At 38.0% G+C, this 72,089-nt stretch overlaps 1 non-coding gene and 1 pseudogene across 1 annotated transcript; both read right to left on the bottom strand.

The window, feature by feature from the left end:
- Positions 1-18,252: 18,252 nt before the first annotated feature.
- Positions 18,253-42,263, bottom strand: LOC122482989 (annotated as a pseudogene).
- A 21,733-nt stretch (positions 42,264-63,996) lies between these two features.
- LOC122484529 lies at positions 63,997-64,103 on the bottom strand. Its single transcript, XR_006297600.1, has one exon. It is a non-coding gene; the product is annotated as a U6 spliceosomal RNA (small nuclear RNA).
- Positions 64,104-72,089: the final 7,986 nt, after the last annotated feature.

A 72,089-nucleotide genomic window follows, 5' to 3' on the forward strand; every position in this document is an offset into this window, starting at 1 on the left:
CTTCTTTTACTTAAAAGTGTACATTTAAGTTTACTCCATGTCTTGTCATGGTTTGGTAGCTCATTTCTTTTTAGCTCTAAATAAAATTCTCTTGTCTGGATGTACCACAGTTTATCCATTCACCTACTGAAGGACATCTGTTTTTTTTTTCCAGTTTTTGGCAATTATGAATAAAGCTACTACAAACATCTCTGTGCAGGTTTTTATGTGGACATAGGTTTTCAGATCATTTGGGGAAATACCAATGAGTGTAATTGCTGGATATTTTAAGAAGATGTTTAATTTTCTAAGACAGTATGGAACTCTATCCCAAAGTGCTGTGCCGTTTTGCATTCTGACTAGCAATGAATCAGAGTTCCTGTTGCTTCACACTCTGCCCAGCATTTGGTGTGGTTAATGTTTTGGACTTTGGCCTTTCTAATAGTGTGTTATGATACCTAATTCTTGTTACAATTTTCAATTTCCTAATAACATAGGAGGATGAGCATCTCTTCATATGCTTATTTGCCATCTCTATTTTTAATGAAGCAAATGTTTAAGTCTTTTGCTCATTTTTAAATTATTGTTGAATTTTAAGAATTATTTGTATATTTTAGAAAATAGTCGTATCATTTATGTCTTTTGCAAATCTTTTCTGCCACTCTGTGGCTTGTCATCTTATATTTTGATGATTACATTTTATCCTTCACCTCCCTTTAGAGTTTTAAAAGTTTTACTATATATATCATAGATATGGATCATAGATATCTATATGATATATATATATACATACATATATATATATATGTATATCCCGTTAGTGAATTAAAAGATTTTAGTATGCATATTTAACAAACTTTAAAATCAATCTGTATCTTTTGCTCCTCTTATGCAAAGAAATACTTGGCTAGGGAGGTGTTAAGATGGCAGAGAAGTAGGGGGACTCTGGGCTTTCCTCAACCCTCAAACACAGCTGTATTGAGGTCAGATCACTTGGAACACCCAGGAAATCAATTGCGGAGTGGCAGAGGGATCTCCAGAATTGGAAGGAAACAACTTGGCAGGTGCAGGGTGGGTCGAAGTGAATTGGGGGAGAGAAAAACAGTGGTGCTGTGGAGGGGAAGGAACCCTTTCTGTGGAGAGACAAAAGGGAGAGAAAGGGAGAGAAAGAGAGAGGAGTTGAGTGATATCAAGTTTGCACAAGAGGAAAACCTCTCTGGACCATAGACTGGGGAGTGAGAAGTAGTGAGTGTCCCAGTTATTCTTTTCAAATCATGTCTGGAGCTCAAAGTCTGAGGTTTTGGAAGCCTGTGACTTTCTTGGAGTGGAACTGTGGCTTGCACTCCTCGGAAGGAGGGAGCTGGCCCTGGAATGAAAATTGTGGTGTAGAGATAATCCGAGGTGCACTGGGAGAGAACATTTCCCTTCTTGCAGTACTTTTGGAAGAGGGTTTCTTATCTCCCCAAGGACAGAAGCCTCTTCAGGTGCCAGCCAAAGACCTTTCATCAGCTGGGTGGAGAGGCTGTACTCCAGAACAGGGGTGGGGGGCAGTTCCACACGGTTCCAGGTCCTTTAAAACTTCTAATTTTGAATCCCAGTTATGCACCAAAGGAAAAAAATGTAGGAGAGTTGTGGAGCAAGGCTAGCTGACTGCCCTTGTTCTTCCATGAGGGCTGCCTGAACAGTGGGGCAGGGGTGAGATCCCCAGTCAGGGGATGAGAGATTGGGGTGGTGCCATTCCCCCCCCCCCCAAACACCAACAGGGTGTAGCTTCAGAAAGCAACACAGCAGCCCCCAGGAAAGACAGGACCCACTTACACCAAACCCCATCCCATGCCTGGCAACTGCTTATTTACTGGGGCAAGAGTGACTCTGAGTCACTGAGGAAATGCAGTAGGCCTTTCCTCCAGAAGACCAGCAGAGCCAGCCCCCCACCATGCACCAAGTGCAATGAAACCAAGTGCTTCAAAACAACACCAGTTTTTCCTTTTTTTCTTTCTTCTTCTTTCCTTTGGAATCAGGCTCATAGTTTCTTATTTGATTTTTAATTTCCTTTTCTCTTTCACTGGATCAGGCTTTTTAATTCTTTTTTCTTTTCTTCCTTTTTTTCTTTTTTTTTCCTTTCTTTTTCTTTTGAGTCAGCCTTATAGTTTTTTGATTCTTTGTTTTTTTTTGGTCCCCTTTTCTTTTTGGGGGGTATCAGGCTCTTTTCCTCCCCCTTTTCAGGCTTACTTCAACAAAACAAATCAAAGTACACCTAGTTAAAGGTCCAAACACCCCGCCACTGCAAGCAAGGAGGAGCTCTGCAGAGGACTGACCAGTGGCAAAGAGCAGCCAAAATGCAACAGCAGAGGGCACACAGCATACAGCAGAGACACTTCCTGAAGTGCCATGCCCTGGACAGTGTATGACCCCTTTTTAAGATAGCCGTACTCTTAGGTGTAGGAAACATAATAAACTTTTAAAACACACAAAAGACAGAGACTTAGCCAAAATAGCGAGATGGAGAAGTTCTCCCCAAAAGAAAGGTCAAGAAGGAATCACAGGCTACAACTTTTTCAAAACAGATATGAGGAATATCTGAATAAGAATTCAGAAATACAGTCATAAGACTACTAGCTGGGCTTGAAAAAAAAGCATAGAAGACACCAGGAAAAACCCTTTCTTCAGAGATCAAAGACCTAAGAACTAGTCAGGATGAAATGAAAAATGCTATAACTGAGATGCAAAACAAATTGGATACAGTGACAGGATCAAAGAAGCAGAGGAGATAATAGGTGAAATAGAAGATAAAATTATGAACATTATTAGGTCATGGGGGGAGACTTAGAGAACTAAATGATTCCATGAAATGAAACAATACCCATATCCCAGGAATCCCAGGAGAAGAAAAGCAGGGAAAAAGGGCAGAAGGTTTATTTGAACAAATTATAGCTGAGAAATTCCTTAATCTGGGAAAAGAAACAGGCATTTAAGACAAAGCACAGAGAACTCCCCTCCAGATCAATAAAAACAGGTCAACACCATGACATATCTTAGTGAAACTTGTGAAATACAAAGACAAAGAGAATTTTGAAAGCAGGTAGGCACAAAATGTCCTTAACCTACAAGGGTAGATACATAAGGTTAGTAGCGGACTGGTCCATGGAGACTTGGCAGGCCAGAAGGGAATGGCAGGAAAAATTCAATGTGCTGAATGGGAAAAACATGCAGCCAAGAATTCTTTATTCAGCAAGGCTGTCATTCAGAAGGACAAAGAATAAAGGAGAGATAAAGAATTTCCGAAACAAAAAGTAAAGGAGTTCATGACCACTAAACCAGTCCTGCAAGAAATTTTAAGGGGGACTCTCTGAGTGAAGAAAAAAAAAAGACCAAAGCAACAAAGACTAGAAAGAACCAGAGAACATCACCAGAAACACTACACCTACAGTGAACACAATGGCACTAAATTCATATCTTTCAATAATCACTCTGAATGTAAATGGACTCAATGTTCCAATCAAAAGATATAGGGTATGAGAATGGATTAAAAGAAAACCCCACAAAACCCCAAATCCATTTATATGCTGCCTACAAAGGACTCATTTTAGACCTAAAGACACCTGCAGATTGAAAGTGAGGGAATGGAGAATTATTTATCATGCTAATGGACCTCAAAAGAAAGCCAGAATAGCCACACTTACATCAGACAAACCATGTTTTAAAACAAAGATGGTAGCAAGAGATGAAGAAGGGCATTATATCATAATTAAGGGGTCCATCCATCAAGAAAATCTGCCAATTGATGCCCCCACTTAGAACACCGAAATGAGTAAATCAATTAAAAACAATCATAAAGAAATTTATTGATACTAATACCATAATAGTTTAAGACTTTAATAACTCGCTTAAAGCAACAGACAGATTGTCTAAGCAGAAAATCGACAAGGAAACAATGGCTTTTAATGACATAATGGACCAGAGGGACTTAACAGATATATTCACAACATTTTATCCTAAAGCAGAATACATATTTTTCTCAAGTGCACATGGAACATTCTCCAGAATAGATCACATAGTGGGTCACAAATCAGCCCTCAACACACAAAAAGATGGACATCATACCATGCATATTTTCAGATCACAATGCTATGAAACTTGAAATCAACCACAAGAAAAAATTTGGAAAGCCGTCAGATACATGGAGGTTAAAGAAATCCTACTAAAGAATGAATGAGTTAATCAGGAAATTAAGGACGAAATTTAAAAAACACGTGGAAGCAAATGAAAATGAAAACTTGACAGTCCAAACCCTTTGAGATGCAGCAAAGGCGGTCCCCTAAGAGGCAAGTATATTGCAATTCATGCCTATCTCAAGAAGCAAGAAAGGTCGGGGAGGGAGCCAAATTGTAAGAGACTCTTAAAAACTGAGAATAAACTGAGGGTTGATGGGGCATGGGAGGGAGAGGAGGGTGGGTGATGGGCATTGAGGAGGGCACTTGTTGGGATGAGCACTGGGTGTTGTATGGAAACCAATTTGACAATAAATTTCATATTTAAAAAAAAAGCAAGAAAGGTCCCACGTACACAAACTGGCCTTACACCTAAAGGAACTAGAAAAGGAGCAGCTTTAGCAAATAAAGCCTAAAGCCAGGAAAAAGGTATATAATAAAGATAAGAGCAAATAAATGATAAACAAACAAACCCAGTACAACAGATAAATGGAACTAAATGCTGGAGTTTTGAAAGAATAAACAAAATTGATAACCCCCTAGCCAGACTTACCAAAAAGAAGAGGACCCAAATAGATAAAATCACAAATCAAAGAGGAGAGATCACCACCAACACCACAGAAATACAAATAATTTTAAGAGAATTCTATGAAAAATCTGGAAGAAATGGACAATTTCTTAAAAACTCATAAACTACCAAAACTGAAACAGGAATAAAAAATATGAATAGGCCCATAACCAGTAAAAAAATTAAATCAGTTATCAAAAATCTCCCCCCAAAAAAAGAGGCCTGCGGCAGATGGCCTCCCAGGGGAATTCTACCAGCCATTTAAATAAGAGTTAATACCTATTCTTCTGAAACTGTTACAAAAAAATAGAAATGGAAGGAAAGCTACCAAACTCATTCTATGAATACAGCATTATCTTGATTCCAGAACCAGATAGAGACCTCACTAAAAAGGAGAATTACAGGTCAATATTCCTGATGAACCATTCTCAACCACTCTTAGTAATTAAAATAATTATTCCCATGATTAAGTGGGATTTATTCCTGGGCTGCAGAGCTGGTTCGATAGTCACAATTCAGTCAACCACATTAATAAAAGAAAGGCTAAGAACCATATGGTTCTCTCAAGATGCAGAAAAAGCATTTAACAAAATATAGCATTTTTCTTGATAAAAACCCTCAAGAAAGTAGGGACAGATGGAACATACCTCAACATAATAAAACCCATATACAAAAGATTCACAGCTATTATCATCCTCAATGGGAAAAAAAAGAGAGCTTTCTCCCTAAGGTCAGGAACATGACAGGTATGTCCACTCTCACCACTGTTGTTCAATAGCTGCAAGTTCTAGCCTCAGCAATCAGACAACAAAAATAAGTAAAAGGCATCCACATTGTCAAGGAAGGAATCAAACTTTCACTGTCACAGATGACATGATACTCTACACAGAAAATCCAAAAGACCCTACCAAGAAACTGCTAGAACTGATACACGAATCCATCAAAGTCGCAGAATATAAAATCAATGAACAGAAATTGGTTGCATTCCTATACACCAATCATGAAGCGGCATAAAGAGAACACAAGGAACTGATACCATTTACAATTGCACCAAAAAAACCCTCTAAGATACCTAGGAATAAACCTAACCAAAGAGGTAAAAGGTCTATATACTGAAAACTACAGAACACTTATAAAAGAAATTAAAGAAGACACAAAGAAATGGAAAAACATTCCATGCTCATAGGTTGGAAGAACAAATATTGTTTAAATGTTGATGCTACCCAAAGTGATCTACACATTCAATCAAATCCCTATCAAAATGACTCTAGCGTTTTTCACAGAACCAGATCAAACAATCCTAAAATTTGTATGGAACCAGAAACGACCCCCAATAGGGACCACAATTCTGGACGTCAAGCTGTATTATAAAGCTGTAATCATCAAGACAGTATAATACTGGCACAAAAACAGATACATAGATCAATGGAATGGAATGGAGAACCCAGAAATAGACCCATAAATATATAGCCAACTAATCTTCAACAACATAGGGAAGAGTATCCAAAGGAAAAAAGTCTCTTCAGCAAATGGTGTTGGGAAAACTGGATAGTGACATGCAAAAGAATGAACCTGGACCATTTTCTTACACCGTACAAAAAAAAAAAAAAAGTTCAAAATGGATGAAAGACACAAATGCGAGACAGGAAACCATCAAAATCCTAGAGGAGAAAACAGGCAACAACCTCTTTGACCTCAGCTGCAGCAACTTCTTTCTAGACATGTCTGTGGAGGCAAGGGAAATAAAAGCAAAAATGAACTACTGGGACATCAAGATAAAAATCTGTACAGTGAAGGAAACAATCAACAAAACTTAAAGGCAAGAAGATATTTGCCTTTAAAGGGAGAAGACATTTGCAAATGACATTTGGTTAGTATCCAAAATCTATAATGAACGTATCAAACTCAACACCCAAAAAACAAATAATCCAGTGAAGAAATGGGCAAAAGACATGAATAGACACTTGTTCACAGAAGACATCCAGATGGCCAACCGACAAATGAAAAAGTGCTCAACATTGCTCTTCACCAGGGAAGTACAAATCAAAACCACAATGAGATACCACCTCACACCAGAATGAGAATGGCTAAAGTTAACAACTCAGGTAACAACAGATGTTGGCGAGGATGTGGAGAAAGAGGATCTCTTTTGCACTGCTGGTGGGAATGCAAACTGGTGCAGCCACTCTGGAAAACAGTATGAAGGTTCCTCAAAAAATTAAAAATACAACTATCCTATAACCCAGCAATTGCACTACTAGGTATTTATCCAAGGGAAATAGGTATGCTGTTTAGAAGGGGCACATGCACCCCAATGTTTATAGCAACACTATCAACAACAGCTAAAATATGGAAAGTCCCCAATGTTCATGAACTGATGAATGGATAAAGGTGATATGGTGTGTATATACAATGCAATATTACTTGGTAATCAAAAAGCATGAAATCTTGCCATTTGCAAAAATGTGACTGGAACTAGAGTGTATTATGCTAAGCACAATAAGTCAGAGAAAGACAGCTATCACATGATTTCACTCATACATAGAATTTAAGAAACACAACAGATGAACATAGGGTAGGGGAAGGAAAAATACGCTAAAAACAGAGTGGGAGGCAAACATCAGAGACTCTTAAATACAGAGAACAAACTGGGGGTTGCTGGAGGGGAAGTGGGTGGGGTGGATTGGGCTAAATGGATGATGGGCATTAAGGAGGGCACTTGTTGGGATGAGCACTGGGTTTTATATGGAAGTGATGAATCACTGGATTCTACTTCTGAAACCAACAGTACACTGTATGTTAACTTGAATTTAAATAAATAAATCTAAAACAAAAAATTCTGAGCTATAAGAAAGCATTATACACGAACTTAATTGCAGGATTTTAATGTATCGGTGGTATATACCTAATGATGTATTTTAAATAAATAGTATGTTAGAGTCAATAAGATATTTAGCTCCCATTGTCTCCTTCTATATTACATTATTTAATCTAGTATTTATTTCAATTTTTTAAGTTCCTCAAATTATTCAGTATTATTTTAACTGAACAAATATTTTTTATATGCTTGCCAAGTGTCAGGCATTGTTCATATGTTTGAAAAGAAACAACCCAATTTGTCTGTGCCTTACTATCATCAGTTTCCAGGTATATATCTCATAAGGCTGCTATTAGGATTAAATTAATGCATGACAATATTTAAAACAGTGCCTTGCACTTAACGTTCAGATTCATAGGAAGTTGCAAAGATTGTACAGAGAGATCCTCTCTGCCTTTCATCCAGTTTTCCCCAATGGCTATGATTTACATGGCATATGATCAAAACCAACAATCTGTCGCTGGTACAATGCATGCACGTAGTTCTCAGTAATTTTACCCCACATGTAAATTTGTGTTACTACCTCTATGACCAAGATATAGAACTATTCCCTCACCACAAAGATCTACCCTTTTGTAGTCACACTCTCCTTCTCCCGTATGATTCCTAACTTCTGGTAATCACAAATCTATTCTGTCTCTATAATTGTGCCATTTCAAGGATGTTATATAAATGGAATTATACATGGTGTTTTGAGATTGGCTTTTTCACTTAGCATATAGCATAGAGATCCATCCACGCTGTTTCACCTACCAATAGTTTGCTCTTTTGTGTTGCCAATAGCATTCTATTGTATGGATGTACCACAGTTCGCATGACCATTCACCTATTGAGGAATATTTGTTTCCAAGTTTGGGGTATGGCAAATAATGCTGATATCAACAATTGTGAACAGGTTTTTAGGTCAACATAAACCTTCCTTTCTCTGGGATAAATGTCCAGGAGGGAAATTCCTGGGATGCATGTTAAGTGCATGCTTAATTTTCTATTTTAACCTGAACTTTTTTTTAATGTTTTATTATTTATTTTTGAGACAGACACAGAGCATGAGCAGAGAAGGGGCAGAGAGAGAGGGAAACACAGAATCCAAAGCAGACTCCAGGCTCTGAGCTGTTAGCACAGAGCCTGACGCAGGGCTTGAACTCACGAACTGTGAGATCATGACCTGAGCCTAAGTCGGACGCTTAACCAACTGAGCCACCCAGGCCCCCTAACCTGAACTTTTAACTAGGAATTTTACTCTTTTATATCTAATATGATTGCTAATGTAAACAGACTTATTTCTATCTTATTTTGTAAACCCAATTTCCAAGTCTTGCTTGGTTTCTTTATTGGTTTTCTTGGTTTCTTTATTATTGTTTCCTTTAAAACATTTATGTATTTCCTTTGTTAGATTTTTTCCTCTTCTGGCTTAAAATTAGATATTTCTTTATGAGCTGTTCTTAATTAAAAAAAACGATAGGCTTAAATTTATACTTTAAAAGATGCATCTAGATAGCGCATAAAATTTTCCTATTGCTATATTGTTATCACTCAAACCAGTATTAGTTTGCTGGAACTTCCATAACAAAACGCTACCTACTGAGCAGGGTAAGCAACAGAAATTTATTTTCTCACAGTTCTGGTGGCTCTAAGTCCAAGCTCTTCTGAGGCCCCTATCCTTGGCTTGCAGATTGTCACCTTCTTGCTGTGTCCTCACATGGTCTTTCTTCTGTGCATGTGCCTCCCTGGTGTCTCTTCCTTTTCCTATGAGGAGAGCAGAGCTACTGGATTAGGGTCCTACCCAAAGTGCCTCACTGTAACTTAATAACCTCTTTAAAGACATTATTTCCAAATACGGTTATATTCTGAAGTCCTGGGGCTTGGGACTTCAACATGAATTCATGAATTCAACATGAATTGGTGGGGGGACATAATTCAGTATACATTTAATATCATCTGGAATCTCAATGTTATTTTTAGGTTCACATCCTGGCTCTACCACCTACTAGCTCTGTGACAAATGGCAAGTTATTCAACTTTTCTGTGCCTCAGGATTATCGGTTTATAGGTACGTAGCTGACAGGATTGTTAGGAAGATTAAATGAATACTTACACGGTATTTAGAACAGTGTTTTGTAGTTAGTTTAAGCTCAGCAATTATTGTCCACTACTGTCATTACCACCTGTACTAATATTTATGCTTAAGTTTTACATATAATAGTTCTCAATTATAGCAATATTGTTTTGTAACTGGCTTCTCTAACCGATATTACTTCCAAAAATCTACTCCTATCTACTAAATTGATTTCTCTTCTTGTAAATTTTTTAGTGCTTTCGGAAAGGGCCAACACAACACTGAATAGGTTTTTGCTTTGCATCCACAAATAGTTAAGTCTATCTGGTATAGGATGAGAAGATGAAAAATATTTGTCTTGTATCTTTGAAGATGATGTTCTATTTTCTTCTTGCATCGAATGTGACTGATGAGATATCAGATATCAATGTTAATATCCTTCTGGAGCTTTTTTAAATTTTCTCTTCATCCTTGGTTTTATGAAATTTATGCAAATCTTTTATCTTATATTTTCTTGGTAGTTTTAATGGCTCATGACCCTTTACATCTGAGAACTAATATCTACTAACTTTCCTTTCACAATTTTGATCTCATTTTCCTTGTATTCTATATTCTGGAGGAATTACTGAGTTAATATTTCACCTTACCAGTGTATGGTTTTCATCTAGATTTTCATTGTGTCCCTCAAGTTTTTTTTATTTCATCTATCTTATGTTTAGTTTAGCAAACATCTAGCTAACTTTAAGCATGGCTGCAACATCTTCTCAGGTCACTCCAGAAATGAATTATACTGTTTGCTGAATGTGCAAATCTCTTCTCTGTGTTGTGTTTGATGTCTTTTCTTTCAAGTATTCACCTTTTTCAAATGATTGGTAATTTTGGTTACGTATTCATCTTTGAATGTGAGATCTACTAGTAGCTTCCCTGTATAGACATACCTTATTCTGTTTCACTTAATCGTGCTTTGCAGATACTGAATTTTTGTTTTGTTTTACAACAACATTGAAAGTTTGTAGCAACCCTGCATTGAATGATCTATTGATGCCATTTTTTTCAACAGCATTTGCTCACATTGTGTCAGTCACATTTTGCTAATTCTTGCACTATTTCAAACTTACATTTGTTATGGTGATCTATGAGCAATGATTATGATACATTGAAAAATTACCAATAGATTATTTTTTAAATGTTTATTTTTGAGACAGAGAGAGCAGACCAGGGGCAGAGAGAGAGGGGGACAGAGGATCTGAAGCAGGCTCAGTACTGACAGCAGAGAGCCTGATATGGGGCTTAAACTCATGAACTGTGAGATCATGACCTGAGTCAAAGTTGGGTGCTTAACCGACTGAGCCACCCAGGTGCCCCAGCAATAAATTATTTTTAAGCTAAGGTTTAGACATTATTTTTTAGATATAATGCTATTGCACACTTAAGAGACTACAATCTTCTCAGGGTTCTCTCCCGAGCCAAGTATATGAAACTTTTGTGGCAATCCAGTCCTGAATTCATTTTGGACTGTAGTTTTCTAGTTTAATCTCCTCTCTTTTGATTTCAGTCTTTGGATTTTCTCACACTCTGTTGAAGGAAATTCTTCTTGTCTTCTGGCATGGTAAGGAAGTTTTATAAATCTCCTTCCAGACATTTCTGTGGACTTATTTTAGAGGGAAGGCTACAGCATGTGCCAAGTCCACCATTTTGAGTAAGTTCGACAGTTTTTCTTATTGTCAGCTTCCTACTTTCTGTTAGTATCTTGTTATCTCTTTATATTGTGAGTTGTTTATCTTTTATCACTAGATCCTGTTTGTATAATATCTGATAAAAGTCTCTCCTAGACTGGGTTGAGAATCTTGGACAGGTTCTTAACTTTCTACTCCTCTCTAGGCAGAATTTAGTGATCAGTAAGATGGGATATTAAGAGTACAAACTTCTTAGGGTTTCTGATAGTTCCTTTAATCTGTTTCTTTCACTGAGGAGAAATATGAAATAAAATCATTCAGTCTCCATACAAACTCTGTGTGTCCACTTTATCTTAAGAAGATTCATAGCACAAGATAGAAATACTATTATTTCAACTGTTTTCCATCAGGGTATCCAGAAAATTCTCTTTGGTATCAATCATAGATCCTCGGCCTGTTTAATTCTGTTAATTTCCTAGAGTTTGTAATGACCTGAACAACTCCATCTGCAGTCTTTTATTATTACTCTCCAGAGGCAAGTTGATCTTACAGGAACACACTATCCAGGACTCTTTCGATTGTAGTTTCCAACTCATGCTAGTAGTTTCCATGACAGCTAAAGGAAAAAGAAAAAGGGAACTTAATGAGTCATCTAGGGGTTCAAATAAGGTAAGCAAGTTCTCTAAGCCTTTAGGCTCTCCTGTCCTCTCTTTCCTTAAATCCATTCTCAGACTGATTCATTTCACACTGTAGTCCCAAGAAGCTTAAGCCACACATGGGCTTCAGTGTTCAACTTTCACAATGAGAGGGACCCACATCCTTCCAGAATTTATGTGTCACAGAAAAAAACACAAAGAAGAACTCTGATGGACTCAATTGGGACCAATCACGTATGCGGTGGTAGAGTGCTTTGATGGATGAGTAGGATCCAAAAAGAGGGAGAACCACATGTTTGAGAGTTCCACTGGTATGATATAAAGTGGAGTAAATGCAGTTCTCTAGGAAAACAGGGGCTCTGTTACTAGAAGGAGGAGTGTTGGTCAGGAGAGAAACAACAGATGTGCAGTACAAGAGGCAATACAGATGAAGGCAGCTAAGAGAGGGAGTCCTATTTCCTGCCTTTAATTCTTTGTTCAGGGAAGCTTTATCTGAAACTTTGTTCTATTCCTCACATGCGTCATAAGAGTTATTCGTTCATTCACGCATTCATTCATTCAGTCCCAAACATGTATTGCATGCCCTCGGTTGAAAACTTGGAAATAACTAGGAATCCAAACATGGTCTCTGAGCTCCAAAGGTCAGGCATTGTTTATAAATGATAAAGGTATATTCCCTGCCCTCATGAAATATATAATTTAGTTTCAGTGTTATCTATGTTATCAGACACATACAGAATTATTTCTAATATATAACATCACAGCCATATGAAAATAGTGCTATGAGTGCACAGGAAAGGAGTGGTTGAGTATGCCTATATAGATCTGGGGCTTGAAGTTTGATGGTTCTCTTTAATTAGAGAATGCTATGAAGGAATTTTCAGCTTGGACGATGGGTTTAAGGCAGGAACATATATTTAATATGATCCTTACCTAGTTCTGCAAGTGGGAATCCCATTTAAGAGATACTTTTAGGGGCGCCTGGGTGGCGCAGTCGGTTGAGCGTCCGACTTCAGCCAGGTCACGATCTCGCGGTCCGGGAGTTCGAGCCCCACGTCAGGCTCTGGGCTGATGGCTCAGAGCCTGGAACCTGTTTCTGATTTTGTGTCTCCCTCTCTCTCTGCCCCTCCCCCGTTCATGCTCTGTCTCTCTCTGTCCCAAAAATAAATAAACGTTGAAAAAATTTAAAAAAAAAAGAGATACTTTTAGAGGCTAATTTAATGTGAGATATAGAAGTTTAGGCTATGCTGGCAGATCCTTGGTTTCATTTCTTAGTTATTTCCATACAAGTTTACCTCTTTAGTTGGATTACATATACTTTCTGGCAGAGACCAAATCTTATTCTTCCTTATTTTTCTAAGTGTGCCAAACCCTTTCCAGGAGACACTTGGAGCATTATCATTGTTCATGTTCCAAAAGAGCAAATCTTTCCTGGCAAACACAAAGGTACAACTGTTAACATATGTTCATATTTTTCTTTCTCTTTTAAAGCTTCAGTCACCAATAGGTAGTCATGAAAAATACAACCTTTGTCCCTAAATTTGAAATTTCTGACTCACAACCTGACAGTATTTCATAATACACATCTCATGGGCTTTTGCAGACTTGATGGACCTTGGAGTCTTTCTGGAATATCTAGATATATCCTCCTGAAAGAGAACATATCTTTATAACATGCCATTCTATAAATAGCTGTATAATTGTTAGCTATTAGCTAATAAGTGACTATTAGTCACTGTGGCATCCAGCTTCCTCCCTGACAAATGTAAAAGGAGTCTTTATTTTATTCAACACACACAGATTGAACCAATATAGTCTGGGTGTTTTCTAGATGCTGTGGACAAAACATCTAGTGAGCAACACAAGGCCTTTATAGTCAGGGAGCTTAGAATCTAGCATTGAGTAGAACAGGTAAAAATCACATATAAACCTAACTTAATAAGATCATCTTAGATAGTGATAGTCACATAAAAAGGGAACATGATAATATAACTGATAGATGGAGGGACCTACATCTAGTTTGTGTGGTCAGGAAAAATTATCTCTTAGGAGACACTTGCCCTGCGGCTGGATTTAGAATCCATTGAAAGATTTTATCTAAGGAAGTGAAATAACACAATTTACAGTTTCAAAAAATCAATCTGACTGCTGTGTAGAGAATGCCTTGAAGAAGTTTCAAGATTATAAAGAGAAAGACCAGCTGTTGCCTAACTCCAGGAGAGAGGTGGCCTGAGCCAGGATGATAGCAATGAAAGTACAGAAGAGATAGATTATCTACATTTAACAAAATATGACAGGATTTTGAGGTGAGAGAAATGGATGAATAAAGAATAGCTTCTATTATATGAGTCTTGCTACCATTTTGTGAATTGGAGAAGACTCGGACAAATGTGTTTTGGGATATAAATCAATAATTCTACTTTGATCATGGTGAGTTTGAGATGCCTCCTAGATGATAGAGTTAAGTAGGCAATTGGTTATGCAATTCCTAAACTCAATCAAGAGATCAGAGTTGGAGATGAATATTTAGAAGTCATTGAAATTTTAGGCAGTATGTTAACCAGAGAGTGGATATTACCCAGAATGAAAGTGTAGATAGGGCAAAGCAGTGAAGGGGATGGAACTCCAGGGTATTCCAAATTTAGAGGCCAAGTAGTAGAGGTGGAATGGGCAAACGAGAGGGGGAAAAAGTCTCTAGGCAGGCAGGCAGAAAACACAGAAAATCATGTTACACAAAGGAAAGCGAGGGTCTGAATAAAGAAGGTGTATTCAACTTGAATGCTACCAAGAGGTTGAATGGTATGAACACAGACAAGTGGCCATTATATTTGACAACACAGAGGTGACCTTAAGAGGAGCAGTGTAGAACATAAGCCAACATGGAATGTGTTGTAACAGAGTATGAGTCATGAGGACAGTGAATAAACAATCACATTTTGAAGCAGGCTTTGTTCAAAGAGGAGAGATGTGTGATGGTAACTGAAGAGAAATGTAATTTCAGGGATGGATATACACATACAAATACATATATATATTTATACATATAGATTTTAAAATTTTTGTTCTTTTTTTTTTTAAAGATGCAAAGTATTATTAGAACATGGTCTTCTTTCCTAAGGAAAAAAAGGAATACATTAAAGACTGTAACAGTTATCAATTTTTCTCTCATGTCCAAACATTCCCTTCAATATACTCTCTGCAATAATGGACAGAATTCTCTCAACCATGCCTCCTGTACAATGAGCACATTGTTTAGCTTTCTCAAGAGAGGGCACTGGAAAGACATTAGAGGAGGAAGGTGCTATCCTGCTATTTCCAGTGGCTACGCAGTGGGTTGATGTTTTGGGTGTGGGACTATCTGGTGGAGCTCTTCCCCAGGCTTGCTCCCAGAACCTATCCATCATTTTATTGCCTTGCAGACTTGTTCTGAACTAGTGATAATCTACCCTGGCCTTTCCTACACAGAAAATGATGCCACAAAGCTTCCTCTCTACAAAGACCTCCTCCTTGTCTGGGCACCAATTACTTCTGCAGGTCTCCTGCACAGTTTGCCTGTGTTCCAGATCCCCACCTGCTCTGCATGCCCATGCCTCTGCTTGCCACTCACCTGCACCCTGCCCACCATCACCTGTACCCAGAAAACACACAGAAGGTGTTTTCTGCTTGCCTAGCAACAGCCCATGAACTGTGGTCTGGGAAAACCAACAATCTCTGTTACTTTCACCAACAAGGTCTGACCCTAAGCCATGGGAGGATCCCTTCCAAGTTGCTCTTTCCTTGGATTCCCTCCCTCTACCCTAAGAGTACCATATGATTTCCTTATATATTACAGTCACTCCTTTACCAGAGCTTAATAATTCTCTAGATGGGACTTCCTCAGTTTAGTTCACTGTATCGTTTCTACCTTCTAATTGGATCCAAACTTACACAACAACGAGAGAGTCTAACTACAGGAATTCAGCACTAAGTGGTACTTAGAAAATCCCAGTTTTTGAAACATTTTCCTTGGAAAGGTCCCCATATATGTAATTAAAAAACGCTTACCTCCTCAGTTTCTTCTCAGTATATTCTTTAACACCCTTGCCCCTTGATAATGGTTTCCCTTGGAAATATTCACCTCTTTGTTTCTTTCAGGAGTAGTTTTCCATGTGTAACAATTCATTCTATCTAAAAGGCTGGGTGCCAGTCATTTTTACCTTTTCATCCCGTTGGAAGACCAACTTGCATTTCTGGGTACATACTCGGCAATCATCTCAGACAGGAAATGACCACATCTAATGTCAAGGAGGCATAGCAACAGTTACTTCTATGTTTATGATGATTCAGTTTTTGGAAGAACCAAAAGTGCAAACTTCTGAGAGCTGTTCTGAATGTATTGTCCTATCTGAGCTTACATTTTTCTTAGGATTTATATGTTACAAACATATTTCTCTTTCTTTTCGTAAAAAAAAAAAATCTCTAGGTCTCGTTCTAATTTTTAGTCTCTGTTCTAAAATTATAGTCCTCTGTGTGTTCTCTTTAAAAATCTGCCCTTTGACATGACCTCCAATACCTCTTATCCATTCTCACTTCACTTGAAGAGTGATTGTGGAAAATCACTTTATTAATAGAAAACAACACATGCTGTTCCAGGTTTCCATGGTTTCACAACTCTTGTTCATTCTGACCTTAGCAACTGGAACAGTCTATGGTGATGCCCGAGTTAAGGTAACCAGTCCTTCCCTCCCTTACACTCTCTTTTCTTGCTCTATTTCTCCTTCTTTCTATTTTTCCATACCTCTACTGCCTTCCAATTGTAATCAGAATAAAATTCAAACTCCTTGCCAAAGGCTACAGAGGCCATACATGATCGGGCTCCTGCTTTCCTCTGTAACTTCTCCTTCCATATTTCCTGCATTGCCAATACTCCAGGCATAATGATCCCTGTTCCTTAAATAAACCCAGCTCCATTATGTCTCATGGGTTTTGCAATTGTCATTTTTTCTGTCCCTACTTTCTCTCATGGATGCCTCATTTCCAGCATTTTGATCTTACTTGAAGTGCTTTCCCCTGAGAGGTCTTCTCTACTTGTCACCTCCATCACCATCATGCCATCATTGTGCATTACATAACATTATATACTTTGTTTATACTACTTGAGCAGATCGTAATTATTTTATATCTACATTATTCTTTCTTATAACATAAATTCTTTCATGGCAGAGAATTCATTTGCCTTTGTGACCACTTTATGACTACAGACTAGAATAGTTCCTGGCGCATGATGGATAAAATTTTTGACCATCTGAATGTGGACTGGGCACTGAACTGTGAACCCTTGTTCCTGGGCAAATAAGTAAAAATTTATTATCCTTTACCCAGAGGAAACTGGATAAATAGATTTATGATGTTTCTACTGTAATTGTTCTTTCCTAGAAGCAGCAAGAGTAGGTCAGAGGCCCAGAAGTATGTGGGCATGGTTTGGAGTGAAAAATTAAGGAAGAATATGCTGCCAGGTTGTTTTTATGATAATGATATTTCCCTTTCCAACTGAAATTCTATCATTATTTTTTTAAATGATTTTAAATTTTTAAATGATTTAAATGATTAAGTTTTGGGAAGGTCTGTTAAAATCCAAGCGAGAGATTAAAATGTTAAACCTCCATGTGTAGGTTACAGAAACCCATGTTTTGATTATTGGTTTTCAAACAGTTTTAAGTAGTGGAGCCTTTTCAAATCAAAACCTTCACAGAAGTCCAGCACACATATAGGTCAATATGGCTGATATGCTGGCTGAAATGGCGTAGCAGAACTTGTATCCTGCCCACCAGGCACCTAAGTCCTGTTCCTCCAAGCAGTACCTGAGGGACCACCTATAGCACCCAGATTTGTACAGAGCAAGGTTTGAAAATCACAAATCTTGGACCAACTCCTTTATTTGGGAAATAGGCCCAGAGAGCTGAAGTTATCCAAAGTTGTAAAATTACTGTTGACAAAAGGACTGCAGCTCAGCTTCTTGAATGCTAGGGCACTGTGCTTTCACCCGCTATTCTATATTCCTGGAGGATAAATTCTATCAAAGCAGGTTAGCTCCTAGCAGTGGGAGTTCTTAAAAGGAGAGACAAGTCAAAGGATTTTAGTATCCAGGGGACCTCACTTGGAATTCTGCTCTTCTAGGACTGAGGACATGGTGAATTACCTCACAAGACTCCTCTTGCCACTTGGCAATCATCTTGAGTTGGTCTTTCATGGTAGAAAGAAGAAAATGGGACTTTCTCCAAATATTTTATGACTTTATTGCAGCACTGAATGTCCATGAATCAGAAATTTTAACCATTTCTCCACATTCTTGCCATTAGAAGTATTGACTTCCCATTTGTGAAGAGTGGCAGGACTCTTATCAAGAAGTGTAGGTCCCTTTCATGAGCATTAATTTTTTTTTTTCCTCTTAAGTAGAAGCCCAATTAGAAAGAACTGATTTGGTTGAGTTGGTGGTTTATGGATTGGCCATAGTGTAGATTATTTCATGCTGATTGGGAGTGCAGAGCCAAATACAGCATCTGACAGGACAGTGAACACTTCATAAATGTTTTTAATTAAGTAAATAAATTTCAGAGATGTTAGCTAGCAAATACAGCTTAACAATATATTAATTTGATTTCTGACTACAGATTGAGGCGGGTGGACACTATTTTGCTATATGCAATTGTTATAGCAGGCATCAATGATGCCCACATAGAGATCTTGAAAAATGTCCTTAATGGCAAGATACTGGATGTAACCATGAAAATCACTAAATCTTTCCACATCGGTGTGCATCTCCCTGATGTTTTCTACCTTGATGATAACCATAGTGTCTGGGCTTCTCAGAAGATGATGCTGAACAGCTTTGTGGACATTGAGGGCCCTTCAGATAAAAACATCAGTGGGGAAGGGTCTGAAATGCTGGCCCAGAGAAATAACAATGACAGTGTGTTTATCTCCTCCAGTTCTGTCAATGACTCTGGCAATGTACTCAATTTCTTTCAGTGAATAGGTCAATGATCCAATCAAGGGATAACCATGTTTTTGCCACTGAATGTTGATATTCTCATCCAAGTCCACAGCAAGTTAGTGTTGAAATTTTCCAGCCTCAGGTAGATCCATTGACTTCAGTGCTGATGACAGGTAATCCCCAAAATGAAAGAAGTGTAAAATTATAAAGATCATAAAGACAGAAGAAAAGGTTTGGTGTTTATCATAAGTTAATCATGACTGATTTATTACTGGTTCGACTGAAAGAATAGCTTTGAAGACTGAATCAAAAGTGCTACGCAGATAAGAAATTATACATGCTCCCTTGTAGAACCATGCAAAAGCAAATTGGGGATGGAAAGCATTCAAGTAACTTCACTGGAGTGTGATGTAGTTAATTTTTTAGGTATTATTTTTGTACATTTTGTGAGCTGTAGATTAAGCTTATTTGAGGATAGAGAACGTACTAACTGAAGTATACATTTCAAAAACCAAATAAACCTAATACTGTTTCCTTAAGACTGGAATTATAGGGGCCCTGGGTGGCGCAGTCGGTTAAGCGTCTGACTTCAGCCAGGTCACGATCTCTCGGTCCGTGGGTTCGAGCCCCGCGTCAGGCTCTGGGCTGATGGCTCAGAGCCTGGAGCCTGTTTCCGATTCTGTGTCTCCCTCTCTCTCTGCCCCTCCCCCGTTCATGCTCTGTCTCTCTCTGTCCCAAAAATAAATAAACGTTGAAAAAAAAATTAAAAAAAAAAAGACTGGAATTATATTCTCTCCTTCTGCATTTCCTTTACCTATTCTTAGAATGGGATTGAGCATGTCATCTATAATAATGGTTTTACTATCCATTTGTGAAGGGCTTCATAGTTTACAAAGCATTTATTTGGATTTATACATTCATTCACCTCAAAGCGTGCTCCTCCTTTCCACACACATGTCCCCCTTATCCATTAAGAATACATTCCAAGACCCACAGTGGGTGCCTGAAACTGCAGATAGCACTGAACCGTATTTATACTAGGTTTTTTCCTATACATACATTCCTATGGCAAAGTTCAATTTATACATTAGGCACAGTAAGAGATGAACATAAAAAGGAGAATAATTATAATATACTGGAATAAAGTTAGATACATGTGATCTCTCTCTCAAAAGTTCCTGTTGTACTGCACTCATCCTTTTTCTTTTCTTGTGATGATTTGAGATGATAAAACGCCTACATGATGAGATGAAATGAGGCGAATGATGTAAGTGCTGTGACATGGCCTTTGGCTACTACTGACCTTCTGACGCTATGTCAGGAGGATTATCTTCTGCTTCCAGACCACAGGTGATTGTGAGTAACTCCAACTGTGGAAAGTGAAACCATAGATAACAGGGGGTGAGGGGGGAACTACTGTGTCTACACACACACACCCACACACCCACACCCACACAATTTAACTGCCATGTTATAGAAAACCAAGAGATGAAATGATCTGCTCAAGATTATACAGCTAGTGACAGAATCTGCACTTGAGTTTGAACTTCCTCCCAATTCTTGTGAAAACAGTCTACCCAATCTTAGAACCTATGAAAATGTAATATGAACAGAATAAAATTATGTCCTTCAATTTTTCATCCCATAAATTAGACCTTTATCAGACTATCGGGGCCAGCTGCTTTGTAGTTAGAACTTCTAAGGAAAATATATATAAGAGGATTATTAATGCTTTGTAACAAGTGCCACCTTTGAAGTAAAGGGCTACATTTAAAGTTTTAACCCAGGGGGTTTGAAAATGAAGACACTGGAGCATTAGTTGAATGAAAATGGCAGGATCATTGTCTTCATTCTGCTGCTAATTTACTTCAATATCCTTGCCCAAAGCATGCTGTAAGATTTAACTTTTAACAAAATGTGTAACACACATTTTGCTACAATTTAAAAGATTAGACAAAGAGGGAGGTAACTCAGTAATTCAGTACTTTCTATAACCTAAGAGATCCACTGGTACTGAATGTGATGCTAGAGATTACCACCAGACCCTTAATTGTTTAAAGATTACCACCAAACTGAGGTGTGGAGGAGTTCAGAGGTCACAATTTAAAACTCATCCCTTCTGGTGGGAATTCTACATACTGCTCGGAGCCAAGGCCCTACTGATTTTATAGTGGCAGCATAAGCTTACCTTCTAAGTTTGAGATCACAAGAGTGGCATCATTCCAGAAAGGCCATAATGGAGCCACATAACGTGCACTGTCCCCAGTGATGATAGCCACGACCCAGGACACAATGGGCAAACAGTAACAGTTTTATAGGTAAGAATGCTAAGATCTACTAGTGAGTTCTGAATTACTTTTTGTGCATCCTTGGTTTAGTAAATAGAGAACGGGACTAAGATTTTAGCCACTGGATTCTAGCCCCAACCTGGATGTTAGATAACTGCATTGAAGTTTTCTAGGCACTTTCTATGTGTCTGTGTGCCTTGCAGTGTGTTAAAAATTTTATAACTATTATCTCATTTAGTATTTATAACTACCAGGTAGTATCATGTGGAGTTGATCGATGAGGAAAATGACGCACTGACAATAAGTAACATGCCAAAGGTCATGGCTCCTAAGAGGCAGAGTTTATATATGATAATACTTAAAAGCATGTGTTTTTTTTTTGTGCCTAATTCTAACTGATGCCAAGTCATCACCTTGCTCCTGGCATCTCTCTTTTCATGTAATGATACAGTGATGATAGCTTATACCAAAGAGAACTTCACTATGTAACAAACACTTCTAAATGCATTGTATATAATACTTCATTTTACCAGGTGGGTACTATTTTCATCTGCATTTTACAGATGAAGAAACTGAGGGGGACACTAGTTATGTAAATTGCACCAGATTATCCAGGTAGGACATGGAGAAGTCAAATTTTGCTTCCAGGGCAACAGGATCTAAAATCCACACTCTTAAGCATCATCCCAACTGTAGAAAATGGGCAATATCTTATGGTATTTTCAGCTCTGTTAACAATTTTCTGAGCATGCTGGATACAAACTGAGGCATGTATTCTACAGGGATAGGAATGTAATAAACCTTTTCTATACTTGTTCCCTTCCAGTCAGATAAACATATTGTTTTAAAGGAAAGGGAAGGATGTCTGGAAAAGTTTGAGTATGTTGTGATTAAGAAATATGAAGAAGAAGCCTTTCTTATTGCTACCTTGAAATAAAAGTAATTTCTTTAAGAGATATAAATAGTAGCTTAGACTGTGGCATACTGCTGATACTGTTTTTGAAATATTCCATCCACTGGCAGATTGTGGAATCTCCCATTAGATATATAAAATTTCCTCTTAGGCATTCTTTCATTTTGATTGGAGCCAAACTACAAGAGACAGGATTCCACGTGTCTTTCCAGACATGTCCACCCGGGATTGTGGATGCCATTCCAAACTCACATTTCTTTTTCATTCGAACTGTTTTTTCTGCCAAAGAATCAGCAAGATAGGATCTTTGAAATATCACCTTACTCATCACCATTTATTAAGAATCTATTATGTTTTCTAAGTATCCTCTTAATAGGTCATGAGGGAGGTGAAAAAGCCTATTGAAACATCATCCTTTAAATGTAATAGTTTTTTTAGTATAATTTTTTTCTGATATGAATTTTCTAAGTGATGCCCATTAACGTTCATTATAGACAACATGTTTTCTCCCCTTCCCTGCCTCTCCAAGAAAAAGAACACTCTGGGTAAAATTTAAGCATTTATTTGCCTTTCTATGAAAGTTACCAATTCTTGCTTAGTAATAAAAACTCAATTATTTTATCATTCTATCCCTCTTTACCCCCAAGTTTGCTCCATTCTGTCACAGCACCTTAAATGCCATCATCAAACTAAATTCTTTGAACAGAGGGTCCAGAACGGCAGCATAGGAAGACCCTGAAATCACCTTCTCCCATGGACACACCAAATCTACAATTACATATACAGCAATTCCTCCTGAAAAAGTGAGGGCTGATTGAACAGCTGCTGCATGACAAATGATAGAGGGACTACATGGAGAAGAGTAAAAAGATGGGAGCATGGTTAACAATAGGAGCCTCATTCCCAATGCAACAACCTCATGGAGGGGCCCACATACAGACTTCCCTATCTAAGGGCACAGCAAAAGCCAGCTATTTAAAAGGCAACTAGTTTATAAGTGAAGAAAATGCATTAACTAATCCTAGATCATCTACTAAATAGACAAGGAGCTACTGAAACGCTTTCTGGGGCTGGAGATGCTGGTAAGTGCCATTTTTTGCATTCTCCTTCCATCTTAATAGCATTGATGGGAGCAGAGTCCAAGTGCTCTAGCCAGCTTACTAGGGCTGCCCCAAGCAAGTCCTGTGCCCCTAGTTCACAACAGCTCCAGCTGCCCCTAGAAGAACCACCCCACCCTGCAACCCCCAGTTTGTGCCCTCCCCAGCTCCAAATGTCCCGCCAAGGGGCCCCAGAGTGGCATGCCACAGGATTTCTCCAGGCCATGCTTTACCCAGCCATCCTGCCAAGGTGGCCTAGACTGCCCTGGCATGATATACACCAGGAACCCCTGGCACACACCCACTCCAGACTCAGCCATCTTGTAAGGCACTGTGTGTGACAGGATCTCCTGGCCCAGGCCCACTCCAGGTCCAGCTGTCTGACCAGGGTGGCCCCAGCACAGTACACCCTAGTACCTCATGACCCATGCCTGCTACAGCACCAGTCATTCTACCAAAGCCACCAGGCACACAGTTTACACAGGGGATGCTCCTGCACAAGGCCACACTGTTAAGACTGAGCGACATGATTATTCTGCTTATTTCATAGAAAAAAAAGAGTGAGGCAAAATGAGGAACTGAGAATTATGTTCCAAATGAAAAAACAAAATATTCCCTACCCCAAAACCTTAATAAAACAGAGATAAGTGATGGTTATAATGATGATCAACAAAATGGAAGAATGGAGAACTTTAAGAGTTAGAAAATATAAAAAAAAGCAGAGCCAAAGAATACAAATTGAAATGGAAAATAAACTAGAGTAAATCAGCAGTAGAGTATATACAACAGAAGAATAGGATAGCAATCTGGAAGACAGAATAGTGAAAATCACCCAAACTAAATGACACAAACACTGAAACGAATTAAAAAAATAAAAAATATAAGGATAGTTTAAGGTAGCCATGGGATAACATTAAGCATACTAACATTTACATTATAAGGATCCTAGAAGAAGAGAGAGAAGGAAATGGGCAGAAAAACTCATTTGAATAAGTAATGGCTAAAAACTTCCCGAAGCTGGAGAAGGAAATAGACATCCAGGTCCAGGAAGCACAGAGTCCCAAACAAGTTGAATCCAAAGAGATTCATACCAAGACATGGTATGCCAATCAAAATGGCAAAAGTTAAAGGTAAAAAGAGGATCTTAAATCAGGAAGAGAAGGATAACCATATACATAGAAACCCCATAAGGTTATCAGCTGATTTTTAGCAGAAACTTAGTAGGCCAGAAGAGAGTGGAAGGATATAGTTGGAGTGCTAAAAGGAAAAACTTACAATAAGGATACTCTACCTAACAAGGTTATTATTCAGAATTGGAGGAAATATGGAGTTTCCTGGACTAGCAAAAACTGAAGGAGTTAATCACCACTAGACTGGACTTACAAGAAATGATAAAGAGAAAACAGTAGGTCATATCTGTGTGTGTGTGTGTGTGTGTGTGAGTATGTGTGAGAGAGAGAGAGAGAGAGAGAGAGAGAGAGAGAGAGAGAGAGAATTTCATTAGTAAAGGCAAAAGAGAGAGAGAGAGAATTTCATTAGTAAAGGCAAATAGGCAGTAAAGGTAGTAAAGAGTCACTTAAAGATAGTACGAAAGTTAAACACAAAAACAGGTTACGCCACTATAACTACAATAAGCATTTAAGGGATACACAAGATAAAAAGATGTAAAATAAGACATCAAAAAAAAAAAACCAGATGGGGGGAACAAAAATGTAGTATTTTAGAATGCATTTGAACTTGAACTAACAGCTTAAATATATATATATATATATATGTGTGTGTGTGTGTGTATATATATATATATATACATATATATATATATACACACACACCTTATGATATCCATAAACCAAAAACCTACAATAGATGCACAAAAGAGAAAGGAATCCAAATATAACTGTAAAGAAAGTAAGCCAAAAAAAAAAAAAATTAAAAAAAAAGAAAATAAACCAAAAGGGAAGAGAAGAAGAAGAAAGGAATGGAGGAAACACAGAACCAGAAAGCAATGAACAAAATAGCAATAAGTACATACCTACCAGTAATTACTTCAAATTTAAATGGAGTGCTAAAATGGAGAAAAAAGAAAGCACAAATTACCACTGTTAGAAATGAAAAATAAGATTTCACCAAAGATTCTGCAGACATTAAAAAAGTATCAAATCAATATTACAATAAAAATGTATGCCAGAAATTTTCAAAACTTAGATGAAATGGATCAATTCTTTGAAAAATAAAACTTACCAAATCAACAAAAGATGAAATGGAAAATCTGCATAGTCATGTTCATATTAAATACATTTAAAATAAAACACTTCTAAGAAAAAAGAAGGCATAGGGTGGCAAAACAGATAAAAGATAAGACCATTTTTAAGCTGCCTACAAAAACTCACTTCAGATGTAAAGACACACAGGCTGAAAGTGAAGGAAAATAAGATATTCCATGTAAATGAAAATAAAAAGATAGTATAAAATACTCCTATCAGACAAAACAGACTTTAAAACAGAAACTGTAACAAAAGACAAAGGAGGTATCACATAATGATAAAGGAATCCAAGGAAGGGATATGATGTTTGTACTATTCATGCAACCCAACATTGAAGCATCTAACTACATAAAGCAAATATTTAAAGACATAGGGGGAAATTGATAGTAATAGACTAACAGTAGGAGACTTAAATGCTCCACACTTTCATTGATGGGTAGAACATCCAGACAGAAAACCAATAAGGAACAGTGGCCTTAAATGACACATTATAGATATCCATAGAACATCTCATTCAAAAACTCCAGAACACCCATTTTTTTAAAGATGCACATGGAACATTCTCCAGGAGAGGTCACAAGTCTCATTAACTTCAAGCAGAGTGACATCAAAACAAGCATCTTTTCCAATCACAACAGTATGAAACTAGTTATCAATTACAAGAAGACCTGGAAAAAACTAAACACATTTATTAAACATGTTACTAAACAACCGATGGATTAAAACAAAATCAAAGGGGAAATAAAAATACCGTGAGACAAATGAAAATGGAAACACAACTCTCCTAAATTTGTGGGATAGAGCAAAACCAATTCTAAGAGAGTAATAGTAATATTACTCTGAGAGAGTAATTGTAATTGCTATAGTAATATAGCAAGTAAGCAAGGAAGCAAACAAAAATCCCAAATTAACAATCCAGCTTTATACCTGAAGAAACTAGAGAAAAATAACAAAGCCTAAAGTTAGAAGAAAAGATGTAATAAAGGTCAGAATGGAAATAAATGAAACAGACTGAAAAAAAAATAGAAAAGATCAATGGATTAAAGCTCATTCTTTGAAAAGATAATCAATAAATGTCAAGCCAGATTCATCAATAAAAACAAGAGAACATGAAATCCTGAAATGAAAGAGGAGAGCTTACAAAATGATACTACAGATAGAAAGCATCCTAAGAGATTACTATGAACAGTCACATGCCAAAAATTTGGAAAACCTAGAAGAAATGAACAGCTTTCTAACTCTGCATCATAAAGAAATAGAAAATCAGAATAGGCATTACAGGAAATGAAAGTGAGTCAGTAATTTAAAAATTTTCAAAAACCAAGGGTCCAGGACCAGACAGCTTTACAGGTGGATTCTAATCAACATCTAAAGAAAAGTTAATACCTAGTTTTCCTAAATTATTCCAAGAAATTATAAAGAAAGCAATGGTTTCAAACTATTTCACGAGGCCAGCACTACCCTGATAGCAAAACTAGGCAAAGACACTGCGCACGCACACACACATACACACACACACACACACACACACAAACACACCATTAAAGGCCAATATTCATGATCAACTTAGATGAAAAAAATCTTTAACAGAATATTAACAAATAAAATTCAACAATACATTAAAAAGATCATATGGCACAATTGACTGGGATTTATTCCAGGAATTCAAGGAAAGTTCAATATCTGCAAATTAATCAATGTGATATACCGTATTACCAAACTAGGATAAAAATCCTAAGATCACCTTAATAGATGCATTTTGACCAAATTCAATATACATCTATGACATGAACTCTTTTTTTTTTTTTTCAACATTTATTTATTTTTGGGACACAGAGAGACAGAGCATGAACGGGGGAGGGGCAGAGAGAGAGGGAGACACAGAATCAGAAACAGGCTCCAGGCTCTGAGCCATCAGCCCAGAGCCTGACGCGGGGCTCGAACTCCCGGACCGCGAGATCGTGACCTGGCTGAAGTCGGACGCCCAACCAACTGCGCCACCCAGGCGCCCCTGACATGAACTCTTAAAGTGAATATAGAAAGAACAGATCTCAACGTAAGAAAGGCAATATATGATAAACCCACAGCTAACACCATACTCAGAAGAGAAAAGCTGAAAGCTTTTCCTTTAAGATCAGGAACAAGACAATAATGTCCACTCTCATCACTTTTATTCAACATAGTATTGGAAGTCCTTGTACAGCAATCAAACAAGAAATAAATGTCATCCAAATTGGTAAGAACTATTACTATTTGGAGATAACATAATACTATACACAGGTAACCATGAAAGCTTCACCAAACTAATTAACATAAATTCAGTAAAGTTACAAAATACATAATATTCAGAAATCTGTTCTTTCTATACACTAATAAAGTAGCAGAAAGACAAATTAAGAAAACAATTCCAATTATACTTGCATCAAAAAGAATAAAATACTTAAGAATAAATTTAACAAAGGAGATTTAAAACCTATCAACTGAAAACGTAAGAAACTGATAAAAGAAATTAAAGATGACAAAACCGTATGGAAAAATATAGCATGCTCACGATAGAAGAATATTGTTAAAACGTCCATACTACTCAAGGCAATGTACAGATTCAATGCAACACTACTCAAAATACGAATAGTTTTTAAAGAACCAGAACACATATTCCTAAAATTTGTTTGTTACCACAAAAGACCCTGAACTGTGAAAGCAATTTTGAGAAAAAAGACCAAAGCTGGAGGTATCATAGTCTGATTTCAAACTATACTACAAAACTGTAGTCATCAAAACTGTATGTTACTGGCACAAAACAACACATAGATCAATAGAGTAGAAAAGAGATACCAGAAATAAACCCACACTCATGTGGTCAATTCGTGTATGAAAACAGAGCCAAGAATATGCAATGGGGAAAACACAGTCTCTTCAATATATGGTACTAGGTTTCCTTTTTTAAGATTACTTTAGCTATTCGGGGTCTTTTCTGGTTCCATACAAATTTTAGAATTGTTTGTTCTAGCTCTGTGAAGAATGCTTGTGTTATTTTGATAGGGATTGCATTGAATGTGTAGATTGCTTTGGGTAGTATTGACATTTTAACAATATTTATTCTTCCTATCCAGGAGCATGGAATGTTCTCCATTTCTTTGTGTCTCCTTCAATTTCCTTCATACACTTTCCATAGTTTTCAGCATACAGATCTTTTACCTCTTTGGTTAGGTTTATTCCTAGGTATATAATTATTTTTGGAATTGTAAATGGGATCAATTTCTTGATTTCTCTTTCTGCTGCTTCATGTTTGGTGTATAGAAATGTAACCAATTTCTGTATGCTGATCTTGTATCTTGCAACTTTGCTGAATTCATACATCAGATATAGCAGGTTTGGGGTGGTGTCTTTGGGTTTTCTGTGTAGCGGATCATGTCATCTGCAAAGAGTTAAAGTTCGACTTCTTCCTTGCTAATTCGTATGCATTTTATTTCTTTATTTTTGTATGAGGCTAGGACTATACTAGGACTTCCAGTACTATGTTGAACAACAGTGGTGATAGTGGACTTAACCTGTCATGTTCCTGACCTTAGGGGGAAAGCTCTCAGTTTTTCCCCACCGAGGATGATATTAGCTTGTGGGTCTTTTTTATATGGCCTTTATCATGTTGAAGTGTGTTTCATCTATCCCTACTCTCTTGAGAGTTTTTATCAAGAAAGGATGCTATATTTTGTCAAATGCTTTTTCTGCATCTATTGACAGAATCCTATGATTCTCATCCTTTCTTTTTATTAACGTGGTATATTATGTTGACTGATTTGCGACTACTGAACCAGTCCTGCGGGCCAGGAATAAATCCCACGTGATCATGGTGAGTTTTTTTTTTTTAATGTTTATTTTTGAGAGAGAGAGAGAGAGAGAGAGAGAGAAAGAAAGAAAGAAAGAAAGAAAGAAAGAAAGAAAGAAAGAAAGAAAGAGGCAGGCAGAGAGGCAGAGTGAGAGGGAGACACAGAATCCAAAGCAAGCTCCAGGCTCTGAGCTGTCGGCACAGAGCCTGATGCGGGGCTTGAACTCATGAACCATGAGATCATGATCTGAACTGAAGGTGGATGCTTAACCAACTGAGCCACACAGGCATCCCTGTGAATAATTCTTTTAATGTACTGTTGAATTCAATTTGCTAGGATCTTGTTTAGAATGGTTCATCAGGAATATTGACCTGTAAGTCTCCTTTTTAGTGGGGTCTCTGGTTTTGGAATCAAGGTAATGCTGTCTTCATAGATTGAGTTTGGAAGCTTTCCTACCATTTCTATTTTTTGGAACAGTTTGAGAAGAACAAGTATTAACTCTTCTCTTTAACTGTCTGGTACAATTCCCCTGGGAATTCCCATCTGGCACAAGACTTTTGTTTGTTGGGAGATTTTTGATTACTGTTTCAATTTCCTTGCTGGTTATGACTCTGTTCAAATTTTCTAATTATTCCTGTTTCAGTTTTGGTGGTTTGTGAGTCACCAGGAATTTGTCCATTTCTTCCAGATTGCCGGAATATAATTTTTCATAGTATTCTCTTATAATTGTTTGCATTTCTGTGGTATTGGTGGTGACATCTCTTTCATTCATGATTTGATCTATCTGGGTACTCTCTCTTTTCTTTTGGGTAAGTCTGGCTAGGGGTTACTAATTTTGTTTATTCTTTCAAAGAACCAGCATTGGGAGGCCTGGGTGGCTCAGTCAATTAAGCATCTGACTTTGGCTTGGTCATCATCTCATGGTTTGTGGGTTTGAACCCCGTGTCAGGCTCTGTGCTGACAGCTCAATGTGGAGCCTGCTTCAGATTCTGGGTCTCCCTCTTGCTCTGCTCCTCCCCTGCTCATGCACCCTCACTCTCTCAAAAATAAACAAACATAAAAAAAAAAGAACCAGCATTTAGTTTCATTGATCTGTTCCACAGGGGTTTTTTTGTTAGTTTGTTTTGGTTGTTTGTTTCTATACCAAAGCTAGAAGCATCACAATTCCAGATTTCAAAGCTTGATTATAAAGTTGCAATCATTAAGGCAGTATGGTATTGGCACAAAAACAGATCAATGGAACATAACAGAGAACTCAGAAATGGACCCACAAACATATGGCAACTAGTCTTTCATAAAGCAGGTAAGAGTATCCAATGGAAAAAAGACAGTCTCTTCAGCAAACGGTGCTGGGAAAACTAGACAGCAGCATGAAGAATGAATCTGGACCAAATTTTTACACTATACACAAAAATAAATTCAAAATGGATGAAAGACACAAATGTGAGACAGGAGGCATCAAAACCCTACAGGAAAAAACAGGCAGTAACCTCTCTGACTTTGGCTGCAGCAACTTCTTACTCGACACATCTCCGGAGGCAAGGGAAATAAAAGCAAAAATGAACTATTGGGACCTCATTAAGATAAAAAGCTTCTATACCACAAAGGAAACAATCAAGAAAACCTAAAGGCAACCGACGGAATAGAAGATATTTACAAACGACGTATCGGATAAAGGCTTAGTATCCAAATTCTATAAAGAACTTATCAAACTCAACACCCAAAAAATCAAATAATCCAGTGAAGAAAGGGACAGAAGACAAGAACAGACACTTTTGCAAAGAAGACATCCAGATGGCTGACACATGAAAAGATGCTCAACATCACTCATCATCAGGGAAATACAAATCAAAACCACAATGAGATACCACCTCACACCAGAATGGGAATGGCTGAAACGAACAACTCAGAAAACAACAAATGTTGATGAGGATGCAGAGAAAGGGGAACACTTTTGCACTGTCGGTGGAAATGCAAAGTTGCAACCACTCAAGACAGCGTTGAGTTTCCTCAAAAAATTAAAAATATAACTACCCTGTGACCCAGCAATTGCACTACTAGGTATTTATCCAAAGGATACAAAAATACTAATTCAAAGGGGAACATCCACCCCAATGTTTATAGAACCATCAGTAAGAGCCAAATTATGGAAAGAGCTCAAATGTCCATCAAGTGATGAATGAATAAAGAAGATTGGTAAATATGCATATACACAATGGAATATTACTGGGTAATCAGAAAGAATGTAATTTTGTAATTTGCAACAATGTTGATCAAACTAGAGTATATTATGCTAAGTGAACTAAGTCAGTCAAAGACAAATATCACGATTTCACTCAAATGTGCAATTTAAGAAACAAAACAGATGGACATAGGGGAAGGGAAGAGAAAATAAGATAAAAACAGAGAAGGAGAGAAACCATAAGAGTCTCTCAAATACAGAGAACAAACTGAAGGTTGCTGGAGGGGAGATGGGTGGGGGGAATGGGCTAAATGGGTGATGGGTATTAAGGACGGCACTTGTTGGGATGAGCACTGGGTATTATATGGAAGTGATGAATCCCTGGATTCTACTCCTGAAACTGATTGTACACTGTATGTTAGCTAACTTGAATTTAAATAAATAAATCAATTAAAAACAAAACAAAACTAAAAAAAATAAATGGCATTTGGAAAACTGGACAGCTACGTGTAAAAGAATGAAACTGGATCATTATCTGATACCATATCCAAAAACAAATTCAAAATATATTAAAAGACTTGAATTTAAGACCTGAAACCATAAAACTCCTAGAAGGCATAACTAATTTGACACTGGTTTTAGCAACACTTTCAGGGAACAATTTCCTAAGACGAGGGCAACAAAAGCTCATATATACAAATGGGATCACGTCCAAGTAAAAAGCTTTTTAGTAAACCAACTAAACAACACAACAACCTACTGAATGGAATCATAATCCTGTAAGTGGTTAATATCCAATATATATAAAGAACTTATACAACTTAGTGTAACTCCTCCTACCCCCAACAATCTGGTATTGAGCACAGGACATGAAGAGATTTTGTTTTTCCACAGAAGACTTAGAGATGTCTAAAACACACATGATAACATGCTCAACATCATTAATCAATAGGCAAATGCAAATCAAAGCCACAATGAGATAGCCAATTTGATGGCTGTGAAGTGTTATCATGAAAAATACAAAAACTAACAAGGGTTGATGAGGATGTGGAGAAAAGGGAATCCTGTGCAGTGTTAGTGGGAATGTAAATTGAAGCAGCCACTATGGAGAACAGTATGGAGTCCTCAAAAAAATTAGAAGGAGAAATAGCAGAAGAATCACTAATTCCACTGTGGGGTATTTATTTGAAAAAAACAAGAACACGAATTTGAAAAGTCATATGCACCCCTATGTTTACTGCAGCATTATTTACACTAGCCAAGATATGGAAGCAAGGTGAGGGCCTACCAATAGGTAAATGTATAAAGAAAAGGTGTGTATGTAAATATATACACACACATATACATTTTGTAAATACACACACACACACACACACACACACACACACACACACACACGGGAATGCAAGTGAACCATAAAAAAGAATGACATCTTGCCATTTACAATAGCAGGGATGAACCTACAGGGTATTATGCTAAGTGAAATAAGTCTGACAGGAGAAGACAAATAAATGCCCTATAATTTCACTTATATGCACAATCTAAAAAAATAAAACAAATGAGCAAAACAAAGTAGGACACACAGATACGGAAAAATGTTAGCCGAGTGGGGAGAGATTAGGGTGTAGGTGAAATAGGTGAAGGTGATTAAAAGGTACACACTTCCAGTTGTAACATAAGTAAGTCATGGGGGTGTAAAGTACATGTTACATTGTGATAGTTTTGCATGGTGACAGATGGTAACTGGACATCATGGGGATTTCTTAATATATAAAAATTTCAAGTCACTATGACATATACTGAAGACAATAGGAAAGTGCATGTCAATTATACTTCAGTAAAAAAAGGAGACTTAACAGAAGTAAAAAAGAAAAGTACTCATAAATCCTTTGAGTGAAATGCGGAGTAACATAAAAAATAATTAACAACTAGTTTGTTTTGGCACTTGGGCAGTTCACATGGATAAGATTGCAGGCTAGAGTCGAGTCCAAGATATGCCAGGTATTAACCCATTAGTCAGTGGTTTGTGAGGAGTCTGGGAATCTGAGCGGCTACGGGACTATTCACCAACCACAAAAATAGTTTAATGTTCAACTGGCAGGAGCGTATTTATGTAACCTGGGTATCTCAAAAAATGGCATCTCTTCTTTTAGGTACATATTTACACTTCAGTGTAAGTTTACCAGCAATTATCAATCTGTTAATGCTGAATTTACAGAGACACAAAAGATTTCCCCTTAAATCATTTGAAAGAGAGATTTCTTCAGATATTTGCAGTCAAAGAAATTGAAGAGAAATTAATAAGCCTAAGTGTGGAATTGCTATTTTATATGTTAGAATGTTTTGAAAGGCAGCAAAAACCAAGAGGGGAAACTGTAATGAACTCTTTTTTTTTCTAATTTTTGAGAGAGAGAGAATGCACGCACACACACATGCACACACACAAGTGGGGGGAGGGCAGAGACAGGGAGAGAGAATCCCAAGCAGGCTTTGTGCCATCAGTGCAGACCCTGATGTGGGTTTCAAAACTCCTGAATGGTGAGTCCTGACTTGAGTTGAAATCAAGAATTGGACCCTTAACTGACTAAGGTGCCCAGGCACCCTCCCCCAACTTTGTTTTAATGAACTAACTCTTAGATGGTAGGTTGCAAACCTTTAGATGGTTATTTTTAGGTTCTTAGTGATGTGGGAAGGGGATGATGGTGGTGATGTGGAGAGGTAAACACCTAGGCGTAAATTGGGAGAGAACTTTGATATTTGAAGCTTACTGTGCTGGATGATCAGGTAATTTGTTGCCGATTAATAGATTAATGGTGAGTTCCACTTCTTAAAACAGGTTTACGATAGCCTAGTGATTCCAATCATTCATTCACTTGGGTAACTGATTATCTTGGCCCACCACAGAGAAGCCTGATACCCAGAGTACCAACAGGACTGATAACAATGAACAAGTCACCTGAAGAAAGAAAAGCTTTAAATGGATTTAGTACTGGCACCTGGGCAGCTCAGTAGGTTAAATGTCTGACTTTTTGATATCAGCTCAGGTCATGATCTTGCTGTCCATGGGATTGAGCCTCACATTGGACTCTGTGATGACAGCATGGAGTCTGGGATTCTCGCTCTTCCTCTCTCTCTGCCCCTCCCCTGTATATTCTCTCTCTCTCACAATAAATAAATATTGAAAAATAAATGGGTTTAGTATTAAGCACGAGTCATTATCTACTGCTTCGGTTACTTCTTAATTCTACGAATTGACTACTGTACCCACAGTTCTAGGCCACTGATTACATTTCCCTTTCTTTGTTTACTAGTCCAGGGGGTGCAGATACCCAGAATATGTGCAAGGTAATTTACAGAAGTAAGAATATACTCGAGCACTTACTTACATGTATATTTCTGATTCCCTTTTAGTTTTTATTCTGTTTATGTACCTTTTTGTTTCAATGATAAGGGTTAAATATTCACAAGGATTGGGGACTACTGGAAAGTAAACAATGTCCCCAAATGAATTCAAAGACCTTTTCTAAAATGGCTCTTTATAGAGTCCCAAAATGTACATATTCCTAGCACTTTCACTAGATCAACATGTAGGCTAAATCATTACCATATTTTCCCAGGTAGTCTCCAGCCTATAATTATTTACCTTTCGAAGAGTCTCCATTCTTGTTTGCTGAGATAAGAAACGTCCTTGTTTTTGGAATGCATGTGAGTGCATTACAGGGCATGTGCTGAGGTCTCACACAGTGGAAGGCTACTTGCTCTTGAGTATCCAGGTATGCACATACCTCAGTGCTTGAGTTTAAAACCAGGGCACAATCAGTATTGACATGGGAGGTGCCCCTGGCAAACTGGCCTGTGAAGATCGCCCTGTCATAGCCTTGGTTCCTTGTCTCCAGAGAGCCGACACCCCTTCCCTGGGGTGGATGAGCAGAAGAGACAGAGATACCCGGCCTTCCCAGGGTGAAGCTGTCAAGATGCCATTGTTGAAGTCTGTTGCCTTTCCTGAAGCACCTGCCTTCAGATCTGGGGAGGACACCCTGGCCTCAGGAAATCCCCACCATACATCTTCCTGTGTCCCAAGTGTCCCCTTACCTCCAGAAGGAGGTCTAGCTGATCCCCCCGGCAGTAGGCATCTTGAGGGTGAAGGACCGTGGCTCTGCTGTGTGCAGCACCGGTGGTGGTGTTCACGTAGGTGAAAGGTCTGGGTGGGATCAGCTGGTCTAGTTTCTCCATGATTCCCTTTATTCTCAGCTCAGTCTCTGCTGATGAAACTCCTGGATGCAGTGGTACTTCAGGGCATGAAGGCTTCATGATAAAATTCCAGTGATAGAGGGAGATGGGCATCTTAAGCGTAGTCCATAGCTGCGGTGATGATGAAGACAATAAAGAACATAGACAATGTTTTTATGTAATATAATCATTTTTGGTAGGCTAGCCAACTTCGATCTTTTATAGAATAAGAGCAGATGCAAAACCTGAAATAAAATGATATGGAGATTTTATTATCATATATGTTTCATGGGAAAAATAAGTTTCCTCAAATTTGGTGGTGGAACTGCACTTTTCACCAGCTAATCTATTTTGGATTCTAGGATCTTCTTCCCTAAAGTGGTGATGATAAAATACACTTTTGCTGGGGTGCCTGGGTGGCTCAGTTGGTTAAGCGTCTGACTTCAGCTAGGTTATGATCTCACAGTTTGTGAGTTCAAGCCCCGCTTCAGGCTCTGTGCTGACAACCCAGAGCCTGGAGCCTACTTCAGATTCTGTGTTTCCCTCTTTCTCTGCCTCTCCCTCACTCTTGCTCTCTCTCTCAAAAATAAATGACCATTAAAAAATTTTTTTTTAAAAATACACTTTTGCTGGGCAATTGTGAAGACAGGAAAAATTGTTTTTTAACTGCAGAGCACACAATTTTTATTGCTGTTTTATTATTTAATCTTAAAGCTAGAACTCAGTCATTAAAAATATTCTTAAGAAAATGTTTAAGATGCATGGGGATTTTATGTAAAATATGATTTTTTTCTGTTCTTTTATACTCTGCTTAAACATTTTATGATATTTATTAGTATTTTTCAGATTGTTCTAGTTAGGAGATAATCAACATAGGTTTATAAAAACATCTATTTTCTAATCATAGAATACCACTGATTATTAAAATGCTTTTTTTTAAGAGTTTATTTATTTTGAGAGAGAGAGAGAGTGGGGGGGGGGGCAGACATGTCAACAGGGGAAGGAAAGAGACAAGGAGAGAAAATCCCAAGCAGACTCTGGGCTGTCAGTGTGGAGCCCAACATGGGGCTTGACTCACAGAACATGACCTGAGCTGAAATCAAGGATCAGAAACTTAGCCCACTGAGCCACCCAGGTGCCCCTGAAATAACATTGATTATTAAAAATGGGAGATGTGAAACTGTATGGGGGATATAAATCAGTGATAATTATACCAACCATTGATAATTATTATTAATCTTATGGTGATTTTTTCTTTGATTTTTCTGTATGCCATTTAACATGATTATGAACAAATTAAATATTACCAATGAATTTTGATTTAAAAATAGTATTGTTAAAAACTTCACCTCATGTCACTGGCTCATATAGTATTCCAGCCTATGGATACAACTTAACAGTTTACCTATTTCCATCTTTGGATTTTTATTGCATTCAACTTTTATAATCCTGTGAAGAACACTTTTGGTATAAATCTTTGCAATCCAAGTTATTTGCTGAGAACTTAGAAACAGAATTATTGGTCCAAGGTGGTGAATACTGTTAAAGCTCTTAACACATGATGGCAAATAGTTTTCCAGAAATGTGGTGCTAATTTGTGCCTGAAGGAGAAGTCAATGAGAATTCTAGTCTTACAACATGCTTTCGACACTGGCTAGCTCAATTTTAGAGATATTTACCCGGATTAAAACCTAACTCTGTCACCCACTAGTTACACAATCTTGGTTACGTTTGTTAACTTCTCTGTTTGTCAGTTTCATCATCTAAAAAACTGAGTCATAAAGATACACACCTTATATGTTATTGTGTTAATGGACTAACATGAAAAACATTGGGAATGGTACCTGGTACACACTAAGTGTTTGTATTACCTCCCTGGTATTTGATAAAAATGCTTTTATAAAGAAAAATATCAACATATCAAATAACAAAATGATAATCATAGTAATTATAGTAATATCTCACAATTTTCAATAAAGGCAGAATAACTTGTGTTAGACCAATTTTGCAGATAACAATAAACCAAAAATAAAGAAAATCCTTCCCATAGCACTAGAGAGTTACCACTAGCAGGTTGACACTGGAGGGAAGTTGAAACTTGGAATAAGGAACAGCACTGGGCTTGCATTATAAGGGGTGCTAACTCAAGTTCTTCAAACAGAAAGGAAATTCAACAAATAGAAACATGGATATTCTGGAAGGAATGAAAAACACCAGAAATGGTAACAATAAGGATAAATATAAAATTCTAAATGTTTGTATCCTAATTTCTTTAAAATGAATGCAATTATTATTATTTTTTACAAGTTTTTTCTTAGGTTTATTCATTTATTTTGAGAGAGAACACGAGCACAGCAGAGGGAGAGAGAGGGAATCCCAAGCAGGCTCTGCACTGTCAGCACATAGCCCAATGAGGGATCCATCTCATCTACCATCAGATCATGACCTGAGCTGAAACCAAGAGTCAGATGCTTAACTGACTGAGTGCCCCAAAATGTTTGCTTATTTTTGAGGGAGAAAGAGCCCAAGCAGGGGAGAGACAGGGGCACAGAGGATCCAAAGCAGGCTCCATGCTGACAGCAGCCAGCCTGATGCGGGGCCTGACCTCACAAACTGTAATTTCATGACCTGAGCCAAAGTCGGATGCTCAACTGGCTAAGCTACCCAGGCACCCCTAAAATGCATGTAATTATTTAAAGTAAAAACCAATTTTGTAATAATATGAAAACTACAACAAAGAATGGGGAGATGAGTCAATGGAAGTAAATAGTTGAAAGGTTATTACAGATTACATGAAGTAGCATGATATTAACTATAAAAGAGTGTATATAATAATACCTACAGGAAACACTTAAAAAAACCCCTTATAGCTGTAAAAATAATAAAGAAACTAAAAGGAAATTCTAAAAAAATTCAATTCATCCCAAAAGAGGAACAGAAGGGCCAAAGAGAAAACAAACAACAAGTTGGTGGATTTAAATCTAGTGATTAATTTTATTAACAGTAAATTGCCTAGGGCACCTGGGAGGCTCAGTTAGTTCAGCGTCTGACTCTTGATTTTGGCTCAGTTCATCATCTCATGGTTAGTGATTTCAAGCCCCACATTAGGCTCTGCACTTACAGCATGGAGTCTGCTTGGGATATTCTTTCTCTCTCTCTCTCTCTCTCTCTCTCTCTCTCTCTCTCTCTCTCTCTCAAAATAAATAAATATAAACATTAAAAAACCAGTAATTTGACTAAGCATATATTTTTTTTAATTTTTATTTTTAAGTAATCTCTACATACAATTTGGGTTTGGACTCACAGCCCCAGGATCAAGAGTCATGTGCTCTATTGACTAAGCCAGCCAAGAGTCTCTATTTGCTGTCTAGCAAGAATGTAGGTTAGTATGAAGTTATCTGCAGACTGAAAGTGAATGGATGGAAATTAATATACCATTTAAGCATAAAAAAGCTAATATTAAAATAGACTTCAAGACAAAACATGTTACCAGACATAAAGATGGACATTTACAAATGGTTAAGAGTCAATTTGCTAGAAACATAGGAATCATAAATGTGTATGTGCCTACACATCCATGTATTTGTATGTGAAAAAAAATTGACAGAATTCAAGGGACAGATCAAGAAATTCACAATAATTAGAAACTTAAAAACCTATTTTAGTTGCTATAGGAACTGGCTAAGAAATAAATAATAAACTAGAAGATAGGAACATTATCAGAGTACTTTCTTAATCATCAAATATTATCAGATAATTCTCAGAATTTTTAATTGTTATAACTTCAAATAAAAAATTTAAGTAATTTTTAGTATGATAGAATTATACTCTGTGCAAAAAACTTGTTGGTGAAAATAAATAGGAAACTCCTGATTCAAGAAGGAGGACAAGGGATATATTATAGCCTCAATTTCCCACAGAATGAAAGACAGAAAAATAAAAACTTAAAACTTTCTAAGTATTCTTGGAAATAGGAAGAGGTACCTTAATTAGACCACAATTTATAAGAAGTCTGAAAAAGAGGGGGGCTTGGCTGGCTCAGTCAGTAGAATACATGACTCTTGATCTTGGGGATCATGAGTTCAAGCCCCACATTGGGTGGAGAGATTACTTAGAAAGAAACAAACAAAGAAACAAACAAACAAAGAAATGTCAACAGTAAAAGGCAGGAAAAGTAAAAGGCAGAGGAGATTAGATCAAAGAAGAAAACCATGGCTCCAAATGCATGTCAGTGAGAGTTCTGCAGAAGATGGAAACCACTTCAGGGCTACTATAAACCTGGAGGAAACTGATGATTGGATTAAGAGGTGGTAAAGGAGTGGCCCATAGGAGGAGTATTGGGATGGTTAATACTTCCCTATTTTTCCCCTTGTGCTTGGCCAGGCAGATAGAAATGGGAACTTTTGTACTCTACTGTGAGTAAAAGCTATAGATATTTAAGTTTGAGGGTGCAGGGTAGGACCCTGCATGTGTGGCAACACCCTAGACAAATGCAGAGCATTTATTGCCTTGAGTACTTTCTGCAGCTGAGCTACAAACGCTGGAGAAAATAGGTGACAGTACTCAGAGGCCTGGCCACCACAGAATCTTAAGTATAAGAATGTACACCCAGCCAAGAATTAGTGAAAATTTTATGAAAGCCAACTCATGAAAGAAAAGGTATTAAGTTCAATAAAGAGAAAACAAAGTAACAGAAACAGAAAAAGCAAAACAAGACTTTAAAGCAAGTATATTTCTATCCTCAGAGAAATTCCAGGTGATCTTTGCATCCGTAAATTAACGAATCAGAGACCATGGAAAACAAAATCTTGTTGTTCAATATGCAAAAGTCAACTGTATTCCTTTACATCAGCAACAAGGAATTAGAAAATGTATTTAAAAAAAACTATTTACAACAGTAACAAAAAAATTATAAAATAATGCCTAGTTATAAATCTAATAAAAGATATACAAGACATATATGCAAAAATTTTAAAATTTACTGAATGATCTTAAGACCTAAATAAATGGAGAGAGATTACATGGTGCTAAAGACCAAAATAATGTTATGAACATGTCAGTTTTCCCAAGTTGATCTACATGGTTAATATAATGCACATAAAATTTAAGTAAGATTTTTTCCAGCAAATTTGGCAGACCAACTGTAAAACATATAAAGAGTAAAGGGTCAAGACCAGCCGGGAACATTGTGAAGTAGATTAAGCAAAGGTAACTTGACCCACAAGTTTTTAAGAGTAACTATGAAGCAAATTATTATTATATTAATTATAGCAATGCAGCATTGATATGGGGAAGATATATTAGTCAGTGGAGTAGTACAAATGGAGGAGGATCTGTACTTATCAGAAATTTTGATATATGACAAAAAATGTCTTGACAAATCAGCAGTGAAGAAAACTACTACAAAATAAGAACAGAAAAGGTGATCATCCATAAGGAAACAAAAATCAGCCAAGAAAAAAACTCAGATCCGTCACAGGATTAAATGTCTAAAGCAACCTTTAAAGGTTTAAATAGAATATTTAGATAAATAATCTGACACCGAAATAGGGAAGGGTTTCTTAATACTCAAAAAGAATCAACTGTTTATAAAGGCGGATTTTACTATATTTTATTATATCGACATGAAAAGGTGTTGTGCAGAAATGTCATTAAAGAAATGAACAAAAAAGCTACACATGGGGAGAAAATCATCACAGATGTGTATGTGACAGAGGAAGAATGTGCGCGTGCGTGTGCGTGCGCACACACACACACACACACACACACACACACAAATTATCCTCTCCTTTGCTGCGTAATGGTTACCAAACATGTTAGTTCTTCAAGGTTGTGTAAGCTTTTCAAATTCCCTTACTACTATCTATAACTCTGGTTGTTTGGACTTTCCTAGAGCAGGTGAAGTAGGAAGTAAAATTATACTTCTGTTAAGACACAGAAAGAGATTCCTTTGTGGAGTGTTGGAAAACTATAAACGTGATCCAGGAGGCAAATATAAACAGTACCAACAGTAACTTATGATTTTTCATACTTGTCATGATTAGGATCCCACAAGAGAGAATACAAAACAAGCACACAGCAGAAAAGAAATGCAGAAACACATTAAAAATGTGTAACTCCTGATTCTTTTGTTCTAAGTTTCTACCAGCACAGAACCCTGCCTCCCTCCCACCCCAGCATCTCTTACTATCCCGCCAACGGCCACCTTTGGCCATCAACTTGTCCCTTCAACTGAAGCGCTATTCTGAGACATGAGAGCCCACCATGGACTCTATGAAACTGAGCTGTTAATGGCCGGTAAGATGCAGGATTGCTAATGTTGAGGTCAAGTCTCCTGGCTAGTTATTCACCTAACAGGTTTATTATACTCTTCCCTTAAACACAAAATGTAGACACAGAACACCTCGGCAAATGTTGACCGTGATTGTCACGTTATCCCCGGGCCCTTTTAATATAACTTGATTTTCCCAGCATCTTTATTATAATTCTTATTACGTTCCTTACTCTTAACTAGCCTTTTTAGTATCACTGAAGATTGAAAAGATTTTAAAACTTACATTTAAAAACTTCAATGTTTTTCCATTGTTAACATCTTAATTTCTGTCTTTGTGCAAGAACTTCAAGTTGTATTTTAAAAGCATATTGCTTAGTGGTTCTTGGGTGGCTCATTTGGTTAGGCGGCTGACTTTGGCTCAGGTCATGATCTCATGGTTGATGAGTTTGAGCCCTGCACTGGGCTCTCTGCTGTCAACACAGAACTCACTTCGGATCCTCTGTTCCCATCTCCCTCTGCCCTTCCCCCACTCCTGCTCTTGCTCTCTAAAAAATAAATAAGCATTAAAAAAAAGATTGCTCGAGTGCTTCCTTTCTAAAATTTTCCATCTTTCAAATGACTCTCCCCTAGAAACACCTCCTATCCTAGATTCCCAGTTTATACATAGACATTAGAAGTTTGGATACCCAAGAAAAAATGTTACCTTTTCCCTCACCTGCACAGTTGTGAAAATGTTTTCATACCTTTAAAGATTGTGTTTAATATACATAGGAACTACCATAAGCTGAGTGTTGAGGCTTTGTTCTGAAGCCACCAGAGTACAACTGGGGTGCATCTCCTCTGTGCCAAAAGAAAACACAGGCAAAGTTGCCTGCATGCTTTTAATTTGGAAACACAAACTTCTGCTTATTTCAGCAAAGCTATCAGGCATGCCAACGCCACCTTAAGGGGGTGTCTGAATCACAAGCTGTGGTTATCAGTTCATGCAGAATGGGGGAGGAAAAATGAAATTCTTCAAATAATTTTAATGTCTTTAGACTTTATTAGTCTAGTTATAGTACATACACAGTAAACACCTGACGAAGTAAAGAGTGGATTTAACTCAATGTTTCTTCACCTGAAAAAGTGTAACTGCCTAGTTTCCATCTGAGCCTTGTCATCAAGATCCAGTTGCCAGGATTCAAGTGCATATTATCTTGTACATTGTAGGTACTCAAAATCTGAACTGAACTGATGGAACCTCAAATACAATGTAGGCAAGACAATGATATTAACTCTCATAACAGCAGCATAATAGCTTACAGTCATGAGTTTGAATCCATCTGGGATTTGGATTCTTAAATTTATAGAAATGGTGCCAGAAAGAGCAGGTACCCGAGGCGATTGTACCAGTGCCCATAGAAAGCAGTAGCTGATTACACTGTGGATCCCTCCACAGTCTCATTTGTGCTGTCCCACACAGGAAGTTAAGCATATTTAAACATGTCTGTTTGTCTATTTAAGAATCAAGATCTGTTTCATAAGCACATAATAATCCTTTCAACATCTTTGATCATGCTTTACTGAACTGGCGTTAACAATACTTCTTTAGGTCTTCACATGAGGACAGTTGGAGAAGCTGTTTGAACTTAATGTGTATGACTGGGTCCAGGATTGCTCAATTCTGCCCTAGGGACCCTTTAAGAGATAAAGATTTACAGTTCTGGTTTGGTTGCTCCTTAGGAGACTAATGTTAGCAACCATCCAAGTTTACCACCCACTCTAACACACAGATTTATGCATTTTAATTTGCTCTAGTTATATTGATGTTGACATTTAGTGTCAAACTGACATTTCTTCCTGAAGCAAGAATAACAGATATGCTGGACTTAACTGAGAGCACAGAAGAGAATTTAAATGGTTTGTCCTGATTATCTAGTATGCTTGCAGACAGAGCTGAGATCAGGATTCCTGTCACTCTGACCTCTGATTTAAAGCACTTGCCAGCACTCAGCATTACTCCAACACAAATGGTATAACCAAGTTCATGTAGATCCTTGTGGTTCATATATTTATTGTCTATTATGCTTAAAAGACTCCCACCCCCTTTAACAACTCAAAAGCCTCATGTGAGCAAGATAAATGGTCCTCCTTATGTGTGCTCTCCTTGCAGTTAGTGTGTAGCTTGGTCATTATCTTTGATTGAGTAGCTTCCTTTCCCCTATGTTTATGGGCCTAAATGAGGGATATAAACATGAGAGCTCAGCCAGGGGAAAAAAGGGCCATGTATTTGCATAGTAAAATACAAGCAAGGAGATCATCAGTTCTTGGGGGGGGTATGAGTAGGGTAAGGGTAGTGCTGGCCAGGATCTAAAAGAGCCCAAGGAAAATGGGCACATTGCCAGCATCAGCCAAGTGAAGAACAGATGTCCAGGGAACGGTCACTGGAGCCTGAGCCACAAGTCAGGGAAATGGCTGCTGTGGCTCCAGCAATCAAACAAGATGTGCCTCACTGCCAACGTGGCGATGCTGATAGTAGGAGGGATCCTGTCTGTGGGATCTGAGTATCCATGGAAGGATGAGAGAAAATGCAAAAACAAAAAAGACTCAGAATTCCTTTTACCTTCATAGGAAACATCTTTCACACTGCTAGTAAATAACAATATAATCATTTGTGTTTGCAATACGTGTAATCCAGCTTCATGAAATTTTGACACTTTCTCACATTTTAGAATCCTGTCTGAGAATTTTAGGGGTAAGATAAAACCATCCCAGACCCCCTAACATGTTCTAGTGCCTTATGGAGATCTATCTTCTTTTGAAAACTGTCTGCTCATGTCTTCTGTCCATTTCTTCACTGGATTATTTGTTTTTTGGGGGTTGAGTGTGATAAGTTCTTTATAGATTTTGAATATATCTAATATGTCATTTGCAAATATCTTTTCCCATTCTGTCAGTTGTCTTTTAGTTTTATCAATGTTTCTTTCGCTTGGCAGAAGGTTTTTATCCTGATGAGGTCCCAATAGTTCATTTTTGCTTTTATTTCCCTTACCTCCACAGACACGTCTAGAAAGAAGTTTCTGCGGCTGAGGTCAAAGAGGTTGCTGCCTGTTTTATTCTCTAGGATTTTGATGATTTCCTCTCACAGTTATGTCTTTCATCCATTTTGAATTTATTTTTGTGTATGGTGTAAGAAAGTGGTCCAGTTTCATTCTTCTGCATGTCTCTGTCCAGTTTTCCCAGCACTACTTGTTGAAGAGACTGTCTTTTTTCCATTGGATACTCTATCCTGTTTTGTTGAAGATTACTGGCCCTATATTTTAAAAATCAGTAAGCTTTAAATCTGGAAGCTTTAGAAATTAGTGGGACTTAACATTAGGAAAGCCAGAGGGTGACAGAAGTGGAGTCCTCACCCTTCAAGAGTCAGCATGTGAAAAAGCTTTGCCTGAGACACCACACAAAAGCAGCAGTTGAAAAGTGGGGTGTACATGAAGGAGATTTACTGACTAATTTTAGGACATGTGCAAGAGGGGCAGGGATTTGTAGGTGATTTGTCCAGGAACAAAAGGGCTGGCAGGTACTTTTTTCTTGCCTTCTGCTAGCCCAGAATGCTGGATGCTTCTAGGAGACAATGATAACACTCTCCATCTACTTTGCTTTCACCATGTGTCCCGCCCTGGGGATTCCCTTATGGACCTGCTTGCCCAAATCCCTCATCTTAGCACATACTCATCCAAGGTGATTACTACCCTGCCACACCCAGCAGGAAGCCCTATCTAGGACCAGCACCCCTCAAAAATGATTCCTGCCCTGGGAAGGGATGGCAATAACCCCACACACCAGCACACCTGTAGTTCCTGCAGCCTTGGCTCTGAGCTGGCTGTGCAGGGTGCTAGCCCTGCCTTTCAGCACACAGAGAGCCAGGCTGAGAGTTGGTTGCACCCACCAGCAAGCCCATGGCAGCTACAGCCAGGCAACTCAGCAGTTACGAACAACCCATGCCCTGTACACCCACGGCAGGTGAAGTGGGTCATTGCAGCCAGTTGGGCTGAGTGTCAGCCTTACTCACTAGAATGCCCATAGCAACTGAGGGTAAGCCATAACAGGAGAGTGCACACAGCCTAAAAGGAGCACCTGGTTCTAGTTACAAAGGGAGATTGGCTATAGGGCAACACAGGACCTCTTTTACCAAGGCAATTACTTTCCAGACCAGGAGACACAGCTGACCTATCTAATACATAGAAACAAATAGAGATTTAGACAAAATGAGGAGACAAAGGAATGCACCCCAAATCAAAGGGCAAGACAAAAATCACAGAAAAGGGGTTAAGTGAAATAAGCAATATGCCTGATAAAGAGTTCAAAGCAATGGTCATAGAGATACTCACTGGACATGACAAAATAGTGATGGCTCAAGTAAGAATTTCAACCGAGAGATAGGGGGAAAAACAGTTGAAGTTGAAGAATACAGTAACTGAAATGAAAAATGGAGGCAATCAACAGAAGCTGAGAGGATGTAGAAGAACAGATTGGTAATCTGGAAAACTGTATAATGGCAAGCAATCAAACTGGACAGCAAAAAGAAGAAAATAATGAAGGAGAATAGGTTAAGGGAGCTCTGTGACATCATCAAATGTACTAACATTCACATTATAGGAATCCCTACAGACGATTATAGGAAGGAAAAGAGAAAGAACAGAAAATTCCCATGAAGAAGAGCTGAAAACTTCCTTAATCTGGGGAAGGAAACAGACATCCAGGTCCAAAACAGATGAACCACCAACAAGATGAACCCAAGGAGACCCACACCAAGACACATAATAATTATTAGACTGCCAAAGACATGGGATGTTAATATGAACCCCAGTAACCACAAAACAAAACCTATAATAGACACACACACACACACACACACACACACACACACACATAAATAAATAAATAAATAAATAAATAAATAGTAATTCAAACACTAACCCTAAAGAAAACCATCAAACCACAGGGGAAGATAGGTAGAGAGGAAGACTGAAATAGAGAAGAACAACAAAAACTACCAGAAAACAATTGACAAAATGGCAACAAGTACATACCTAAAAATAATTATTTTAAATGTAAATAAACTAAATGCTCCAAACCAAAGACATATGCTGACTGAATGGATTAAAAAATGATCCATCTACATGCTGCTATTCACCTCAGACCTAAAGATATATACAAACTGAAAGTGAAGAAACTGGGAAAAAAATATTTCATGCAAATTAAAGCAGAAGAAAAAGCCAGGGTAGCAATACTTATATCAGGCAATATAGACTTTAAAACCAAGACTGTAACAAGAGACAAAGAAGGACTTACATAATTAAATAATAAGGAGATCACTCCAAGAAGAGGATATAACAATTATAAATATCAATGCACCCAACACTAAAGCACCTAAATACATAAAGCAAATATTAACAGACATAAAGAAATTGACAATAATAATAATAGGGAACTTTAAGACCTTAATTACATCAATGGATAGATTATCCAGACAGATAATAAGAAAACAATGGCTTTGAATGGCACATTAGAACAGATGGACTTAACAGATATATACAGCACATTTCCATCCCATAACAGCAGAATACACATTCTTTTCAAATGTTTGTGGAACATTTTCCAGGGGAGCACATATTAGGTCCAAAAATCAGTCTTAATACATTTAGGAAGATTAAAATTACACCAAATACTTTTTTTGCCTATAATATGAAACTAGAAATCAATTACAAGAAAAATTGGAACAAATAAGGAGGCAAACAACATGCTAGTCATCATCCAATTGGTCAACAAAAAACTAAAGAGGAAATTTAAAAAATGAAGACAAATGAAAATGAAAACAGTTTAAAATCTTTGAAATGCAACAAAAGTTGTTTTAACAGGAAAACGGATAGTAATACAGGGCTACTTTCTGAAAAATCTGAAGAAAACAAATCTTACATCTTCAGGAACTGGAAAAAGCAGAGCAAATAAACCCAAAGTTAGTAGAATGAAGAAAATGATCAAGATTAAAGCAGAAATAAATTAAATAGAGACAAAAATAGAAAATACCAATGAAACCAACTGCTGGTTCTTCAAAAAGATAAACAAAATTGATAAACATTTAACCAGATTCATCAAGGAAAAAAAAAAGATACATGACTCAAAATAAAAAATGGAACAAGAGAAATAACACCACATAAAGGATTATAAGAATATTATGAAAAATTATATGCCAACAAATTGGCAACCTAGAGATATGGATAAGTTCCCAGAAACATAATCTTCTAAGACTGATTCAAGGAGAAATGGAAAATCTAAACTGATAGATTTCTAGTAACAAAATTGAACCAGTAATCAAAAAACTCCCAAGAAACAAAAGTCAAGGACCAGACATCTTCACAGATAAATTTTACAAAGCATCAATTCTTCTCCCATTGCTCAAAAACATAGATGAAGAAGAAAAACTTCCAAATTCCATCTATAAAACCAGCATTATTATCCTGATACTCTAAACAAAAACCCTACCAAGAAAGAAAACTACAGGCCAGTATCTCTGATGAACAAAGATGCAAAAGTCAGCAAAAAAAAAAAAAAAAAAAAGTATTAGCACATCAAATTGAACAATACATTAAAAGGATAATTTACCATGATCAAGTGCAATTTATTTCATAGATCCAAGGATGGTTCAATATTTGAAAATAAGTCAATGTGATACATACATCACATTAACAAGACAAAGGATAAACCACATGATCATCACTATATGCAGAAAAGCACTTGACAGATTCAAAATCCAATCATGATAAAAGCCATCAACAGAGTTAATTTGGAGGGAACATACTTCAATATAATAAAGACCAAATATGAAAACCAACAACTAACATCATATTCCACTGGTGAAAAACTGAAAGGTTTTCTTCTAAGATGAGGACCAAGACAAGGATGTTCACTCTTGCCACTTTCATTCCACATAATATTGGAAGTGGTAGCTTCAGCAATCAGATGAGAAACAAAAGGGATCTCAATCGGTAATGGAACAAGTAAAACTGTCACTATTCGCAGATGATATATTATACATAGAAAATCCTAAAGATCGCACCAAAATGATTTAAATTGATAAATTAATTCAGTAAAGTTACAGTCTACAAAAACAATGTATAGCAATCTTTTGTATTCCTATACACTAATAACAAAGTAGGAGTAAGAGAAATTAAGAAGATAATCCCATTAACAATGGCAACAAAAAGAATAAAATACCTAGGAATAAATTTAACCAAGACGTTTACTCTGAAAACTAGAGAACATTGATGAAAGAAATGGAAGATGATACAAGTGGAAAAATATTCCATGCTCATGGATCAGAAGAACTGGTATTATTAAAACATCTATGCAACTAAAAGCAATGTACTGATTCAATGCAATCCTTATAAAATACCAGTAGTATTTTTCTAAACATGAAAGTAAAGAATCCTAGAATTTATATGCAACCAAAAGATCCTGAATAGCCAAAGCAATCTGGAGAGGAGGAATAAAGCTGCAAGTATCACAAGCCCAGATTTCATGATATACTCCAAAGCTAAAGTAATCAAAACAGTATGGTACTGGCACAATAGATACATAGATCAATAGAACAGATAGAGAGCCCAGTAATGAGCCCATACTTATATGGTCTATTAATCTATGACAATGGAGGCAAGAATATGCAATAGGGAAATAACTATCTCTTCAACAAGTGTAGTTTCATGGACAGCTATATGCAAAAGAATGAAACTGGACAACTTTCTTACACTCTATGAAAAAATAAACTCAAAATGGATTAAAGACTTAAATGCGAGGCATAGAGCCATAAAACTCTTAAAAGGAAACATGGGCAGTAACCTCTTGGACACTGGCCTTCGCAACATATTTATAGATATATCTCCCCAGGCTGGAAAACAAAAGCCCAAATGAACTATTGTTACTACATCAAAGTAAAAAGCTTTTGCACAGCAAAGGAAATAATTAACAAAATGAAAAGGTAACCTACTGGATTGGAGGAATTATTTGCAAATGATGTATCTGATAAGGGATTAATATCTAAAATATATAAAGAACTTATATAGCTCAACACCAAAAAATTGTAAAAAATTAAAAATATAAAAAAATGGGCATAGGACCTAAATAGACATTTTTCCAAAGATGACATACAGATGGCCAACAGGAACATGAAAACATGCTCAACTGTGGGAAATCAAATAGTTATGTCCTGGTTAAGAAGATTATAGGGAACCTATTACACTGCTTTCTGAACCTTCTGAAAACAGCTGACCAGTATCTAATTAATGCATATTTAGGGGTTCGGTCCTGCCTGTGCTCATTAATTCCTTAAACCATGTTATCTATGGAATATCTTATCTTGCCTTCCACCCTGCTTTCAGCATCTGCTCTTTTGTAATCTTGGGAACACCTTGTTTTTTTTTTTTTTTTTTTCTTTTTTTCCATGCTTTCTGTATGTTCTTACTGGTAGATCGCCACTGACATATTGTGCAATGTTTTCCTATAATGTATGCCTAATAAAAAGTCTGAGACTTCCCTCAGCCTTCCTCTCACCTCTCTTGACTTGCATGGAGTCTTGAGTAATCCTTTATGCTGTCCTCAGTTTTGCTGGACAAAGCCAAAAGCCAAACCCATGCCCCACGTTACTAATCATCAGGGAAATGCAAAACAAAATACAATGAAATATCACCTCATAGCAGTGGGAATGGTTGTATCAAAAAGACAAGGAATAACAAATGTTGGAGAGGATGTGGAGAAAAGGAAACACATGTGTACTGTTAGTGGGCAGGTGATTGGTATAATCTCTGTGTAAAAGAGTATGGAGGTTGGGGCGCTTGGGTGGCTCAGTCGGTTAAGCGTCCGACTTTGGCTCAGGTCATGATCTCACAGTCTGTGAGTTCAAGCCCCGCGTCAGGCTCTGTGCTGACAGCTCAGAGCCTGGAGCCTGTTTCAGATTCTGTGTCTCCCTCTCTCTCTGCCCCTCCCCTGTTCATGCTCTGTCTCTCTCTGTCTCAAAAATAAATAAACGTTAAAAAAAATTTTTTAAAAAAAGTATGGAGGCTCCTCAAAAAATTAAAAACAGAAATACCATATGATCTGGTAATTCCACTACTGGGTAAATAACCAAAGAAAATAAAATAAAAACACTATTTCAAAAAGAGATAGGCAACTCAATGTTTATTGAAGCTTTATAATAGCCAAGATAAGGAAGCAACCAAAGTGTCCATTAAGAGATGAACGTATAAAGAACATGGGATGGACATACACACACACACACACACACACACACACACACACACACACAGAGGAATATTACTCAGCCATAAAACGAATGAGTTCTTGCCATTTGCTTCAATATGGGTGAACATAGAGGTACTACATGAAGTGAAATAAGTCAGAAAGACAAAGTGTTAGGATTTTACTTATATGTGGAGTCTAAAAACCCAACCAACCAACCAGACCAACCAAAAAGAGAAACAGACTCATAAATACGGAGAACAAGCTGGTGTTTGCCAGAGGAAAAGGGGAAGACAGGTGAAATATGTAAAGGAGATGAAGAAGTACACACTTATAGGTGTGAAGTATGTAAGTCAGAGATGGAAAGTACAGGACACAGAATATAGGCAATAACACTGTAATAATAACGTATGGGGACTACACCTATTATGGTGAGCTTTGTGTGATGTACAGAATTGTTGAATCACCATGTTGTACATCTGAAACTAATATAACAGTGTATGTCAACTATACTTGAATTAAAAAAAAAAAACGTGATCCTGAAAAACAGGGCAGGACTAAGCAACTTGCAGAGATTGGAAGAGATTACAGAGATGATTACTAAATTTAATGTGGGATCCTGTCTTGGGTTCTGGAACAGAAAAAGGACATTAGTGGAAAAAATGGTGAAATTCAAATAAAGTCTGCACTTTAGGTAATAGTCACTAAAGTACCAATGTTAATTTCTTGGTTTATTGTACAATAATTATACAAGATGTGGGGTGCCTGGGTGGCTCAGTCATTTAAGTGTCTGACTTCGGCTCAGGTCATGGTCTCACAGTTCGTGAGTTTGAGCCCTGCGACAGGCTCTGTGCTCACAGCTCAGAGCTTAGAGCCTACTTTGGATTCTGTCTCTCTCTCTTTCTGTCCCTCCCTCACTGTGCTCTCTTGCTCTCTCTCAAAAATAAACATTAAAAAAATTAAAAAAAATTATACAAGTTGTTATTATGTAAAGTTGGCTGAGGCCTATATAAGAACTCTCTATACTATGTTAGAAACTTTCTATGCTTATAAAATTATTTCAAATAAAAAAATTTATAAACTGTCTTAAATGGTAGAAATAATATATTTCTCTGTGAAATGTTTCATTTTCCCCCTATCATCTACCAAACAAATGTAGCAAACAATTGAACATGTCCACTCAGATTGGTGCCACCACTTTCATCATTTCAAGTTGCCATCTATACATGGTATAGTTCTGGGCTCTTCATCTTGCTTGGTATGTTTTTCATCTATAAAAGCTACACTGCTTTTTTTTTTAATAACATGTCTTGGTATATCTTACTTTCTGGGGAGTGGGTGGTACATCTACTTTTGTTGCTCTAAATTTTCCAAATTAGCTACCCAATTGCCTTTTTTGTTCACATGTTGTTAGGAATCAGTGTGCCTAGAGTAAGGCAGAAAGATGGAATACTAACAAGATGCTGGTTCCTTCATTTGACCCAACACTGGGTATACCCCAGAAGTGACAAGATGGTACATTTCAGGTAATGGTAAAAGCTCTAAGAAATTCCTAGGAAGTCCAAGATAATTGCCTTCTGATGTACCTGATGGAGGTTAGGGTTTAGGAAGAGGAAGCCAAGCCGGGGCAGGAGAAAGCTGGTAGCCATCAACAGGGAAAAGATTGAGGCAAGCATTCTGCACCCTTTGAATTTCCTTCTAATGCCCTGGTTAAACATTGATTGCTATCTTGCGACGGCAGAGGAGAAGCAGCAGCATTTTTCACTACCTAACTTGTAGTATAATACCATCAGCCACCACTAGAGAAACCTGAGGGTAGAGAGGAAAAACCTACACAGGCAAATGAATCAGTTAGTCCTAGACTTTAACTCCTCCCCTACTGCCACACATGGGAATGCTATTATCGTTTTATTTGGGACAGTACTTTATTGTGTGGGACTTCTTCACGCGTACAGCGTGTTTAGTATTCCCAACCCCTTGCCCTAAATGCTTTAGCAACGTGGTGTCATTACAGAAACCCCTAAATTTCCTTCACAGATTTCCAAATACCATTTTTGGTTGAGAAGCTGTGGTTTAGAGGATTAGATCACAAGAAGATGAGAGATCTTGGGAAAAACTGTGTTTGGGTGGAGGTACAGCAATGTCACTTGAGATCACTGTCACATTATGTCTGTGTGACAGACGGGAAATTGGGAAGGATATATCAAAATAGGCTCTTAGCCCTAAAGAACCCTTCTAAGAATCTCTGTAAACTCGCCACACCAAGGGCACAAGCTACAGCTTAGAATTTGGCTTATTCTCCTGGGGAGATATTACTGTTGATAGTAACAGATAATATCCAAGAAATGTGACATCACAGGAAAAACGAGACATCTGAAGGCACAACCATTACGTAAGAAAGGGAAAAATATGGGCCAGATAAACAAGAATTAGGTTTATCGCATCATTAGAGAGGGAAAAGGGGAGATACTTATTATCTCACTGTAAAGCAGAAACAAGCAGTCATAAAAAAAGAACCAGTTAAAGATTCTCAGTCTGAAATAAATAATACCTGGAAGTAATAGTCTGGTGCAAGAGCAGAATGCATATAAAAGCCCAATTAGTAAACTGAAAGATCAGGTTGATGGACTCCCCCAGAAATCATCAAATAGCAAAGAGTTTAATGAATATGAAAGACAAGTTAAAAGACATAGACAAAGAAATAAACATGCCAATATCCATAAGAATGCCAGAAAGGTAGGGTAAAAACCAAGTAAACAAACTGAGATGCCACATTACGTTCAAGTACGTAGGAAAATCACAAGTAGAACACATACTGGGTCATAAGGAAAACCTCAGCAACATTCATTATTTAAACATAAGTTACAATGAAATCACAGAATTTTGAGTGAATAAAAATGAAATTACTTTTATCTAATAGTGTAGCATGCCATCAACTTACACTGGTGGGAATATGTAAATGTAAACATAGATATTAAATACTAGTAAGAATTAAGACTACATGAGCTAGATGTCAATGTCAGGAATAGAAAAGAAATAACACAGTAAACCTGACAAAATAGGGAAATTATAAGTAGAAGAATAGATATTAATAGGAAATAAAACAAAGAAACAATAATCAACAGCTAATAAAAAGCTAATTCTTAGAACAAAACTAAAAAGTGAGCAACTTTCCAATAAGTTTGATCAAACAGAAAGGATAAATATACAGATAATTCATTTAGAGAATGAAAAAAGGTATACTACAGCTGATACAAAGACTTTTGATATTATGACTATATCAGTATATTTGCAAAGCTTGACCTAAGAACTATTTTCAAACTATATGACAATAAAATTGATGAGAGAAGATCTAAACTCAAAAAAGGTAATTATTCTGTGCACAGTGCCTTCCTTCCACAGACTACAGCATGGGAGTAGGGGGAGACTAACTTAAACAGTAGAGAAACATGACAAACATGACCTCAGCCAGGTGATCAAGGTCAACATCAATAGTGACAAATCATATGTATCCTTGATATGTGGTGATACAAAGGACACTTCACCGCTGTAGTCTTCTTCTCTAAAACCCATAAATTCAATCTAACCGTGAGAAAAATACCAGATAAATCCCAATTGATGAACATTTTATGTAAAATACCTAATCAATATTCCTCAAAACTAAGTCATTAAAAACAAGTGAAGTATGAAACACTATTAAAGCCAAGTGGAGTTTAAAAAGACTTATCAGCTAAATGTCACATGGGATCTTGGACACACAAAAAAGACATTAGATTAAAACTAAAGAAATCTGAATAAGTACAGTTTTAGTTAATGATAGCATATCAATATTGGCTCATTATAACAATATACCATAGAATATGTGTTATAATAGTAATATATACCACATACATTTATGTAAATGATGATGTTAATAGAAAAGTGCAAAGTATTTGGGAACTTTGTACTATCTCCCTCTTTTTTCTATAAATCTAAAAGTGTCTTGAGAACAGAGTCGCCGGAGCCAAACGCAGACAAGAGGCCCACGGAAGAGGGTAGGAAGGGCAGCGAGGCGGTGCGCGCTCCACGGACTGGCGGGAGGGAGCCGGGGCGGAGGGGCGGCTCGCCGGCCAAGCAGAGCCCCCGAGTCTGGCTTGCAAAAGCGGAGGGGCCGGGCGGACTGTGTTCCGACAGCAAGCGCGACTTAGCGTCTGGGAGGACATAAGTTAACAGCTCTGCTCGGAAAGCGGGAAGGCTGGAGGACAAAGGGAGGGAGAGCTGCTGAGCCCCCTGACGACAGAGCTCAGTTTGGTGGGGAACAAAGGCGCTCGCCAGCGCCATTTCCCCCGCCCACCCCCCAGCCGAAATCCCAAAGGGAACCGGTTCCTGCCAGGGAACTTGCTCGCTCCCCGCAAACACCCAACTCTGCGCTTCTGCGGAGCCAAACCTCCGGCAGCGGATCTGACTCCCTCCCGCTGCCACAGGGCCCCTCCTGAAGTGGATCACCTAAGGAGAAGCGATCTAAGCCTGCCCCTCCTGCCCCCGAGCACCTTGCCTACCCACCCCACCTAATACGCCAGATCCCCAGCATCACAAGCCTGGCAGGGTGCAAGTAGCCCAGACGAGCCACACCACCCCACAGTGAATCCCGCCCCTAGGAGAGGGGAAGAGAAGGCACACACCAGTCTGACTGTGGCCCCAGCGGTAGGCTGGGGGCAGACATCAGGTCTGACTGCGGCCCCGCCCACCAACTCCAGGTATACACCACAGCACAGGGGAAGTGCCCTGCAGGTCCTCACCACGCCAGGGACTATCCAAAATGACCAAGCGGAAGAACTCCCCTCAGAAGAATCTCCAGGAAATAACAACAGCTAATGAGCTGATCAAAAAGGATTTAAATAATATAACAGAAAGTGAATTTAGAATAATAGTCATAAAATTAATCGCTGGGCTTGAAAACAGTATACAGGACAGCAGAGAATCTCTTGCTACAGAGATCAAGGGACTAAGGAACAGTCACGAGGAGCTGAAAAACGCTTTAAACGAAATGCATAACAAAATGGAAACCACCACAGCTCGGCTTGAAGAGGCAGAGGAGAGAATAGGTGAACTAGAAGATAAAGTTATGGAAAAAGAGGAAGCTGAGAAAAAGAGAGATAAAAAAATCCAGGAGTATGAGGGGAAAATTAGAGAATTAAGTGATACACTAAAAAGAAATAATATACGCATAATTGGTATCCCAGAGGAGGAAGAGAGAGGGAAAGGTGCTGAAGGGGTACTTGAAGAAATCATAGCTGAGAACTTCCCTGAACTGGGGAAGGAAAAAGGCATTGAAATCCAAGAGGCACAGAGAACTCCCTTCAGACGTAACTTGAATCGATCTTCTGCACGACATATCACAGTGAAACTGGCAAAATACAAGGATAAAGAGAAAATTCTGAAAGCAGCAAGGGGTAAATGTGCCCTCACATATAAAGGGAGACCTATAAGACTCGTGACTGATCTCTCTTTTGAAACTTGGCAGGCCAGAAAGAATTGGCACGAGATTTTCAGGGTGCTAGACAGAAAAAATATGCAGCCAAGAATCCTTTATCCAGCAAGTCTGTCATTTAGAATAGAAGGAGAGATAAAGGTCTTCCCAAACAAACAAAAACTGAAGGAACTTGTCACCACTAAACCAGCCCTACAAGAGATCCTAAGGGGGACCCTGTGAGACAAAGTCCCAGAGACATCACTGTAAGCATAAAACATACAGACATCACAATGACTCTAAACCCGTATCTTTCTATAATAACACTGAATGTAAATGGATTAAATGCACCAACCAAAAGACATAGGGTATCAGAATGGATAAAAAAACAAGACCCATCTATTTGCTGTCTACAAGAGACTCATTTTAGACCTGAGGACACCTTTAGATTGAGAGTGAGGGGATGGAGAACTATTTATCATGCGACTGGAAGCCAAAAGAAAGCTGGAGTAGCCATACTTACATCAGACAAACTAGACTTTAAATTAAAGGCTGTAACAAGAGATGAAGAAGGACATTATATAATAGTTACAGGGTCTATCCATCAGGAAGAGCTAACAATTATAAATGTCTATGCGCCAAATACCGGAGCCCCCAAATATATAAAACAATTACTCATAAACATAAGCAACCTTATTGATAAGAATGTGGTAATTGCAAGGGACTTTAACACCCCACTTACAGAAATGGATAGATCATCTAGACACACGGTCAATAAAGAAACAAGGGCCCTGAATGACACATTGGATCAGATGGACTTGACAGATCTATTTAGAACTCTGCATCCCAAAGCAACAGAATATACTTTCTTCTCGAGTGCACATGGAACATTCTCCAAGATAGATCATATACTGGGTCACAAAACAGCCCTTCATCAGTTTACAAGAATTGAAATTATACCACGCTTACTTTCAGACCACAATGCTATGAAGCTTGAAATCAACCATAGAAAAAAGTCTGGAAAACCTCCAAAAGCATGGAGGTTAAAGAACACCCTACTAATGAATGAGTGGGTCAACCAGGCAATTAGAGAAGAAATTAAAAAATATATGGAAACAAACGAAAATGAAAATACAACAATCCAAACGCTTTGGGACGCAGCAAAGGCAGTCCTGAGAGGAAAATACATTGCAATCCAGGCCTATCTCAAGAAACAAGAAAAATCCCAAATACAAAATCTAAGAGCACACCTAAAGGAACTAGAAGCAGAACAGCAAAGGCAGCCTAAGCCCAGCAGAAGAAGAGAAATAATAAAGATCAGAGCAGAAATAAACAATATAGAAACTAAAAAAACTGTAGAGCAGATCAACGAAACCAAGAGTTGGTTTTTTGAAAAAATAAACAAAATTGACAAACCTCTAGCCAGGCTTCTCAAAAAGAAAAGGGAGATGACCCAAATAGATAAAATCATGAATGAAAATGGAATGATTACAACCAATCCCTCAGAGATACAAACAATTATCAGGGAATACTATGAAAACTTATATGCCAACAAATTGGACAACCTGGAAGAAATGGACAAATTCCTGAACACCCACACGCTTCCAAAACTCAATCAGGAGGAAATAGAAAGCTTGAACAGACCCATAACCAGCGAAGAAATTGAATCGGTTATCAAAAATCTCCCAACAAATAAGAGTCCAGGACCAGATGGCTTCCCAGGGGAGTTCTACCAGACGTTTAAAGCAGAGATAATACCTATCCTTCTCAAGCTATTCCAAGAAATAGAAAGGGAAGGAAAACTTCCAGACTCATTCTATGAAGCCAGTATTACTTGGATTCCTAAACCAGACAGAGACCCAGTAAAAAAAGAGAACTACAGGCCAATATCCCTGATGAATATGGATGCAAAAATTCTCAATAAGATACTAGCAAATCGAATTCAACGGCATATAAAAAGAATTATTCACCATGATCAAGTGGGATTCATTCCTGGGATGCAGGGCTGGTTCAACATTCGCAAATCAATCAACGTGATACATCACATTAACAAAAAAAGAGAGAAGAACCATATGATCCTGTCAATCGATGCAGAAAAGGCCTTCGACAAAATCCAGCACCCTTTCTTAATAAAAACCCTTGAGAAAGTCGGGATAGAAGGAACATACTTAAAGATCATAAAAGCCATTTATGAAAAGCCCACAGCTAACATCATCCTCAACGGGGAAAAACTGAAAGCTTTTTCCCTGAGATCAGGAACACGACAAGGATGCCCACTCTCACCGCTGCTGTTTAACATAGTGCTGGAAGTTCTGGCATCAGCAATCAGACAACAAAAGGAAATCAAAGGCATCAAAATTGGCAAAGATGAAGTCAAGCTTTCGCTTTTTGCAGATGACATGATATTATACATGGAAAATCCGATAGACTCCACCAAAAGTCTGCTCGAACTGATACAGGAATTCAGCAAAGTTGCAGGATACAAAATCAATGTACAGAAATCAGTTGCATTCTTATACACTAACAATGAAGCAACAGAAAGACAAATAAAGAAACTGATCCCATTCACAATTGCACCAAGAAGCATAAAATACCTAGGAATAAATCTAACCAAAGATGTAAAGGATCTGTATGCTGAAAACTATAGAAAGCTTCTGAAGGAAATTGAAGAAGATTTAAAGAAATGGAAAGACATTCCCTGCTCATGGATTGGAAAAATAAATATTGTCAAAATGTCAATACTACCCAAAGCTATCTACACATTCAATGCAATCCCAATCAAAATTGCACCAGCATTCTTCTCGAAACTAGAACAAGCAATCCTAAAATTCATATGGAACCACAAAAGGCCCCGAATAGCCAAAGGAATTTTGAAGAAGAAGACCAAAGCAGGAGGCATCACAATCCCAGACTTTAGCCTCTACTACAAAGCTGTCATCATCAAGACAGCATGGTATTGGCACCAAAACAGACACATAGACCAATGGAATAGAATAGAAACCCCAGAACTAGACCCACAAACGTATGGCCAACTCATCTTTGACAAAGCAGGAAAGAACATCCAATGGAAAAAAGACAGCCTCTTTAACAAATGGTGCTGGGAGAACTGGACAGCAACATGCAGAAGGTTGAAACTAGACCACTTTCTCACACCATTCACAAAAATAAACTCAAAATGGATAAAGGACCTAAATGTGAGACAGGAAACCATCAAAACCTTAGAGGAGAAAGCAGGAAAAGACCTCTCTGACCTCAGCCGTAGCAATCTCTTACTCGACACATCCCCAAAGGCAAGGGAATTAAAAGCAAAAGTGAATTACTGGGACCTTATGAAGATAAAAAGCTTCTGCACAGCAAAGGAAACAACCAACAAAACTAAAAGGCAACCAACGGAATGGGAAAAGATATTCGCAAATGACATATCGGACAAAGGGCTAGTATCCAAAATCTATAAAGAGCTCACCAAACTCCACACCCGAAAAACAAATAACCCAGTGAAGAAATGGGCAGAAAACATGAATAGACACTTCTCTAAAGAAGACATCTGGATGGCCAACAGGCACATGAAAAGATGTTCAGCGTCGCTCCTTGTCAGGGAAATACAAATCAAAACCACACTCAGGTATCACCTCACGCCAGTCAGAGTGGCCAAAATGAACAAATCAGGAGACTATAGATGCTGGAGAGGATGTGGAGAAACGGGAACCCTCTTGCACTGTTGGTGGGAATGCAAATTGGTGCAGCCGCTCTGGAAAGCAGTGTGGAGGTTCCTCAGAAAATTAAAAATAGACCTACCCTATGACCCAGCAATAGCACTGCTAGGAATTTATCCAAGGGATACAGGAGCACTGATGCATAGGGCCACTTGTACCCCAATGTTCATAGCAGCACTCTCAACAATAGCCAAATTATGGAAAGAGCCTAAATGTCCATCAACTGATGAATGGATAAAGAAATTGTAGTTTATATACACAATGGAATATTACGTGGCAATGAGAAAAAATGAAATATGGCCTTTTGTAGCAACGTGGATGGAACTGGAGAGTGTGATGCTAAGTGAAATAAGCCATACAGAGAAAGACAGATACCATATGGTTTCACTCTTATGTGGATCCTGAGAAACTTAACAGGAACCCATGGGGGAGGGGAAGGAAAAAAAAAAAAAAGAGGTTAGAATGGGAGAGAGCCAAAGCATAAGAGACTGTTGAAAACTGAGAACAGACTGAGGGTTGATGGGGGGTGGGGGGGAGGAGAGGGTGGGTGATGGGTATTGAGGAGGGCACCTTTTGGGATGAGCACTGGGTGTTGTATGGAAACCAATTTGTCAATAAATTTCAGAAAAAAAAAATTATTTCAAATAACCAGAGAGAAAGTATTAAAGGACAGAATATCCTGAAAAAAAAAAATCTAAAAGTGTCTTAAAATTTAAGCTGATGAAAAATTTAAAAATGTAATTATTAAAGAACATGAATTCACAATTAAAAAAAAATCTCTCCCCAACCTGTACCACAAGGCACAAATTTTACCTGATTTTTACCCAATTTTATCTGTTATAAAAATTATTCAGAAATAGAAAAAAGGCTGAAAATTCCTCAAACTATTTTCTGAGGAAAGAAAGAAAAAATTAATTTTACCAAGGGACAAAGCTGAATTATCTTTTAAAAATTTTTTTTGAATTTTTTATTTCCTTTTTAAATATGAAATTTATTGTCAAATTGGTTTCCATACAACACCCAGTGCTCATCCCAACAGGTGCCCTCCTCAATGCCCATCACCCTCCCCTCCCTCCCACCCCCCATCAACCTTCAGTTTGTTCTCAGTTTTTAAGAGTCTCTTATGTTTTGGCTCCCTCCCTCTCTAACCTCTTTTTTTTTTTCCTTACCCTCCCCCATGATCTTCTGCTAAGTTTCTCAGGATCCACATAAGAGTGAAAACATATGGTACCTGTCTTTATCTGTATGACTTATTTCACTTAGCATTACACTCTCCAGTTCCAACCACGTTGCTACAAAAGGCCAGATTTCATTCTTTCTTATTGCCACGTAGTATCCCATGTGCCCCAAAGCTGAATAATCTTTTTTTTTTTTTATTTTTTTTTCAACGTTTATTTATTTTTGGGACAGAGAGAGACAGAGCATGAACGGGGGAGGGGCAGAGAGAGAGGGAGACACAGAAATGGAAACAGGCTCCAGGCTCTGAGCCATCAGCCCAGAGCCTGACGCGGGGCTCGAACTCAAGGACCGTGAGATCGTGACCTGGCTGAAGTCGGACGCTTAACCGACTGCGCCACCCAGGCGCCCCAAAGCGGAATAATCTTAAATAGATTACTATCCAAGTGAATTCTGTTAATATATAGGAGAAGAAAACCATGATGGCTTAGTTTTGTCCCAGGAAGACAATGATGGACATCCATTGTATTTTCCCAGGAGGGACCCACTCAGAACCCCAGGGTTCACATGGAGGTGATTTTAAGCTGAAGACATTTGAGATTTGATAGATGCAGACAGAAACCTTCTTGGAGCATCCCTTATCTGACTAAAGGCAGCAACTTCTGGGAAATGAGGCTACCACAAATGTCCCTCTAGGGAATTTTAATGGCCATGAAAAGGACAAAGAGCACCTGCATAAACCAACATTATCACAAACTTTCTTCTATCCTATTTGTTCTCCTCAAAAACAAATTGTCTTTTCTAAAGAAACCTTTTTGTTCTTCCCAAAGTCTGCTCTCCCTCCTCCCCTTTCTCTAATAAATTAGAAAGATAATCCTCTAACTTTAAACATTTGAGAAGACTGCTACTTTTTTGTTGGCTCCCATATACACATATATAAACCTTTTCCTCATGTTCTTCTGTCTTTTATGAGTGTAATTCACAGGACTCTAGTTACTAAATATGAGACAACAGAGGAACAGTTTGTCCTCCCTGACCATCACATTCACATTTAGATGGAGGAAATGTGGTCATTTCAATTGATGCTTAAAAAGCATCCACAAAATGCAGCACTCATTTATAATTAAAAAATAAAACAATGTAAAAACGACCTCTCAGAAAACTAGAAGTCAAAACTTGACTAGTACAATAAAGAGGATTTATTAAAGCCCTACATCCAATGCGTTACACTTACCTGCAAAATTTTACAAGGATTTATACGAGTTAGCAATAAATTAAAATTGTTTGTCATCCCAACTTTTACTTAATATTTCCCTGGAGTTGTAGCAAAGGTAGGAAGACCCAAAAAGGAAGAAAAAAAAACAATGACAGATAAGACAGGAAATGAGAAAATTGCCTGTTTCATTAAAACACAGAACTCCACAAATTATTAGAAGTAATAAGAAGATTGATTAAATTATTTGATACAAGATATAAGTGAGTTAAATATTGTCTCTCCCAAATTCACATCCACCCGGAACCTCATATGGTGACCTTATTTAGAAATAGAGTCTTGGCAAAAATAATTCATTAAATATGTAAAGATGAGATCATTCTCAATTTAGGGGAGGCCCCAAATTCACTGAGTGAGATCTTCAAAAAAGAAAAGACAGAAAAGGAGATCCTGTCAAGTCCGAAGTAGAGATTCGAGTTATGTTACCACAAGCCAAGGAATGCTTGGGGTCACTAGAAGCTGAGAGAGGCAAGGAGGAGTCTTCCGTGAAGTCTGCAGAGGGAATGTGGTGCTTCTGACACCTAGATTTCATGCTCCCAGCTTCCAAAACGATGAAAGAATAAATTTAGGTTGTTTTAGCCACACAGTTTGTGGTACTGTGTTATGGCAACCCTAGGAAATTAATCCACATATAAAATCAATCGTATTCCTAGGCAGTAATAATGACCAATTGAAAATTTATCAGTGACAATTCTATTTGCGCTAACATATAAAATTAACACCAGATATAAAAGATTCTTATGGACAACACTATGAAGCGTTAAAGGACATAAAGGAACACTATGAAGTGTTAAAGGACATAAAGGAAGGCATGAATAAATAGAATAGTAAGTAATGTTTATTAATAGGGGGAATATAACCAGTAGTATTTACCAGCACTTCCTACCCCCTACCATTATGTGGACAGTTTCTTCTTTTATATTATAGTTGCACTTTTACTTTTGTTGTTCCTTTTAAACTTGGATTGGGCCTCCAGAGCGACCTCTCCAAACCCCAATTTCTGTGCTAATGCACAAAAGGTGTCAGTTCACTGGGGAACTGCCCCCTATGTGGAATGCTTCATGAATTTGAGTGTCATCCTTGCACAGGGACCATGCTAATCTTCTCTGTGTCATTCTAATTTTTGTCCGTGTGTTGCCAAAGTGAGCACTATAGTTGCACCTTTAAATTTTTTTTAAGTTTGTTTTTTTATTTACTTATTTTGAGAGAGGGAGGGAGGGAGGTCATCCTTATTTCCATATCTTGAACTATTTATACATTTTCCCTCTTCAGTAAAATGCTGTAGAATTTTGGAAGATAGTTTTTTTTTTTATTTTTTTTTTTCAACGTTTATTCATTTCTGGGACAGAGAGAGACAGAGCATGAACGGGGGAGGGGCAGAGAGAGAGGGAGACACAGAATCGGAAACAGGCTGCAGGCTCTGAGCCATCAGCCCAGAGCCCGACGCGGGTCTCGAACTCCCGGACCGTGAGATCGTGACCTGGCTGAAGTCGGACGCTTAACCGACTGCGCCACCCAGGCGCCCCTGGAAGATAGTTTTTGAAAAGATAAATGCTCTTTTCTATTTCAAGTATTTTGGGGAGTTTTTATCATAAATAACTATTATAAATTAATATAAATAACCTTATCAAATGCTTTTGTGCATCTATGAAAATAAGCATTAATTTTTTTTAAATCCCTTATTGGGATTTCAGTGAATTACATTGATAGATATTTTATTTTTAAAAGATCCTGAGAGAAATCACATTTGGTCACAAGGTCACGATTACTTCACCTTATAAGGGAAATTTATTTATTTATTTATTTGAAAAACCTGGGGTATAAAAGTGAACTCTCATTAAGTAATATAGTTAATTTCAATAGGAAGATACTTTAAATATTTTTAGCATCAAAATGACATCCACTTTTACTATAATGATACCAAATACCATTAAAATAGACGCAATTACTTCAGTAGTTAAAATTCATTTTGGGAATATAACCTGCCAAGGCATTTTTCTCTATATTAATTATATAATAGTTCTTATCTCCTCTCATCAAGGAATTTTCTTTTTAAGCTATTACACATTTACCCTTAGGAATATGCTAACAAAAGAGGTGTTATACATGATTCTCAACATTTGTGTAATTCAAACTTTAAGGGGAAAAAAGAAAATCCAAGAATTAAAAAATAGAGCAAAAGAACTTTGTGGAAACAAGGCAAATGGTACCACACTCACTGCAAAGGTTGGCAAATAAGGGGCATCAGTTCTGAGATTATGTGTGCTGTAAACCAGCACATGTGCCCTGAAATGAGAGTCACCAATAGAGGGTTCCTCTCATGGAGCACACCTGCTGCCAAGAGGCCCTAAATTGAAAATAGCCCTTATAAAACCAACTTTAATATCCCTAATCAAGTTGAATTCTTATAACCCGAGTGGTTGTTCATCACTGTTAGAGGTGTCTTATGTTACACACTGATAGATTTGGCTAATGTTTTACTTAGGACTTCCATATACCTATGTTCCCAAGTTAAATAAGCCAGTAATTGTCTTTTATTGTATGGTCTTTATCAGCTCTGGCATAAGGTTTCATAGGATAAATTGCAGGTTTTCCCTTCGTTTTCTAAAACAACTTGTGTAAGATAGGATCATCTCTTCTATAAAAAGTTTGATAACTGTCACTTGCAAAAACCATCTAAATCTAGTGTTTGCTTAGAGAAGAAAGTCTTTAAATACCATGTGTATTTTCTTAATGCTTACTGTTCTAAGCTTTTTATTTCTCCTTAAGAGAAGTAAAATTATGGAATTTTATGTTTTTCCAAAAGTGTATCATTTCCCTTAGCTTTCAAGTTTGTTGTTTAATAGGTTTATAACATTCTCTCTTAGCTTCTGGAATGTGTGTGTGTGTGTGTGTATTCTCATTCTGTAGTTCATTAAGACTGTCAATCAATTTTTAAGAAACATTTTTTTTAGTCTTTTCACAAAAACCTTATTTTAGTTTTGTTAATACTCCCTATGGCATAGTAAAAAATATATTGGTTTCTGTCCCTGGTTCTTGATACAAAGTTCCTAAAACTTCAAATTTCTTGAGTGATATAAGTGCTTTCTAAGAAATTTTTTTCTTAATGTTTATTCATTTTTGAGAGACAGAGAGAAACAGAGCGTGAGCTGGGGAGCATCAGAGAAAGGGGGAGACAGGATCTGAAGTAGGCTCCAGGCTCCGAGCTGTCAGCACAGAGCCTGATGAGGGGCTAGAACTCACAAACCGTGACATCATGACCTGAGCCGAAGTCAGACTCTTAACTGACTGAGCCACTCCAGGTGCCCTGAGTGTTTTTATTCATAATGAGCCCCTTTAGACCACAACTGAGCTTATGATAACAAGATGATTCAGGGTAAGGCCCATAGATAGCCTCAGGATGAAGACTAGTCACCACAAAGCCTAAACACATGATTAAAGAGTGGGAGCTTACAGTCCTCCTAGGGAGGGAAAAGGGCTGAAGACTGAGTTATAAAAACTCCTGAACAACATTTGTAGAGCTTCTGGGCTGGTGAACACATCAGAGTGCTGAAAGGGTGGTACATCCAGAGAGGGCATACAAACTCTGATCTTCCTTCTCATACTTTGTTCTGTGCATTTCTACCATTTGTTTCTTACTTGTATCCTTCATAATAAATAGGTAATAGTAAAGTGCTTTCCTGAGTTCTGTGAGGGGATAATCAAATAAGGGAATAATCAAGTAAGGGGGGAGGGTGTTGTATAAACTCCCAAATGTATACTGGTTGGTCAGAAATACAGGTGGCCCTCGAGACTTGTAACTAGTATGTGATGTGGGAGCTGCCTTGGACTAAACCCTTTACCTGTGGGGTCTGTGTTAACTCTGGACAGTCAGTGCTAGAATTGAATTGTCAGACACCTAGGGGGCGCCTGGGTGGCGCAGTCGGTTAAGCGTCCGACTTCAGCCAGGTCACGATCTCGCCGTCTGTGAGTTCGAGCCCCGCGTCAGGCTCTGGGCTGATGGCTCAGAGCCTGGAGCCTGTTTCCGATTCTGTGTCTCCCTCTCTCTCTGCCCCTCCCCCATTCATGCTCTGTCTCTCTCTGTCCCAAAAATAAATAAACGTTGAATTGTCAGACACCTAGTTGGTGTTGGAGAAGAGATTGGTATGTGGGTGAATGACATATTTGGTGTCAGAATAAAACCATACACTCTCCATTGCTTTTTGGTTCTCTATTGATCCTGTTTTTTTTTGTTTTGTTTTGTTTTTCTGACTTGCTTGCTGGGAATGTCTTCTCTGATTTCTTAAATTCAAGAGTTATGTAATTAAAACTTCCCCCTTTTAAATGTATTCAAGGTAAGTTTCCTTATAATTTTGTTTAGAGGTAGGTTACAAATTCTGACATATATCAATTTTGTTGTCGTCTAAACTAAACCATATTAACATCATACTTAATGGAGCAAGGTGCAATGGATTCTAAGACCAGGTGGAAGTCTAGAATGTCTGTTCTGATCATCTTACTGACAGTAAACTTGAGATTTAGGAGCAAGGCTGAGAGAGATTCCAAAACATGCAAAGCCTGCTGAAGCTGTGGAAAGGGTAAGAAAGCTGAGCAACATTACTTGGAAGCAGTCCAAGCATTCACCAAATTCACTGCAGTGGCCTGCCAAAGTGAGGGAGATGCAGAGACAGGGGAGGACTGAGAGAAATCCTTCCAAAGCTCTTCAGGCTGCATTCATCTAGTGTTTATCAGTGATCTCCAAAGGTTAGAGATGAAGCCCCTGGCTACAGAGGATTCTATTAAGGGGCACTAACCTGAGAGTGAGACTGGAGAGCCAACAGAAATCCCCAGAGACCCAAAGAAGCTAGCATCATCAAACAGAAATTAAATGGCTGGTTTCTAAAGCATGAAGGGATCTATGGAGTCTTAAGCATGATCAAGACCAGCCTGTATTAGAGAGAAATCTCTGATCCTGCCCTCAACATTTCTAAAGCAAGTGATGAATGGACTGAAGCTTAAGGTGTAGCAAAGCCCTGGGGTGTCTGGATGATTCAGGTGGTTAAGCATCCGACTCTTGGTTTTGGCTCATGTGAGTTAGAGCCCCAAGTTGGGTTTGTGTTGACAGTGTGGAGCCTGCTTGGGATTTTCTGTCTCTCTCTCTCTCTCTCCCCCGCCTGTACAGTCATTCTCTCTCTCATGAACAACAAACAAAAAAGGTGTAACAAAGCCCAGATATGGCTCAACTACAGATTAAATTGACTCAATCCTGCATTCTGGTAACTTGACAGAAGGAGCATGCCCTTTTTAGAGAGGGAGTAAACATAATTTATTTCAATATCTACATTTATTTATACAAAATATCTGATACAGAATAAAAAATTACAAGTCACATAACGGAGACTCAAAGAAGGTCTGTTTGTTGGAATCATTAGATAGGTATTTTAACATAACCATGGCAAATACAGTAAAGAATATAGGGGAAGTTGGGGTGCCTGGGTGGCGCAGTCGGTTAAGCGTCCGACTTCAGCCAGGTCACGATCTCCCGGTCTGTGAGTTCGAGCCCCGCGTCAGGCTCTGGGCTGATGGCTCAGAGCCTGGAGCCTGTTTCCGATTCTGTGTCTCCCTCTCTCTCTGCCCCTCCCCCATTCATGCTCTGTCTCTCTCTGTCCCAAAAATAAAAATAAACGTTGAAAAAAAAATTAAAAAAAAAAAGAATATAGGGGAAGAAAATTGGACAATGTGAATAGATGAGGGAATTTCAGCAGAAAGATATAAATCATTAGAGAACCAATTATTTTGATGGAACTAATAGATGGAAATGTTAAAAATGAAAAAAATAATGCAGACATGAAAATTTATTTGGAATTATAGCAGACTGGACTTAGAAGAAGAAAAGAACGGCAAACTTGAAGACAAGCCAATAGCAATTATACAAAATAAAAAACCAAAATAAGAAAAGCAAAAAAACCCAAGAGAATATCTAAGATCTGTGGGGCAGTATTATCTGGACCAGTATACAATTAGAGGACTAAAAAAAGAAAACAGATATTGGCAATAAATATCTCTGAAGGGATAGTGACTGAAAACTTTCTAAAACTGATGAAGTACTTCAACTCACAGAAATAAACAGCTCAAAAATCTCCCAGGAAAACAAAACAAAGACTTCCTTAGCCAGGCATATCATGGTCAAACTGTTGAGAAGCAAAGATGTCAAGTCTTATAACAGCCCCCCAGAAAAGACACACTACATACAAGGTGTATTAGGTCTCCTGAGAAACACAATCTATAATACATTGTAGAGTTTATAGCAAAAATAGATAACTGGATAACAGCGCACAAAGGGTAACAGGGAGTAAATAGAATGAGACTGCTGAAGGTTCCTACATTAATCATGAAGTAGCATATTCCTAGAAAATAGACTGATAAATTAAAGATTCACTTTAGAGGCGCATGGGTGGCTCAGTTGGGAGAGCATCCAACTTCAGCTCAGGTCATGATCTCACAGTTTTTGAGTTCAAGCCACAAGTCGGGCTCTGTGCTGACAGCTCAGAGCCTGGAACCTGCTTCGGGTTCCATGTCTCCCTCTCTCTCTGCCCCTCCACTACTCATGCTCTGTCTCTCTCAAAAATAAACAAACATTAAAAAAAGATTTACTTTATAGAGTAGGGGTGAACAATTTCTTTTGTTATAAAGGATCAGATGGTAGATATTTAAGGCTCTACAGGCCAGAGTGTCTCTCTCACAAGTATTCAACTGCTCTGGTGTTGTAGTGCAATGTGCGAACAACCATAGATCATATGTAAACAATAAAATTTTATTTAGAAAAACAAACTGGGGCCATTTTTGGCCTGTAGACCACAGTTGTTATAGATGAGCAGCCACTGATTCTAAAATAAAGAGGTATAGCTAGAAATTCAATGAATCATGCAAAGACTTGCAAATGAATGTTCATAGCAGCATTATTCCTAATGACTTCAAATTGGAGACAATCTAAATGTCTGTTACCTGGAGAATGTGGTATAGAAAAAATGTGGTATATCTATACAGTGAAATAGTATTCAGCAGTAAACAGGAATGTACTGCTTACACATCCTAGGACCTGGCTGAACCTCAAAACTACTGTGCTCAGTCAGTGAAAGAAGGCAGATACTGGAGATCACCTTATTCCATGATTCCACTTGAAATATGAAAAATTTGAAATGTCCAGAAAAGGCAAAGCTATAGAGACAGAAACTACATCAGTGGTCGCTGGGGTGGGGACGAAGATGAGAGGAGAATGGAGATTAATGGCAAATGGGCATGAGGGATTATCTTGGATATCTAGCATAATGTATGGAGAAATTGAATCACTATGTTATACACCTGAAACAAATTTAACATTGTGTGTCAGTTATATTCAAGTTGAATAAAAAGTCTAAAAAATAAAAACAAACTAAAGAGGGATAAGCCCCTTCAAGAAGAGATGAGATATACAAACCATCTTATCTTTGATGGAGCACAGAAAAAGAGAAGAGAATGACAGAAAAAGGAAAAAATAAAATTGTTTAAAGACCAAATGTGGGCTAGTGTGCTAATTGGAAATAGTTGGACCTATCAGAAATGAGCAGGCCACAGTCACCCACAAGCTCATCCTCATGGCTCTTCACAGGTGTTCATGAGGAGGACTGAGGTCTGAGCAGGAGACTGAGACGGTACCACTATTTGGTGCAGACCTGAAGCAAGATACTGGCAGCTGCTGAAGGGTAAGCATAAAACCTTGTAGACTTCTCTTCCAACCCTTAAGCAAAAGCTTGAGGAAAGGCTAACAACTCTTTAGCTCCCAGGGCCCAGGCAAAACTTCATTGTTGAGAAAGAAGGTTAGAAATACAACGTCTGCCTTGGAAGACAGACAGGTAGCTTTCCTGTTCCCAGGACACAAGCAAAGCTCCACGGCTGCAAAGACAGGACTTAAAGGAATAAGCTCTCTACTTCTAGGGAAGGGGCAGGAAGCCACATTGGAGCCAGGGTCTACACTGATAGCAAGTGAAGTTCTGCTACCTCTGTGAGTAGGGCAGGAAACTCCTGCCCAAGACCAGCCATGGATCCAAGCGAGAGAGTGGTTGCCACGAGGAGGAGGAACAGGAACTCAGAAAGTCTCTCTCAAAGACTCAGGCTCACAGGACTTCCCTAAGACTGGGGCTGGACCAGGAAAACCGACAATCTCTCATGCCTCCACTCCAGGCTTGATACCCAGTAACAAAGGCACAACATCAGCCTGTAACTGGTAAAGGGAAAACACAATGACATTGGCTTCAAAGATGGCTGAGAGCACAGGGGGCAGCAGGAATTCTGAGCAAAGACCCTCTTAACTCTCAGCCCCCACCTGAAGCATAGGGCAACAAAGAATTTGAATCTAGAGGTGCACTCAAGGTTGATGATAACACAACCAAGAAAATGTTATTATGATGGTGCTAGGATAGCAACAGTGCTCCATCTTTCTGTATCCCAGCTTGAAGTGGAATTTGAAACTGGATTGGACCTCAAAAGGACTGGTTACCCAACTGAAAAAGCTATTCGCTTTTCCCAACAGATACACCAATATTTCCAACTGTCCCTTTGTTTACTATCTATAGTGGTTTACACTCTGGGGCAATGCACCCTAGAAAGATTCAAGAAGGGACAGGGATCATCAGGGAGAGATGGGTCATGTTGGAAAGGGACTCTGAAACCTCACTTTAGTAGGCAGATCCATTTTATAAAAGACTATTTATGGAAGTTGAGTATGTGGAATAGAAAGCTATTTTGTAAAACCTTTATTCCTTTTCACCCTTTGGAAAGGCTTGTAGTCACCAGGGTTTCCTGTACCCAAGCTTGAAGCTATCTACAGGATTTATCTGTAGGATTAAGAGTATTTTTTTCAAGAGTCAGACTGCCGCACTTACAGGCTGTGGGACTTTGGACAGGTGCATTAAGTTTCTAGGGTCTCAATTTTCTGTATTGTAAAATGAGGACTGTGATGGAATTAACCATATAGGGTTGTTGTGAGCATTAAGTGAGATGGCCCATGTCAAGTGCTTAGCAGAATGAGTGCTGCTCAATGTATGTTGCACAATCAGTGCTGCTCAATGTATGTTAGTTATAATAATTCTCACCATGAGGTAATAAAGCCCTTGCATCA

Source organism: Prionailurus bengalensis, chromosome D1 (assembly GCF_016509475.1).
Source record: "Prionailurus bengalensis isolate Pbe53 chromosome D1, Fcat_Pben_1.1_paternal_pri, whole genome shotgun sequence".
In the NCBI taxonomy this organism is placed as follows: domain Eukaryota; kingdom Metazoa; phylum Chordata; class Mammalia; order Carnivora; family Felidae; genus Prionailurus; species Prionailurus bengalensis.